Consider the following 72,089-nt stretch of genomic DNA (forward strand, 5'->3'; position numbering starts at 1 on the left):
AAGGCATAACAAAACTCCATATGAAATTTTCAATAATAGAAAGCCTTACATCAAGTTTTTCAAGCCCTTTGTTTGCAAATGTTATCTTTTGAACACTAGAGATTATTTGAACAAGTTTCAAACTAAGTCACTAGATTGTTGTTGGATATTCTACTCACTCAAAGGCATACAGAGTATATGTGAAATATCACATGAGTGTGATAGAGTCTTCTGACATCATTTTTAATGAGAATCAGTTCAACACAGTCAGTGGTGCATAATGGTTGTTTGATCATGAGAAGTTAGTAAAGTCATTCAAGATTTATTCTGAAGACTTTGATGATTCATTCTACAAGACCAGTGTACTTGAAGAGAATAAGAAGAAAGAATTGGACTTAGAAGAATTGTGGAAAAAGGTTGCTAGAAAAGAAAAGGAATACACTTTTGTGAAAAACTCCTCAAGCAAGGTCATTGAACAGGATCAGGCTGTGAACAATCAAGACAGTCCTAATGTACAGAATGATCAAGTTCAGAATGAGAGTGACACAAGAAACCAGTCAAATGAAGAAGCTGTCACCACAGAAAGATTTCAAGACTTATTTCAAAATCTGAATCTGGGAAACAATGGTGCATCTACTTCAGGACAAAACAATGAGGAAGCACCAGAGTTTCATGATGCAGAAGCTGATTTGATCATTGAAGAACCTGAACTCAATGAAACAAATCTTGACACAAATTTGTCTACAAATATGATAATACAAACTCCTACTGTTGAAAAGAATCATCCTGCTGAAAATATCATTGGTGACTTGCATGAAAGAGTTACAAGGAGTCATTCTGAGATTGCAAACATCTGTCTGTACTCTTGCTTTCTATCTCAAATAGAACCAAAGAACATTGCTTAAGCTTTAAAAGACAATAGTTGGGTAGAGGCAATGCAAGAGGAATTGGCACAGTTTAGAGATCTACATGTGTGGGATCTTGTAGACAATCCATATGACAGATATGCAATTGGAACCAAGTGGGTTTTCAGAAACAAAAGGGATGAAAGGGGTTTAGTGATTAAAAACAAAGCTAGACTTGTAGCACTGGGATGTCTTCAAGAAGAAGGGATAGACTTTGAGGAAGTGTTTGCACCAGTTGCAAGAATGGAAGCCATAAGAATTTTCCTTGCATATGCTGCCTCAAAGAACATTAGAGTATTCCAGCTTGATGTTAAATTTGCATTCCTAAATGGAAAGATTGATGAAGAGGTGTATGTAGCTCAGCCACCAGGTTTTGAGGATCCCATGTATCCTAACAGGGTGTACAAGTTAAACAAAGCCCTTTATGGACTGCATCAGGCTCCTAGAGTATGGTATGATGAGCTATCAACTCATCTACTTGAAAATGGTTTTACAAGGGGAGCCATTGACAAGACACTCTTCTACAAAAGAAAGGGGTCAGATTTGTTGCTTTTACAAGTCTATGTTGATGATATCATCTTTGGATCTACAAATGAAATTATGTGTTTGGAGTTTGAAGGGGTGATGAAATCCAAGTAAAGCATGAGTTCCATGGGTGAAATGAACTTCTTTCTGGGACTACAACTTCTACAAAAGGCTGAAGGGATCTTCATTCACCAAACTAAATATTTGCAGGACATTTTGAACAAGTTCAACTGTCATGATTACAAGACTGCTTCAACTCCAATAGACACCAAAGAAAAGATGATTGCTGATGAAAAGGGGGAGTCAGTAGATGAACATGAATACAGAGCCAAGATTGGATCTCTGATGTATCTGACTACAACAAGACAAGATATCATGTTTGCTGTGTGTGTATGTGCAAGGTTCCAGTCAAATCCAAAAGTCTCCCACATGAATGTTGTGAAAAGAATATTCAGATATTTGAAGGGAAGACTAGACTGAGGAATTTGGTATCCTAAGAATCAAGCCTTTGATCTGCTTGTTTATACAGACAGTGATTATGATGGGTGTAACATGAGCAGAAAGTCAACATCAGGGGGATGCCAGTTTTTGGGTGAAAGGCTAGTGTCATGGCAATGCAAAAAACAGACTACAGTATCAATCTCCACTGCAGAAGCTGAATATATTGCTGCATCTCCCTACTGTGCACAAGTTCTCTGGATTCAAAATCAGATGTTGGATTATGGTTTGAATTTTCTAAACACCCCAATTCTGATTGATAATATTGCTGCATATTTTACTGTTAAGAATCATGTGCAACATTCTAAGACTAAGCACATTGAAATCAGACATCACTTCATCAGAGATTGCAGTGAAAAAGGTCTGATTGAAATGCAAAGAGTTGATACAAGTGATAACTTGGCTGACCTATTCACCAAACCACTTGACAGAACCAGGTTCAACTTTCTTTTGAAAGCCATGGGGATGATCAACTCTGATGAAATCTATTAAGGATGTGTGCTTGGTTGTATACCTCTATGTGCTAACTGAAAAGTTTAGAAGAGGTCACACATGTTGAATGTTTCTGTTAAAATATGTTTTGAATATGTTTCAAATGAATGTTGATTGAATATGTTTTGAATATGCTTCAACTGAATGTTGATTGAATATGTTTCAACTGAACAATGCTTGAATATGTTTTGAATATGTTACTGTTTTGAAGTTAACTGATAGGTGCTTAAGTAAATATCTGTGCAATTTGTTTGAAATTGATGATAATTCTTGACTATCAAATTAACTGATCTGATGTTATGATAAGTAGTTTGATCTGTTTGGGTGAAATTGAATGCTTATCTGATGTCATGAGTAATCACATGTTTATGGTTACTTGAATATGTTCTTTATCTGATCTTCTGATGTTGTTAAGATAGGATAGACATTGAATGTTAGTAAAGTCTGTTTTTCTTGATGATGTTAAGAATGATTAAGATTTGATTGTGTGATGCAACTGTTTATGTCAAAATGTGTTTTACGTCAAAATTAAGTGATTCAGTGAATTTTATAATGAATTTTGCATAAATACTTTATTTTGGTCAAAACATGAGCAAGTTGATTAATGGTGTAGAGATATGATAAGATTATTCATTTCAAGCTTTTAAGAAGCTTAAAAGAAGGATTTTTTTAGAAAAGTCTCAAATAGTTGTTCTTGTTGAAAACTATGTCATTTGCCTAGTTGGAAGGACATGCACTTGTGTATGTTTGGTCCTTAAATCTCTATAGATTCAAAGGATAGCCATTGACCTGAAAACTGAATGCATTTGGGGCAATTATGACTTGTTTCTTATACCTTCATTTAAATCTATGTCAATAGCTCTGACTTTGAAAGGAAATATATTCACATGTATGTTTGGTCCTGTTGACCACTTTTGGTCAAACAGGATAGCCATTAACCTGACAATAAAGAGATATTGGGGTGATTGAATATTAAACTGTGTTTATTGGGAAATGATAGTACATTGACTACTTAGCTGATCATATGGAATTAATAGGATAAAAAGACCTTAGTATAGTACTTAACATGTATGGTTGATTTCCCATGATGATGTAAAATCTAAGGTGATATAAACATAATGAATATGCTAATCTTTATGTGGAGATGCATAGTTTTTTTGCATGTCTCAAGATAAATCTCTCCGAATGATATGGCAGAAAAGTGATTACCCAATCATACACGAGCCTGTTGCTATTTGGTCAACCAAAAATGAAACATCTTTAAATATGAAAAAGAACATGCTTTTAGAAAATTTGAGAAAATATCAAAAACAAGGGGAAGAATGAATAAACCAACCAAAAGTTGATAAGTGTTTTAAATATTTTATCAAACAAGAGGGTTACAACAAGAACTACAAAGATGTTGGAAAATTCTGTCTCATCTTGAATGAAAGGCATGTTGCTAACTGTAAGTCCAACGTTCAACCTCTATATATGTTTGAATCCAAAAATACAAAAAGTTCTGTCATACAAAAACTATTTTTGACCAAATACAGGAGGTTGGAGTCAAATTGGGGTGATCTGGGGAAAGCCAAATAAGCTTTGAGAAGAGATATGAGGCATCATAGCACAGAGATGAAATTCATTATGCAAAGAGATGAAATTCATGCTAAGTTTATACCTGCTGTTAACCTATCTATGTTGTCATAATAATGCTGAGAGTAAAGTATTGAGATAGATACTTAGTCAATATGATCCCATTCTTGAGATCTTTTCAGTAAATGGAAGAAACTGTTTTGAAGAGAATTATAACTGAAATTTGATCTCTAAATGCACCATTTGCTCTTAAACTATGATCTGAAAAGAAAAATATATTTTGACAAAGTGGTTTAAGTCAAAAAGTGTTGCATTTTGCCTAAAATAGGTTGAATATGTAAGTTCTAGTAAGGTTTGATGCATTATAACCTTTCCGGGCACAAACTGTTTGAATATGTATTTTCGGGTAAGGTTTAATGAACTACAACCTTTCCGAGTACAAAACAGTTGATTATGTGTGAATATGTTGTTTCGGGTAAGGTTTGATGCATTATAACCTTTCCGGGCACAAACTGTTTGAATATGTATTTTCGGGTAAGGTTTAATGAACTACAACCTTTCCGAGTACAAAACAGTTGATTATATGTGAATATGTTGTTTCGGGTAAGGTTTGATAATTTTCAACCTTTCCGAGTAAGCTTAGTCATTTTTGGCTTGATTATGTGTAAATATGTTGTTTCAGGTAAGGTTTGATAATTTTCAACCTTTCCGAGTAAGCTTAATCATTTTTGACTAACTTTATGATTTTCGGGCATGCTTTGAAGTGTTTACACTTTCCGGGTAGAGTACACTGTTGAACTCATTTCCCGAGCAAGCTTGAAGTCTTGAGATGATTATGTGCTGTTATAGCTAGCTTTTATCAAGTAATTCTTGTTTCGAGCAGGCTATACATGTTCTTTGCTAATTGTGATTCCAAGCAAACTTTGTGAACTTAAGTTAGTACACTGAGTAAGCTTTATAATTTGTGTGAATATGTTGTTAGGAAAGGTTTGTTAATCTTTCCGGGCACGCTTAGATGTTACTGTTTAAGTTTGTCATTTTTTGGGTATGGTTTGATATAGTGAAATCCCTCGGAAAAGGGTATACCTGATGATTGAATGTGTTTATCCTAGCAAGCATAGTGCTAACAGAGGATTTTCAAGCAAGCTCTATGAAACTATAGCACACTTAAATGTTTATGTGTTTAATTTCATTCCGAGCATGCTCTGTGATATGTATGTGTATGATTTCTTTGAAATTACAAGTGTTTTCGGGCAAACTTTGTTTTCCGAGCACACTTTATATTTCGGGTATACTTGTGTTCCTTCAATATACTTGGTAATTTCAAAAATTTAACTTTCCGAGTGCACTGTCTGCTAGAATTTCTTTCCGAGCACACTTTGTATTATATGAAAGTTATTCGGGTATACTTTGAATAAGATTGTTGTTTGGGCATACTTTATATTAAAAGGTTGCTCGGGCACATTATATTTTCAAGAATACTTGAATGAATGTGTTACTTGAATATGTTAGTTAGTATGATAAAATTGATTATGATTCTTTTTAGGGTTTATGCTAGATAACTTTTAATTTGAAATTGAGAAATTCTTGAGTAACTTTATCTTTGCATACTTTACCATTTTTGGACACACTTTTAAATAGATAAGGAAACCATTCTTGAAATAGATAAGAAAGTTATGAGATAAAAGACAAAACACTTTTAAAGATTCTCACTTTATCTGACATGCTGTAGAAAAGCAAAATATGCAGATCTTTATTAATAACTCTTTTCTGATGAAGCTACAGATATGTACCCTACATTTGTCTTAACTCTCATTAAAAGAAGACCTGCATATGCTATTCAAAATTGAAACTTCACATTTCAAGAGTAACTCACATTAGTGTTTTTGTGCAGATTTCTATATCATTCAAGACAACGGTTTGAATTGAAATATTATTTATACCTTAATATTTTTTTTTCTTTGAGATCTAATTGATAATTGTGTGTTCATTGATATAACAGAAAATCAGCAATGGATCCAACTCCAATTAATTACAATTCCTACAAACATCATCTTTCTGAAGAACTGAAGAAAGCATTGCAACGAGTTCAAACCCTAATGTCTGAGGTTGAGAAGATATCAGCTGCCCCAAAACAGGGGGAGAAATCACTGAATCATGGGGAGAATTCGCTGAAGCTTCTCTCAATTTATGGAAAGAACAGCTCAGACGATGAAGCTGACAATGTTCCAGAAGATAAAAAGAAAGATCTTGAGGAAATAAAGAAATTGAAAAGGAAATAAATTGCTCAAGAGGATGATGAAATTCAGACCTTAAACTCTCAAAAGAAGAATACAATGGACTCAGAAATTAATGTATCTGAATCAGAAGCCAAAAGAGTCAATGTGCAAAAAATGAAAGAAATTCATGACAGAGAATTTCTGAGTCAAATGATTTCTGATAAAGACTTTGAAGAACAAGAAAATTTGTTCAAAATGTTTGAAGATGAGAAAAGGATAAAAGATGAAGTGAAGAATATTAATCAGAAGGATGTGCCTCAAGAGCTGATTGAAAAATGCTTGAATGATCAAGAAATTCCAAATGGTGTGGTAGTCTCTCTGCTCAAACTAATTAAGCAAGAAGAACCAGAGAATGAGATAAAGGAGAAACTAGACACTGTCATTGACAAGATTTCAAAGGTTTTAAGTAAAGAAAAGAATACTCAAGACAATGAACTAAAAGGTTTGAAATTAAAAGATGATTTGGATCATGAAGTTGAAATTCAAAAATTCTTAAGCAAATATGGTGGTAAACCAAAATTTTTGGTTAAGAATGGAATTCCTTTTGATTATGTAAGAGTAATGACAAGAAAATAGATTTTGAGCAACTTCAAGAAAATTAAAGGACAACAGCTGAACTTGAAGAAGGGAGTTGCTCAGTCTCTAGTTGGTAAGAACAAAAGAATATCCAACAAGATGGATGATCTATCAAGGATGACAACGAAGGGAAAATTCAATGAAAAGGAATTCTGCAAACAGACAACATCCTTACTCTCAAAACAGAACAATACAAAGAAAAGGAAGATGTCTGTAACTACTCAGGAAAAACCAAAGCAGATGCACTTGAAGATGGATAAACCCTGTGTCAAGGTTGCTGTAAAAGCCAAAAACCCTTCAGTCAACCATAATATTATGCCAAGCGGAATATTTTGTGACTCCAGGACTGAACATCTGAATGTTATGATGGAAAATGGAGAGATTATGAAGATCTTCTCTAAAAATGACTTCAGAAAATTCAATCTATGGCAATTGAAGGTGATTGCAACACTGTCTCTCTCTGATTACAAAGAAAGGCAAAGGCCTACAAGTGCTAAGCAATCAGAACTGTTAAGATTCTTGGTTGAGCAAGAAAATTAAACAAGCATCTCTGGCTGAAATGAAGAATTTCAAGATTAGGCTTTGTTTTGTAATGTCTTCGACCAACTTACTGATTATGTAATTGCTTATGTCATTTGAATATGTAATTTTGAAAGTTAATTTGATGTGTATTTTTGCTGAGTGTAAGTAACTATAGAAGTGTTTTGGGTCAGCTGAGGTGTTCCAATCTAGGGGGAGATTATATGGTCAAGAGTTTGACCCAAATGAGAAGATTTGACCTAAATGAAGATTATGGAAGATTGGAATCTTCTCAACCTCCTCAGAAACTGCTAAGTATTGAATCCGAGCACACCTTGGGATCCGAGCAAGCTTTTACTTAGCCGGGTACGATATTTTGCCTATCAGGCAAGGTTTACTTCAAATAGTCTTCTTAAGTGGTTATCCGAGCAGGGTTTGCAAATTAGTGTGTTTCCGAGTAGGGTTCACTAGTTTATGTAAATCCGGGCAAGGTTCACTTTATCAAGAAAGTCTGTTCTTCAGAACCAAGTATATTACTCTTCCGAGTAAGGTTTGGTTGACCAAGTCCATGAAGCCAAGTGATTGGAAGACCGGGCAAGGTATTCTTTAATAATTATGGTCCGAGCAAGCTTGATGTATAAATGGAATATATCTCTAAGTAACATCAGGCAAGGTTCAACTCAAGCAAGGAACAGTACTCCCGAGTACACTTTGCTAATAAGTTATTTTATGACAAAGAGTTGAAATGGACCATCGAAGAACAAGGTTGCTCGTAAGAAGTTGTTGGGCAAAGTCTGGCAAAGTCAAGAAGACTGAAGTCTACTCGTTGAGTATTTTACTTAGTAAAATACTCTTTAAGTAAAGTCTACCCGGAAACTGTACCCGAGCACACTTTTATGTTACCAAGTTATGAAGGATGGCCGAGCATACTCGGAAAGATAAGATTGATGCAAAGCCTACCCGGAAGACTTGTTTTACACTTAGTTTATTTTGAATATGTAATCTGAGTATGTATAATTGTATTTGGGGGTTTCTAGAAGGAATGACAGCTATCCTAGGTTGGCAGGCCTATAAATAGAATATTTAGGGCACGCCGCCAGAGAGAGCACAATACGGATAAGACCGACACATTAATTGAGAGAATATTGTGTGACGGCTGTCCTAGGATTCCTAGAAAACCATAAATCGATTATCCTTTTGTATGATTAACATTATATAAATGAAAATCTTTTGAGTGAATCATGTGTTTGCTTTCTATCTTTGATTATTCATTGCAACTGTATGTTTGTTATTGATTTCGCCTTTAACAAACGGATATCTTTCTGAATATAGTAACCCGTCATTAACTCTCTTGTCAACACGATTAATTTGCGTGAGTTATGACATGAATGATTAAGATCAAGGTGAAATCGAAGGGACCGACATTCACTGGGTTTGTCATCATTATCACCAAATTTAAGCACCCGGAGAACCACTTCCACATCAATTGTATTAGCCGTTTGATTAATCGTGGCTCTAATATATTTTTCCGCCTCCACAACCTCAGTAGTATCCCAAAACTGTCTAATAATACTCAAAGACACTCTGGGTCGAGCAGTGATTGCATGGACTTGCTGTTGGTTCTTTGTTGACAGATTTCCCATAGGTGAAATTAGAGCATTTGCCACTTGGAAGCTTGGCTTGTCTTCCTTGATCATATGATTTTCAACCATTTCATGCTCAACAGCTTGTAAAAAGCAGATAACATCATCAATCTTGAATGTTGGGAAATTAGCCTTTTCTTTTATGAACTTGCTTGCAGTGTACCCTTCTCCAGACAAAGATGATATCATCTTCTTGTTTAAATCAAAATCTATTATTGCAAGTTTAGTGTTTCTAATTTCATTGAGAATGGCAACAAACCATTGCAAAATAGATTTCAACCTCTCTCTTTCCTCGAACTTGAATCTATCCAGCTGTTGCTTTAGTCTGTCTTTGTTGATGTTTTTTAGCTCAATATTTCCCTCAAACATCTCACTATGGCATCAAACATAGCCTTTGCAGTAGTGTGATGAGCCACACTAGTCAAAATCTCCCAAGACAGACCAAGTTTCAGCATAGACAGTGCCCTATCATCTTTCTTTCTTATCTGTCTTTCCAATGTCTGATTGTTGTTTGTGCCATCAGGAACATATGAGCCATTCTTAATTGAATTCCACATGTCAACATCGTTATAACACACAGCTGCCTCAAACAAAACCTTCCACTTAATGTAACTTTCATGTCCTAACAATCTCGGAATTTTGTTAGTTGACACTTCTTGATCATCGATTACTCCAGACATGTTTTTTGGTGTTTTAAAAAGGTTTTAGAAATGAAACATCACTTAATACTTAACAAATTTTAGAAAACAACTAGATCTGTGGACAAAATCTACAGGACCCAAAAGATCCATGTTCATGTCCTAACAACATCGTTTGCCATTGACATTTTTAACATTCACAGGACCCAAAAGATCCATGTGCAAACGCTCAAAAGGTATGTTAAAAGATTTGATAATCTTCTTCGGATGTGACTTCTTCTTTTGCTTGAATTTCTTGCAACTTATGCAAACCTAACTCAAGTGAAAACGCTTCGTATTAACCCCCATCAACCAGTTAATTATAAACAAAATAGTTCATCTTCCTCACTTGAATATGTCCCATTCGACGATGCCACAAAATAGACTCAGTTTCTGTAGCTTTTGAAATGAAACACTGAGCAATATGAGAAGGCGTGGAAACAATAACCATGTGTAACATATAGATCATTCTCTTGCGGAGCACGCATCAGTATGCATTCTTCAGGAATCTTGTATCATGCCTTTAGAATCATGCACTCTTTGTCGATGAAATGAGAAAAGAATCATTTATCACATATTTGAGAGATGCTGAGAAGATTATTCTCCAACTCTGTGATATAATTCACTAACATTATATTCAAACCGGCTATTATCAAATCAAGGATATACCATTAACAGTTAAAATAATCCAATTAAACTCTACTGCACAATCCTCATAACCTCGCGAATCAAACCCCATAACCATTTGCAATATAGAAGACTGCAAGCACCGGATTCTTTTCGCGTCCAGTCGTCGTTAGTTCCAGCAAATTAACCACCAATTACACGTCGTCTAAGGTAATAACTATATGCATCGAGTTTGTTTTTGTCCCAATAATATTAACCCTAGCATTAATTAAACTAATACTAAGCCGATTTATCAATTTAAATTTTTAGGGTTTACAATTCTTTGGGTTCTATCAGTCATTGCTTTTAAATTTTCGTTTTCAGAGATTTAAAATCTGGCACCCCATCCCAACTAGTTTTTGGGGTGTGTGTCAACTCATTGAACCGGCCAGGGGCGCGGGTTCGAGCCCTCCTAGACGCATTTTGTTATTTATTTATTTATTTTTCTAAATGATTTTAAAGTTTAAAATGATTTTATAAATTATTATAGTTAATATTTAATATAAAATACACATTATTTTATTTAAATCGACCTCATTAAGTTACGTCTTTGGTCAATATCTCGTTGAGAACTTTCGTTTATGTATAATTATATAATATATATATGCATAATATATATATATATATATATATATATATATATATTTATATATATGTGTGTGTGTGTGTGTGTGTGTGTGTGTATTATAAGCTTATATTAATAATAAACCAAAACTATTTTATTAAATCCCGGCATCATTATTGATGTTTCTCGTCGTTGAACGTTTTCATAAAATTCATATATATATGTGTGTGTATTTATATTTATTTAAAGATATATATATTACACATATTACTCTTTTTAAAAAAAAATATAATAAACTTGTTAAATGTATTATCTATGTTTATATCGTCAGATCTTTGTTGAACATTTCAATATATATATTTCAACGTTTGTATTAAATTATTTATATTTACTTATACACATTTATAATTGCATTATATTTATTTAAATATTATTTAAATAATTAAATAATATTCAAACTCATATTTATTCATTTAAACTAATAATAACGATATCGCAATAACAATAATCGTAGAGATCAATCGTTCAATCAATAATATTATAATTCCAAAACATAATTCAATTCACATCGAAGTCTTAAATCCACTATTGGTGTTATATATTTTATGTAAATCCCGAAGGGTTCAACATTCTAACATCCTCATTTGTATTTCTTTCATTTAATCAGGTGAGTAATCACTCCCCTTCTTTTACTTGTTTTCAATGTTTTGGTGACATGCGTATTACAGTACTTTCTTATTATTATCCACATTAGCAACGGTTATTCTTGTGTGTATATCAGTTTATGCCTATCTTATTATTTTCTTACATGCTTTATGTTTACCACATTCAGAGAGGTTCATCATAATAGTATGATCATACGACTGTCGTAGTGGCCGGCGTCCAATCATATGACAATGGTTTCACCAAAAACTAATTTTTTGGTAACCAATGCCATTTTGCATAGCAACGGTTTACCCTTTCTTTATTATCTTTATGAATTGTGTACATGCTATGGCTTAATTGTTATATCACGGGAACAATTTGCATTTTCTTTTATATATATTATTTTGTATCTCACTTAACTGGTGTTTTACTCACTTAACCATGTGTTTACAACAATTATTTCTATTTTATACGCATATGCAGACTATTGTTTGAATTGATTCATGATTGGTGAAGACTTAGGATTTCTTATGTTAGAAGAACACTATCAAGACAATAAATCAAGACTTGGTTAAACTTAGATTCTGAATTTTTTTTGCTATATGAATTATGTACTTTGTATTATTTGAATTTGTAGAATATTTAAAATATATAAATTAGATATTGTCACTTTACAATTACATGATAGTACCTTGTGAGGTGTGAGCAATCAGTTCGCACCCCGGCATTTCCGCCTTAGGTTGGGGTGTGACATTTTCCCTCCTTGATTACCAGCAAAACACACATACCCATATCTTATAGATTTGACATCTTCAAGCAAGTGTATGGTACCCGTCATGTTCTTTGAGGCTCCACTATCCATTATCCAACGAGAATCGTGGGATCTTGGAGGCCCTTTCACATACAGTAAAGGATTTAGTGAAACAAGGAAACTCAAGCCTTCTTCCTCTTGGGTTGTTTAATTTTATCAAAATAAAACAACTCATAACATTCATCAAAATCTAAGTCACTAGTATTTACACTAACGTTTGATACATCACTAGATTCTTTAGTAATTGACTTCTCTTTTTCAACACAAACAAATGAACTTTCTTTTAACTTAACAGTTTTAGGTTTAGCCACCCAATTTTTTCCAACTGATTGTTTCTTGTTGTAAAAGATGTTACTTTTTGATGTGGGTATAATGATGCTCTCACAAATAAGCTTTAAATTTATTAAACAAGACTCCTAAAGAAACCACACAAAACCGAAAAGTGTACCGATCACTAATAGTATAGCACTATGGAAGTCCGAGTATCAAACACAAGGACACTTGAAAACGTTAATGATACTTAACCCTAACCAAGACTCACCTAAGAATATTTCAATGATTTTTAATAATTAACTACTTAACTTAACTAAACACTTGAAACTTAGAAACTTAACTGCAATCAAAGAAAACGTCTACCTAGGTAAGAATCATATTGAAGGTATAGTAAGCTAATGGATTGAGGATTCTCACGACACCGGTTCCTAAGGATGACACAACTAAGGTTCACTCAAGAAAGCTAGATCACCTCTCAGTCTCACTAACAAACTCTAACTTACACTTAGTTGATTTTAAGAACAAACCGGGAAACGAGTTGTTAAAGTGCTCTAATGCCGACTCTCCTCTCGGACTCACCGACACACTACCCTAATGGAGACGAATACTACGCAACCAAGGATAGAGGGACAATTTAGTTTAACTTAAATTAGATCAACTAATCGCTCAAAAACCCAAACCCGACAAGAACCGAACCCGCTCTCGCGCGGTCCTAATCCAAGCAAGTAAAAGCTATGAGACGACCTTACTTCCTATCACCACTCGGTCTCTAAGAAGGTGTTCACCCGCTGAATATAATCAATTAACTTACCCACTTAAACCCTATGGTTGTACACCCGCAAACAATCTCTAAACACAAAGTAAATAGTTCAAACAAGATACAATCAATCAAACCTAAATCAATCAATCAAAGAAAGAGGTATATGATTGTAATTAACAAATTCACAACCACTAAACACAACCTAATCCATTGTTAAAACAAACTTTTCATTAACAATTCAAGTCATGATAATCAACAATCCATATTACTCATTAAAACCTAACAATAATCATCTAACCTAGGTAGAACTAACACGTTTAGCCAATCATAATCAATGAAATATAGATGAAATAGATAAAAATGATAAACATGTTCATATAAATCTGATTACAAAAGGTTTGAATGCTTAAAAACCAAAAACGAACTCACAAACGTTAAAATATTCAAAACCGACAACCGAAGGATAAAAGTGTTGAAATTACGTATGCCCGAGACACATACTTATATTAATGTGGCTAACTGTGTTTGATCCAAGTCGGGTCATACCCAATAACAAGCTAGACGACACCAAATGTATTCTTTTAATAATTTGATCATTTAAACGAATACCGAACACTACATGTATAGAAAATTGGTTTTCTAAACAAACACACATGAGGATTCAAATAAATTATTTGGATAATTTGTTTATATAAACTAATTATTTAATTGGTTAAATAATTAAATAGATGTATGTACATTTTATGAAAATGAGTTTTATAAAATGAATGGAGATGTTTTAAATGTTAAAACACAAAACAAAAAAAAAAAAAAAAAAAAGGAAAAACAAAACAAAACCGGCCACCCATGTGGGGGTGGTGGTTTTACCCAATCAAAAACAAGATGCTCTTTGTAACTTGTCTTGGGTTCCTTTTTAATCCTCCATTCCCCATACATGAAATTGGGTCTTGTTCTTTGAGATTTTTCAAGTGTATTCAAGCTTCAAAACTCTCTCTTCCTCTCTAATATACTCACGGCAGCAGCAGCAGAAAAAAGGGAGTTTTGTGAGCTAGTTCAAGTGTTCAAAAATCCTAGCAACTAGTTGGTGTTGTTGCTCAAAGCTTGGGGTATACAAAGCTTGAGGGTTTCTCTTTGCAACCTTGCCATTTGAAGACATCATCTTCTTCATCCATCTACATCTTCTTATAAGGTATAAGAAGGTACCATTTACATTTTGTAAGCATATTGTTCTTGTAATATTGATCCTTGTTCTTTGGGTTTTAGTTTTAACATAATGGTATGTTCATAACAAGTTTTAAAATCTAAGCTTCCGTTGCGTTTTCATGTTAAATATGGTTAACTTGAACTTTGATAATCTTGTACAAACCCAACAATGGCATCAAGAGCCGGTTACAAGGACTTATGCTTCTTACATGTTCATAGATTTCGGGTTTTTCATGGGTGAAAAAGGGGTCCGAAATTTTGGTGGATTTTACCCCTCATGGATTTGTAAGATCTTGACATGCATGGAAAGATCTTAGGAAACCATTATTAACATTTGGATGTTGAAAATAAATAAATAAAAAAATAATAAAAAATTTTTTGGGCCGTAGCCTCTTGGGGGGGGGGGACCGATTTTATTTGGTGATTTTGGGCATTGGTTGCTTAGGTTGCATGCTTAGAACATTTGGTATGTTTGGATGTGTCATAACCGAAACCTAGACCTTGGATGTGTTGATTGTTGTTTGTGTATGTTGATTATGTTTATTATTCAATATGGTTGTAATAATTCATAATCTTAGGCTTGTGTAATTTATTTATTCATAAGTTGGTTTGTAATAAATAGATTAGTTGCATTTTCTTTTTTTTAGAAAAATATGTATTATGATACATTTTGTAAAAATTGAAGATGCAAGAATTGGTGGATTTGGGCCTTGGACCGAAATTTTGGGCTTGTTGGGCCTCATCGGCCCATCATGGGATTCAAGCCCATTAGGCCCATAAATTTCACTCTTGGGCCCAAGAAGACTTTTGGTAGTTTGGAGCCCATTAACAAGCCCAACAAGAACACAACAACTTGGAAAGGATACTTGAAGCATTTGGATGCAAGATCAAGTGGGAGTCAACATTCCATCCTTGTGTCATGTTTTGTCCCTTAGGTGTGACTTATGACCTATACTTGTTTCGGCTAACAAGTATGGTCAAAATTAGCGGTTTTCGGTTATGACTATATTTTGCATGTGTATGCTTGGTTGTTTGTTTTACTTTATGTAATGTGTGGTTGATAGATATTAGGATATCCAAACCGTCACATAGGAACGACAACAAGCATAAAACGGGTTCTAATATATATTTGGTAATATCGCGTCAATTAGTTTAATTAAATGGGTTTATTAAAACTAAGCGATCACTCACCTATAATAAAATTGGTTTTATTATAACTAGAACCTTGAAAATTGGTTTTCAAAATCGCCATATTTCTAAATGCATGTTAGGATATGGCATAATGTTTTTCAACTAGAATATTTGAAAATTTAAAATCCCTTTTTCATAATTACCAAGGAAACAAGTCTAACACCATCCTTTTGTATGACACTTAACGTATTAGGGAACTTTAAATGGGATAAAGGTCACCTAACCATTTTGAGCAAACTAATATACTTAGGGTAATATTAACATATTTGTGGGATAAAGGTCACCTAACCACTTGTATGTTAATCTTACATGTTTATACAAGTAGGACGACTTGAATTGGAAACCATGTGATAAAGGTCACCTAAGCATAGGATCCAATGGTGTTGATGGGATAAACATGCCAACACGAAATAAGGATTTCGAATGGTCCCATACCTCTAGAAGTTGCAAAGGGTTGCAATTGTCAAGATTGACTACCTTGTTAAATCAAATAACGGGATAAAGGTCACCTAACCGAAATTTGATTTATCATTGGATTCTAGAATTTAATTATTATTTAATTATTATTTTAAAATTTGGAATAAAAGGGTATTAATAATTAAATTGTTTATAATACTAAAATAAAACTTTGTTAAATTTTGTAGATGGCCGCTAACAATGCAAACACCTCTACCCATAACACCCGTAACCTATCCTTAAGAACCATCCTTGAAAAGGATCGTCTAAACCATAATAACTTTATGGATTGGTATCGCAACTTGAGAATAGTTCTCAAACAAGAAGAGATATCATATGTCTTAGACGATCCCATTCCCGATGAGCCTAACGTGGAAGATGAGGAGGCGTATAACGATTGGGTCAAGTACACCAAAGATTCGGTGCAAGCCTCTTGCCTCATGTTAGGGACTATGATTCCCGAAATCCAAAAGGATTTCGAGCATCATGGGGCATACGACATGATAACTCAATTGAAGGAAATGTTCCTTCAACAAGCTAGAGCGGAACGTTTCGAAACGGTTCGAGCGTTTCATGCATGTCGTATGGAGGAAACCCAAAGCGTCTCATCTTATGTCCTAAAAATGAAAAGCTACATCGAAAAGCTTCGTAGGTTGAATTGTCCCGTGTCTAATGAGTTGGCTACGGATTTGATCCTCAACTCTTTGACCAAAAGGTTTGAAACCTTTGTCATGAATTATAACATGAATGGATGGGACAAAAGCATTGGTGAGCTTCACGCAATGCTAAGAACGGCCGAAGCGGGAATGGGTAAAAGGGTTTTACCCGTTCTAACAATCAATGAAGGAAAAAGGGGACATAACTCCAACCCCAAAGCAAGTGTTGCTAAGGGCAAGGGCCACGTCCAAGGAAAGGGAAAGAGGAAAGCCATCACGCCCACCAAACCGAAGGAAAAGAAGCAAAAGGTTGCGGCGCAAGATCCATGCTTTGAGTGTGGAGAGATAGGTCATTGGAAAAGGAATTGTCCGACCTATCTCAATGCGTTAAAAGATAAGAGGGATGCGGGGCATACCTCAGGTATTATCTTTACTATACATATTGAACTAAATGTTATTTCTTCAAATACATGGGTACTTGATACCGGATGTGGAACTCACATTTGCAATTTGTTGCAGGGGTTCAAAAGAAGTAAACAACTCAACAAAGGGGACATTAGTCTCTTTATGGGCAATGGAGCAAGAGTTGAAGTCCAAGCCCAAGGAGACTACTTGTTAAAGCTTCCAAGTGGTTTGGAAGTAATTTTGAAGAATGTTTTGTATGCTCCTAAGTTAAGGAGAAACATTATTTCCGTGTCTCTTTTAAAACAATGTGGCTTTGATCTTAAGTTTATTGATTTATGATATTCATGTTTTGTTGAATGGCATATTTTATTTTAAAGCTATACCATGAATGGTATATATGAAATAGATCAAAAGTGGTATGGTCACATAGTAGTTCAATGTTCAATGTCAGCACCAAGAAACTCAAGAAGGACTTGGGTGATTCCTATCTTTGGCATTGTCGCCTTGGACATATAAGCAAGAATCGCATGCAAACTCTTCGCAAGAGTGGTATTCTAGAAACAAATGAGTATGATTCATTTGATGTATGTGAATCTTGTTTACAAGGCAAAATGACAAAGCAACCCTTTAATAAAACTTTTGAAAGGTCAAAAGAATTATTGGGTATCATACATTCGGATGTATGTGGTCCTTTTAGACCAATGACTAGGAATGGTGAAAGATACTTCATTACCTTTATTGACGATTATAGTCGATATGGTTATGTGTACTTAATGAAACACAAAGATGAAGCTTTTGAAATGTTCAAAGACTTCAAAACTGAAGTAGAAAGACAACTCAAGACCACAATCAAAGTACTTCGTAGTGATAGAGGAGGTGAATACCTAAGTGGTGTTTTTCAAGATCATCTTAAGAGTTGTGGAATTATTTCACAACTTACTCCACCTGGAACACCACAACATAATGGTGTGTCTGAAAGGAGAAATCGTACCCTATTAGATATGGTTCGATCGATGATGGCTAGAAGCACTTTACCTCTATCATTTTGGGGCTATGCTTTACTTTCCGCTGTTCGCATATTGAATATGGCTCCAACCAAGAAAGTGGAGAAGACACCTTTTGAAATATGGCATGGAAAGGCTCCATCGCTATCATTCTTAAAAGTTTGGGGTTGTGAAGCTTATGTAAAGCAATACACCCCAAACAAATTAGAAGTCCGATCCACTAAATGTATCTTTATAGGTTATCCTAAAGATGATATAGGATATTACTTTTACGACCCTAGTGAGCAAAATGTTATTATTGCTCGAAAGGGTAAGTTCTTGGAAACTAAGTTCCTTGAGGAAGGAACTAATAGTAGAACAGTGAAATTTGATGAGGATCAAGAATCACAAGATGATACACAATTGGTTGATACTAGCACTCAACAAGAGGTTGTTGAAAGTGATCAAGTGGTTGATCAAAACACACAAAACGTTCGCAGATCTGGTAGAGTTAGCAATCCACCCGAAAGATATGGATTTTTTGTAGAAGGTTGCTACGTGGTAGATTCGGATGAACCAACCACATACCGTGATGCAATGTCCAAGAATGATTGTGACAAATGGCTTGAAGCCATGAACGTTGAGATGCAATCCATGTATGACAACCAAGTTTGGGAATTGGTTGAACCACCACTCAATTCCAAAGCTGTTGGAAGTAAGTGGATTTTCAAAAGAAAAACTGATATGCATGGAAACTTGGATACTTATAAAGCAAGACTTGTAGCTAAGGGTTTCACTCAAACTCAAGGGGTTGATTATGATGAAACTTTTTCGCCTGTGGCAATGCTAAAGTCTATTAGGATATTATTTGCCATAGCTGCACATTATGATTATGAAATTTGGCAAATGGATGTCAAGGCCGCTTTCCTAAATGGATATCTTGAGGAAGATGTCTATATGGTTCAGCCTGAAGGTTTTGTCGATCCAAAACATCCTAATAAAGTATGCAAGTTAAAGAAATCAATCTATGGATTGAAACAAGCATCTAGAACTTGGAATCATCGTTTTGATGAAGAAATCAAAAGTTTTGGATTCATCAAGAACGCTGATGAGGCTTGTGTGTATAAGAAAGCTAGTGGGAGTATAATTACCTTCTTAGTATTGTATGTCGATGACATTCTACTATTTGGAAATGACATTCCAACCATGGAAAGCGTTAAGGCTTGGCTTGGAAGTAGATTTTCCATCAAGGATCTTGGTGAAGCTGCCTATATTTTGGGAATAAAGATCTATAGGGATAGGTCAAGGCGCTTGATAGGTTTGAACCAAAGTACATACATTGATAAAATCTTGAAAAGGTTCAAGATGGAAAACTCCAAGAAAGGTTTTGTACCTATTCAAAGAGGGACTATATTGAGTTCAGTTCAATGTCCAAACTCAAAGGGTGAGCAAGAGATAATGAAACAAATCCCATATGCTTCTGCTATAGGATCCATCATGTATGCGATGATATGTACTAGACCGGATGTGTCATGCGCTTTGAGCATGACAAGCAGATACCAACAGAATCCAGGAAACAGTCATTGGATGGCTGTTAAGAGCATATTGAAATACCTTAGGAGAACTAAGGATATGTTTCTGATATATGGATCTGGTGAGGAGGAACTCGCTATAAAAGGTTACACGGATGCGAGCTTCCAAACTGATCGAGATGATTCTCGATCACAATCTGGGTATGTGTTCACTCTTAATGGAGGAGCTGTCTCTTGGAAGAGCTCAAAACAGGAAGTGGTAGCATTGTCCACTACAGAATCAGAATACATCGCCGCTTCATTGGCAGCTCAGGAAGCTGCATGGTTGAAGAAATTCATTACTGATCTAGGGGTGGTCTCTTCCATTCAAGACCCCCTAGAAATCTTTTGTGACAACGAGGGTGCGATTGCACAAATCAAGGAACCTCGTTCGCACCAAAAGACAAGGCACATAGAGCGGAGATTCAACTACATAAGGGATGAAGTTGAAAAAGGAAAGATATGTATTCGCAAAGTTGGAACTGATCAAAATCTTGCGGATCCATTCACGAAGCTCCTAGAAAGACCGAAACATGAGCGTCATGCGAGTGGCTTAGGACTTCGATATTCTAGTAATTGGATTTGATCTATTTTGTATTAAAGTTTAAAAGACTTTTGTAATTTAACTCTTTTATATGATTATGGAATCTTGAGTTAAATTCTAATTTTGCATGTTTAAATCCATGAATAAGTTATCTTATTCTAAAAGTCCGTAGTCGATCACATTTGTGGGAACAAATATGAAGCAAGACTATTATGAACTAGGATTGGTGGATATTCATAAGGAATGAATATGGAGCATAGGTTTGCTGCCAAGGTTCATAGATATTTGTGGGATACGAATATTGGACTGACCCGCTCTCAATATTACTACATGGAGTCAATGGACCTGATCATTAGTAATTTTGAGTAAAGGAGAATTTCATATTATCCTTAGACCTGAGATGTATACTGGGTCTTGATTTTCACCAAGTATTACACTTTGACTCTCCCCTTCGCTATTCGTAAAAGATGGTACATAAGGATGAGCTCAGGTGGAGTATAAAGTGATAGTGAGAGGCGTATACAGTCAAGATGGAATTTGTTCCTCTTATGTGTTGAGAGTTTAGATGTCTAAGGCCTGATAAAGTTGAATTGTAAAGAGAATGATCGCCTATGTCTCTTAGATCCAACATGACATCTAGTAACAAAGGGATATAATGATAGATTCACCTAAATCATATCAAGTAAGGGACTTGAAGGGATGATGTTATTGAATGGCACTTCGTCAAACACATTAGGGGTGGTGAACTGTTGTTAGGCAGTATTCACCACTTGCATTAATTTTCTATGTATCTCGTGCAAGTGGGAGATTGTTGAAATTACGTATGCCCGAGACACATACTTATATTAATGTGGCTAACTGTGTTTGATCCAAGTCGGGTCATACCCAATAACAAGCTAGACGACACCAAATGTATTCTTTTAATAATTTGATCATTTAAACGAATACCGAACACTACATGTATAGAAAATTGGTTTTCTAAACAAACACACTTGAGGATTCAAATAAATTATTTGGATAATTTGTTTATATAAACTAATTATTTAATTGGTTAAATAATTAAATAGATGTATGTACATTTTATGAAAATGAGTTTTATAAAATGAATGGAGATGTTTTAAATGTTAAAACACAAAACAAAAAAAAAAAAAAAAAAAAAGGAAAAACAAAACAAAACCGGCCACCCATGTGGGGGTGGTGGTTTTACCCAATCAAAAACAAGATGCTCTTTGTAACTTGTCTTGGGTTCCTTTTTAATCCTCCATTCCCCATACATGCAATTGGGTCTTGTTCTTTGAGATTTTTCAAGTGTATTCAAGCTTCAAAACTCTCTCTTCCTCTCTAATATACTCACGGCAGCAGCAGCAGAAAAAAAGGGAGTTTTGTGAGCTAGTTCAAGTGTTCAAAAATCCTAGCAACTAGTTGGTGTTGTTGCTCAAAGCTTGGGGTATACAAAGCTTGAGGGTTTCTCTTTGCAACCTTGCCATTTGAAGACATCATCTTCTTCATCCATCTACATCTTCTTATAAGGTATAAGAAGGTACCATTTACATTTTGTAAGCATATTGTTCTTGTAATATTGATCCTTGTTCTTTGGGTTTTAGTTTTAACATAATGGTATGTTCATAACAAGTTTTAAAATCTAAGCTTCCGTTGCGTTTTCATGTTAAATATGGTTAACTTGAACTTTGATAATCTTGTACAAACCCAACAAAAAGATAGAACCGTAAGCTTGTCCTCCTTGGTTTCTCCTCACGAGCATGTATGGTGGGTGGAAAATATGTTCTAAAATCGTTCGTAGGGTATAAACCCTTTATATATGTGTTTAAACACCTCTTTTCTAATATAAATAGGTTAAAACAAGCCGACTAGGCCCACTAGAAGACAAAATAGACGTGGTAGCTGATTCTTGAACATTCTTGGTAGCCTTGGGACATGTTGGAATCTACCACATGCTTCTTGAATGGTATGACCTGGTCGCGTAGCTCGAACATGACATTTTCTGACGTTTTTCGACTTTCAGCTCGTTTATCTTCGTTTTTGCGTACCGGCTTCATCCGAGCTCCGTTTAAACTGATTCTTTTTTCATTTGACTCATTTTCTCGCTTTCTTCAACATGGGACCTATCACATATACAAACATGTAATTAATGCAAGAATAACAAAATAATCGTTAACGTTTAAGCACAAAATAACATAAAAACTATTAGGAAAACATGTGTGTTTTACACCACATCACTTTTACTTTTTAACTCACACCTTTTTCAAAAGAATTTTTTGGTTATTCAATATTTTTAACTAAGTCAATCCAACATTTCTCATCAATATTCTTGTGGGAACAAATCTTGGTGAAACATTTTTCTCAACATGAACTGGTTTCACAAACTGTTTCAGGGAGCATGTTTTTTACCATGAACATGATCATGCTTAAAACTTTTAGGACATGCATAAAACACATGCCCCACTTCACTACAATTGAAGCATCTTCTTCGGTCTACAAACTTTTCAACCAGAGAAGTTGAATTTTGAGCATGTTCACGCTCAGCCTTTTCTTTGAAAAATCTTGATTAGATTGCTTTCTAAAGATGGCTTCCTTTTCAGCTTCAGAAGTCACTCTTTTAACAAACACAATCTTTATAAATGATTCTTTGTTTTAACCCCCATTTAGTTTTTTAAACACACGAATTTATTTCTTATGATAGAAACTGGTTCTAGCAAACCGTTTTGGCTCATTGTTATCAACTTATCAACTTCATTGTTACTAGTTTTTAATAGATTTTTCAGAACTTGAATCACACAAAACTTTCTCAGCAACTTTAACATAAACTTCACTTTCACACTCAGAACTATTCTCATTTTTAGCATAATTAGTATCAACATATTCAAGTAAACATTGTTTGGGGTCATTGAGTGAATTAGTATGTTCCACATTCAACGCCTTTTCAAAACCCTCGGGTTTCTTTGGAACATAAGAATTCCAAATTGGAGGTGGAACAACATGATACTCCAGTCCTTGCTTACTTTGACTAATTACATTTTCCCTATTTGTTTTTAAAAAATTTTCTTTAAGAAGAATATATAATCAAACACATATGATGAAGCCTTGTAACTCTTGAGTTTCAAGTCAACTCTTTCTATTTCAATCTTAATTGATTGTAACTCTTTTTTTAGTGAGGCATTTTCATCAATGTGTTTGTTGATAGAATTTTGCTTATCTCAACAGTGTGTTTAAGCTTTAAAAATTGTTTTGTCATCTTGTAAAATTTTATTCCACAAATTCTTTTAACATTTTTGAAGTCTCATAAGCTTCCTTAAACTTGTTGAAATCTTTGTAAAGTTTATCAAAACTGGTTTTGAAAAGTTTTAATTTAAACTTCTCTAATTTCACACTCTTACACGGCAATTCACATTTTTCACATACAAACACATTAGAATGAGAACTTACATGGTTCTCCATAAATTCTTGTTGAACTGGCTCACTCATTCCAACTTATTTTCCGTGTTCTTTATTCATCTCAACTTCTGTTGAAGAATCCTTAGCCACAATATCTTCATCATCCTTTCCAAAATCTATCTTCCCATGAGGCAACTCCTCACCATTAAACCATCCAGCAAAATTTTTCAGAATATTAGGAGGAAAGATAGTTTGGAAAAAAATTAGAAGGAATAGGATGAATCTTGTCATAAGTATGTGACACAAACTCCTCTTCAGCATCAATGGACTTATGTTAATCAACTATCTTTTTACCAGCATCAATTACTATACCCACAATAACACTTTCCTCATCATTTCCTCAAAACTTATGATCCACAACCATTTCAGATTCCACAATCTCAGCTTTCATGTCATCTTTTAACCACAGTCTCAACAGTCTCAGCAAAATTTTCTAGAAAGTATTTGTTTCATTTGAAACCTTCATCCACGTGTGCGGCGTGGCATGTCTTGGTTGGATAAGTAAATGCTTAATTTTGTTTTTTGGGGTCAATGGATCAGCTTGAGTTGATGCATTCCCGTGGTAAATGGTCTGTTTGTTGTAATCCCTTCCAAATGGATTTGCACCAGATTCAGCAACTTCTTTGTTAGTGCATTCTCTTTTGAAATTCCCTTTTTTCTTGCATCTAAAGCTTCTCACCTTTAACTAATCAAACCCAAGATTGGATGTATTGCCATCAAGGCAATTTTTTCTAGAAATCTCCTTAAACCTCTGAGCCCATCTAACAACACTAGCCATGCACCATCTAATCTCTAACATCTCTATTTCCTCGGGATGAATTTGGTCATAATCTTCTTTGTCATATTGAAGTTGCCTATTCTTCCAGCAATTAGGCATTCATAAGATTCCAACACGGATCCCAAGAATACCATGTGTTCTTTGACATTGTCAGGAGTAAGACCATCAAAGCCTTTAAGGTTCATAACAATTTGTAGCGGAGTACATCAGGGTTTTATGTTGTGGAGTTAGAAGTATGAGATTGTTGCTCAGATGTCATGGTACTTGAGTAACTGCTAAAAAATTGCGGACTTTGAGAATAAATTTGTTGATTCCCTATCAATGCAGCTCCCATGTTCTCAGTACAGTAAGTTGTTTGGATTTTAGGGTTTTGTGGCACAACAGATTGAGAGCTTTTGAAATAAAGCTCAATGTCTTGTGAAGCGGTTGAATTCTTCTCTTACTGTTTCTTCCTCAATTCCAACTCTTGAGCTTTTGGAATTGTGTTTGTGTGATATAATTTAATAATAATAATAATAATAATAATAATAATAATAGTTTCTAGTATGCAAAATGCCTCCAAAATAAAAATTGAGAAAAGGGAATGTGATTACTCACCTTAAAGATAAGGTAGGCGGTGACGGAAATGCGGTTAAAGCGAACACGTAAGTTAGTTAGTTACACAAGAAGCTTCGATGATAAGTCTTAATTTTAAAGGCATAACTTACAATAAATAATCTAATGATATAAATGAACATGACAAGATTGGTTTATAACGGATTTGGGATGAATAAGACGTTAATTATACGTTACCTATATTTTACTTTACTTTTATAAAAACAATTTGGATAAAATTGTGATCAATTAATATTTTTACAAGTTACATATCAATTTATAGACAATAAAATGCTAATTTTAATATCCCATATATTTTTGTAAATTGAAAATAAACTTGTTTTGAAGGCTTAATAGTGATCGGTTTGTATAGATGAGTAAAACTACTTTTAGTTGAATTACATTAAATATTAACTTTTTTAAAACATTGAATTATGAATATATGATAATTACAAATGTATGTATGTATGTATGTATGTATGTATGTATGTATGTATGCATGTATACATGTATGTATGTATGTATGTCTGTGTGTATATATACCAAAAACATTTAACAAAAAAAATAACTTTTGAGAGTTAAAGAGGTTCGGTCTGCTTAATGGTTAAAAACAATATCATTTATATATAATAGTAATAATAATAATAAATAAATAAAAAGGTAAATAAAGAAATAAAAATAAATAAAACAAAAAGGGCCCGGGGGATTCGAACTTGCGCCCCAGGCCGGTTCAGGGAATAACAATGGTGGTTGGTGACTAACTTGTTTAACAATTGATAACAAATAAGTATAAACAAAAAGCCATATTATGTAACATCCTCAATATTCTAATAATAAATAGAGAATGTTGCGTTAAATTGTCGTGCGTTTAATATTACTAATTAACGTCTAATGAGGAAAAGATCATGGACTTGGACTAATTAAGATGGAATAAAGGAAATGGGCCTTAGGTCCATGGGTTTTAAGGGATATAAATATCCCCTTAAACCATCCTAAAACCCTAACTATCATTTCCATCTTTCATAAATCTCTACACACTCAAAACACACACATCCTACACCACCTCCTATACGGACGAGAGTGAGAGAGACCTCCGAGACAAAAATCAAGCCAACCATTATTAGATCTTCGATATAAGAGCTAGATACGAGATAACCACGCAAACCGAACAAATAAAGGTAAGATTTCGATCTTAAAGTTCATGTTTTTATAGACGGTTTGCCATGAAACTTGAAACGATAATTGATCGGATCTAAACGAAGCGTAAAGTAGCGAACTTGATGCTAGGACGAACCTAATAAACCCATAAACATGTACGGTTCGTTTAAGATAAACCATAGATCTTGTATTGAACGTTTTTGAAATTAAAGGTCCAAACTTTACGTGTTTTCGGGTCAAATCTTAACCAAAAACGACTAAAGGAATAGTCGCGGGTTAGTTAAATACCATATTCCTAGATTTCGTGTTAAACGATTATGATTAAGGGGTTTTACAGCGAACAGTAACCACTGCTGAACAACTTCTCCTGCAAGCTTAACCTCGCCTGCAAGCTAAGTTCACCATTGTATGAACTTCACCGAGTATATAAGTTCGTTGAGTAAGTTCGCCAAGCCATAACTTCGCCTGGTGATAAGTTCGCCCATGATAACTTCGCCTATGCTTAAGTTCGCTAATGCTCAACTTCGCCTGGCATATGTTCGCCTAGGGTTAACTTCGCCGAACACTAACTTCGCCTATGCTTAAGTTTGCTAACGATAAGTTCGCTTAATGTTAAGTTCGCTTATTGTTAAGTTCGCTTAATGATAAGTTTGCTGGAGTTAGCAAATAAGAAAATAAATTAAAAACCTAATGAAAAATGTGTTAAGGCAGTTAATGTAATTCAAAACCTAATGAAAAATGTGTTAAGCCAGGGGCTCTGCCCCTTGGACCCTGCTAGGGGCTGCTGCCCCTAGACCCCGCTGCCAGGGGCGCTGCCCCCGGACCCCCGTTCGTTGTGGGTTATATAAAGATAAAAATACAACATGAGTAGTAGTAGTTAATTTATACATGTAAATATTATACAGTTAGCCGTGCACAGCTCAAGAAGGGAATAATGATTAACGGAGAGCGTAACAGGATTCAGGTGAGTTTCTAGCCCCATTTATGTGTTATGTTTTCGGGGCTGTGTGCATACTCAATATGTTTGTTAATACGCTTATCCTAAGAGATAAGTGTATGCCTTATGTGAATAATGTGAAATGTAAGAATGATTGCTTGATGGTACGTGAACGATCTCCGGATATTGCACGTACTGTCAGGTTGGAACGCTATGTATAAGGTAAGTATGATATGTATGCTTATGTGTATGAACGTGATAAAGTTAATAAAAGAAGGAAATGATGGTTGTATGGTTACGAAAAGTGTACCGAGCCCTAATAATACTCGATGTATGATGTATGGTTGTATGGTAACGAAGAGGGAATCGAACCCTACTAATATTCGAGAACTAGGGAACCGAACCCTACTAATACTCGAGGAAGGAGGGTACCGAGCCCTAATAATACTCGAGGAAGGAGGGTACCGAGCCCTAATAATACTCGAGGAATGTAGGGCGTAATGCTCTTTATAACGTAAGATATGAAAGCAAGTTAGTACAAAAGAAAGTATAAAAGTATGAAAGTATGAATGAAAGAATATAAGTTTGTGTGTATTATATAATGTATGATTAACTAGAACTCACTCAGCGTAGCTGACTTTTAGTATGCACGCAGGTGAGTAGGATGAGGCAGCTCGCTTGAGGAGACACGTGGCGTAGAATAAGAGACTGGCATCAGAAGGCTCAGGGCGTATTATGTTTTAATTACTTAGTTTTCGAAAGACAAGTTGGTTGTTTAAGACAAGTTTTGAATTGTTATGAAATGTTTTATTAAATTTTTATATTCCACGAATGTTTTTAATTAACTCTGATATTTTGAACTGCGTTTATGAGTAAATCCAACACGAAAGTAGGGCTACCGGTAACGGGGCCTTACAAGTTGGTATCAGAGCAAAGTTCGAGAGATTTAAGCATCCTACATGCTTAGACTCGAACAGAGAATGGGATTTAAGTAAGAAAAGAAAGAAGATGTCAGTTCAAGGATGCCATTTGTCTCTCAAGCAAGCTCAGTAAAGGTAAGATGTACGATTAATGATGTATGTTAAATGATAAAGAAAGAAAATGTGAATGATAGGGACATGATTACTTAATCATTTTGATTGACTATCTGTTTAAGTAGAACCAGCACAAATAGACTCATAAAGGGAAGTGTATAGGACACGGAAAGTAACGTGATCAGCTAATCACAGCTGGCCACTGTTATTACCTGTTAGCCTTACTATCCTTGTACTAAATAGTTCTTTGAGTGATGATGTTTGTGTTTTCCCTTTTTTTACAATACGATGGCTGGAACGGGAGGCGATGCAGGAGCTGGAGTAATTGCGAGAACGGAGGGCCCCGCTAGACGTCGTGGCAGGCCTCGTCGTGCCCAACAACCTTCGGTTTAGACCACTTCCAACACCGGAGATGAAGGAAGCGCAGCTAGAAGAGACCCGAACAACAACGAAGGGTTTCAACTGGATCCTACAATTCAGGCAGCTATTGTCCAAGCTGTAGCCATTGCTGTGAAGAATATTACCCCTGAAGGGTCTGCTGGAAGCCGTGAAAGAACTGCTGGAGGGGCAGGAGGTGAGGGTAGGAAAGATGATGAAGAAGAGAGGGAGGCCTCGAGTGTGGTTAAGTCTGGGAAAGCTGGTGACAGGAAGGGAGGCCGAGGTGGGTGCAACTATAAGTCCTTCATGGGATGCAACCCACCGAAGCTGACGGGTCTGGGAGACGCAATCGCTACTCTTCAGTGGATAACCGCCATGGATAAAATTATCCGCATTAGCGAGTGCCGTCCCGATCAAGCTGTTGGTTATGCCACCCAATCGTTTAAAGATGAGGCAATGTATTGGTGGGAATCGATTGAGCAAAGAAGGAGTCGAGAGGAAATCAAGGCCATGAAGTGGGAGGATCTGAAGGAGTTAGTGATGAAGAGGTTCTGTGCTGATGCAGAAGTTGAAAGGGCGGAGATGAAGTTCCTGAACTTGAAAGCTGGGACGATGACATATCGTGAGTACATCACTGAGTTCAACCGAATGCTAGGTTGGTGCCCGATATAGTCAACACTGAGGCTAAGAGAATCAAGTGTTATGTGAGGGGATTACCACAGAGAGTCCGCATGTTAGTCAGGACAAGTAAACCTGCTACTTTCGATTCTGCTGTCGAACTTGCATAGATGGTCTATGCAGACCTGGCTGCGGATGATGTGGTGGTAGGAGACGAGAAGAAAGAGAAGAAATGGGTCGCTCCTGCTAAACGACCCGGTACCAAGATGTGGAACCCTAAGGACAAGCAGCCGAGAGTTTCGGAGAACAGGCCGTGCAAGACTTGTGGTAAGGCACACAGTGGTGAGTGTTGGTGGGGAAAGAGTTCGGATATATGTCATAAGTGTGGAAAGATGAATGCTGGAGAGTGTAGAGATGGGTCGAATGTTTGCTACAAGTGTGGGAAGGCATGTCATTATGCTCATGAGTGCAGTTCTAAGCCTGCATGCTACAAGTGTGGTAAGACAGGTCACTTTGTTAGGGAGTGTACCGAGGGTGAAGCTGGAGGGAGTGGGAAGAAGGATACTGAGCAAGCTAGGCCAAGAACCAAGGCCTACATGCTGACCCAGGAGCAAGCTAAGCAGATTCCAAATGTCGTCACAGGTACGTTTCTAGTAAACGGTATTTCCGCTTCAGTATTGTTTGATTCGGGCGCAAACAAAAGTTTCGTAGCCACACCATTTAGTAAACTAGCTAAAATGAAATGTTGCCGAGTGTCTGAAACTCTTATAGTAGAAACCGCTAGTGACACTTCGGTTAAAATAATGAAAATGGTTAAGGACTGCATGATAGAATTGGAGGGACATGAGTTCCCTGTTACCTTGTATGTTATGACCTTAGGAGGGTTCGATGTGGTTTTGGGTATGGATTGGTTGTCTGAGTTTGAAGCTCAGATATTGTGTAAGAGTAGGATAATAAGGTTAAATTCCTTGGATGGTAGTGCGGTGACGGTTTATGGTGATAAGGAAAGTTATGGGCTTAATGTCATTTCGATGATAAAAGCCGAGGGTTTGTTAAGGCGAGGGTGTGGTGCCTACCTGGCGTATGTTGTCAATGCTACGGCCGATACGAAAGAAATGAAAGATGTTCCTATTGTGTGCGACTACCCAGAAGTATTCCCTGAGGATCTTCCGGGGTTGCCACCAGAGCGAGAGATAGAATTTCATATAGATTTAGTACCAGGAGCCCAACCTGTCGCGAAAGCGCCGTACCGTCTAGCAGCGTCCGAGATGAAAGAATTGATGTCCCAACTGCAAGAACTCCTCAACAAGGATTTTATCAGACCGAGTGTTTCTCCGTGGGGCGCACCGGTTTTGTTTGTGAAGAAAAAGGATGGGAGTATGAGAATGTGCATAGACTATCGCGAGTTGAATAAGCTTACGGTAAAGAATAGATATCCTTTGCCAAGGATTGATGATCTGTTTGACCAACTGCAAGGTTCAAGTTGGTTCTCACGAATAGATCTCAGATCAGGCTATCACCAGCTAAAGGTGAAAGAGGCAGACATCCCTAAGACAGCGTTCCGAATGCGGTATGGACACTACGAGTTCCTCGTAATGTCATTCGGTCTAACAAATGCTCCTGCAACATTTATGGACATGATGAATAGGGTGTGTCGACCGATGTTGGATAAGTCGGTTATCGTCTTCATTGATGATATATTGATTTATTCAAAGAGCGAGTCTGACCATGCTGAGCATCTGAGATAGGTATTGGAGACTCTGAAGAAAGAGAAGTTGTATGCTAAGTTTTCGAAGTGCGCATTCTGGTTAAGAGAAGTGCAATTTTTAGGTCACGTGATTAATCCGGAACGGATTACCGTGGACCCAGCTAAGATTGAAGCGATAACAAATTGGAAGACTCCGCAGAATTCGACTGATATACGAAGCTTCCTAGGGTTAGCTGGCTACTATAGGAGATTCATCGAAGGTTTCTCCAAGATAGCCGCACCGCTGACCGGTATGACCCGAAAGTCGATAGTATTCAGTTGGGGAAAGTTTCAAGAAGAAGCCTTTGAGGAATTAAAGAAGAGACTCACGCAAGCTCCAATCCTTGCTCTACCCGATGGTGATGAGGATTTAGTTGTTTGTGCTGATGCCTCGCATAAAGGGCTAGGTTGCGTGTTGATGCAACGAGGGAAGGTGATAGCTTACGCGTCTAGACAGTTGAAAGTCCATGAGAGTACTTATCCGACACATGATTTAGAGTTAGCAGCTGTAGTGCATGCTCTTAAGATATGGAGGCATTATCTGTTTAAAGTACTATCTATACAGATCATAAGAGTTTAAAGTACTTCTTCAAGCAGAAAGAATTGAACATGAGGCAGAGAAGATGGTTGGAGTTGATTAAGGATTATGACTGCGACATTAAGTACTATCCCGGTAAAGAAAATGTGGTCGCTGACGCGTTAAGTCGTAAGAATGAGGAAGTCCTTGCAACAGTAAAGTTATACAAGTTGATCATGAACCCAAGTCTTTTTGAAGAAATCATCAAGGTGCAGTCAAAGGTGCTAGTAGATGAAGTTTTAGTAAAGAAAGAAAGGATTTATGGCCAGCAAGATGAGTTGATGGAAAACACTCATGGAGTTAAGACTAGGTTCGACCGTATGTGGATCCCACGCCATGGTGATCTTAGAAGTCGAATCTTAGATGAAGCTCATAAGTCAAGGTACTCAATCCATCCTGGAGCTAAAAAGATGTACCAAGACTTGAAAAGAGATTACTGGTGGCCTGGAATGAAGAATGATGTAGTAGATTATGTCAGTAAGTGCTTAACTTGCTTACAAGTCAAAGTCGAACATCAAAACCCTTATGGGAAGATGCAACCGCTAGAGATACCTGAGTGGAAATGGGAACACATCACCATGGATTTCATAACTAAGCTACCTCGTACAGCTAAGCATCATGATATTATCTGTGTGATTGTGGGCCGTTTGACCAAGAGTGCTCACTTTTTGCCCAATGAGAGGCCATCTCGTCAGAAACGTTAGCAAGCTTGTTCATTAAAGAAGTTGTAACCAAGCATGGAGTACCGTTATCGATCGTGTCTGATAGAGATACACGGTTTACTTCGAGGTTCTGGAAGAAATTCCATGAAGCTATGGGGACGAGGTTGAACATCAGTACGGCATATCATCCTTAAACCGATGGACAGTCTGAAAGGACGATCCAAACCCTTGAGGATATGCTGCATGCTTGTGTTTTAGATTTTGGTGGAAGTTGGGATTATCATCTGCACCTAGCAGAGTTCTCCTATAACAACAGCTACCATTCAAGTATTGGTATGCCACCGTTTGAGATGCTTTACGGTAGACAATGTAGAACCCCAATATGTTGGGGAGAGATTGGTCAGAAAGAAATGGGAAGCCTAGAAGTGGTTCAAGAAACATCTTCAAAGTTCGGTCAGATCAAAGCAAGAATGAAAGCCGCTCAAGACAGACAAAAGTCTTATGCATATAAGCGGCGACGACCAATTGAGTTTAACGTTGGCGACAATGTGATGCTTAAGGTCTCGCCTTGGAAAGGAATTATCCGCTTTAGAAAGATGGGGAAGTTGAGTCCGAGGTACATTGGACCGTTTAAAATCTTAGATCGTGTGGGTGAAGTAGCTTATAAGCTGGATTTACCTGATGAGTTAGAGGGAATTCATTCAACCTTCCATGTTTCTCATCTGAGGAATGTCTAGCTGATGACACGTCTCACGTGCCATTAATGGACATCGAAGTTGATGAACAAGTGAACTACATCTAGCAACCGATAGAGATTGTTGATCGCAAGGAGAAACAGCTTCGTCACAAGGTTATACCTTTGGTGAAAGTGATATGGAAGCACCGCAAAGGATCGGACGCCACTTGGGAAGCTGAGGATGAGATAAGCAAGTTTTACCCCAATCTGTTTATGTAATAGTTAGGTTTCGGGGACGAAACCTCTTTAAGGAGGGAAGACTTGTAACATCCTAAATATTCTAATAATAAATGAGAATGTTACGTTAAATTGTCGTGCGTTTAATATTACTAATTAACGTCTAACGAGGAAAAGATCAAGGACTTGGACTAATTAAGATGGATTAAAGGAAATGGGCCTTAGGTCCATGGGTTTTAAGGGATATAAATATCCCCTTAAACCATCCTAAAACCCTAACTATCATTTCCATCTTTCATAAATCTCTATACACTCAAAACACACACATCCTACACCACCTCCTATACGGACGAGAGAGAGAGAGACCTCCGAGACCAAAATCAAGCCAACCATTATTAGATCTTCGATATACGAGCTAGATACGAGATAACCACGCAAACCGAACACATAAAGGTAAGATTTCGATCTTAAAGTTAAAGTTTTAATAGACGGTTTGCCATGAAACTTGAAGCGATAACAGATCGGATCTAAACAAAGCGTAAAGTAGCGAACTTGATGCTAGGACGAACCTAATAAACCCATAAACATGTACGGTTTGTTTAAGATAAACCATAGATCTTGTATTGAACGTTTCTGAAATTAAAGGTCCAAACTTTACGTGTTTTCGTGTCAAATCTTAACCAAAAACGACTATAGGAATAGTCGCGGGTTAGTTAAATACCATATTCCTAGATTTCGTGTTAAACGATTATGATTAAGGGGTTTTAGAGCGAACAGTAACCACTGCTGAACAACTTCGCCAGCAAGCTTAACCTCGCCTGCACGCTAAGTTCGCCATTGTAAGAACTTCGCCGAGTACATAAGTTCGCTGAGTAAGTTCGCCAAGCCATAACTTCGCCTGGTGATAAGTTCGCCCATGATAACTTCGCCTATGCTTAAGTTCGCTAATGCTCAACTTCGCCTAGCATATGTTCGCCTAGGATTAACTTCGCCGAACACTAACTTCGCCTATGCTTAAGTTTGCTAACGATAAGTTCGCTTAATGTTAAGTTCGCTTATTCTTAAGTTCGCTTAATGATAAGTTCGCTGGAGTTAGCAAATAAGAAAATAAATTAAAAACCTAATGAAAATTGTGTTAAGGCAGTTAATGTAAATAAAATTTTTCCAAGCTGACCTGGCAGCTCGACCCCAGCCAAGGGCTCTGCCACTTGGACCCTGCTAGGGGCTGCCGCCCCTAGACCCCGCTGCCAGGGGCACTGCCCCCGGACCCCCGTTCGTTGTGGGTTATATAAAGATAGAAATACAACATGAGTAGTATTAGTTAATTGATACATGTAAATATTATACAGTTAGCCGTGCACAGCTCAAGAAGGGAATAACGATTAACGGAGAGCGTAACAGGATTCAGGTGAGTTTCTAGCCCCATTTATGTGTTATGTTTTTGGGGATGTGTGCATACTCAATATGTTTGTTAATACGCTTATCCTAAGAGATAAGTGTATGCCTTATGTGAATAATGTGAAATGTATGAATGATTGGTTGATGGTACGTGAACGATCTTCGGATATTGCACGTACTGTCAGGTTGGAACGCTATGTATAAGGTAAGTATGATATGTATGCTTATGTGTATGAACGTGATAAAGTTAATAAAAGAAGGAATGATGGTTGTATGGTTATATGGTTACGAAAAGGGTATCGAGCCCTAATAATACTCGATGTATGATGTATGGTTGTATGGTAACGAAGAGGGAATCGAACCCTACTAATATTCGAGAACTAGGGAACCGAACCCTACTAATATTCGAGGAAAGAGGGTATCGAGCCCTAATAATACTCGAGGAAGGAGGGTACCGAGCCCTAATAATACTCGAGAAAGGATGGTACCGAGCCCTAATAACACTCGAGGAAGGAGGGTACCAAGCCCTAATAATACTCGAGGAATGTAGGGCGTAATGCTCTTTATAACGTAAGATATGAAAGCAAGTTAGTACAAAAGAAAGTATGAAAGTATGAAAGTATGAATGAAAGAATATAAGTTTGTGTGTATTGTATAATGTATGATTAACTAGAACTCACTCAGCGTAGCTGACTTTTAGTATGCACGCAGGTGAGTAGGATGAGGCAGCTCGCTTGAGGAGACACGTGGCGTAGAATAAGAGACTGGCATCGGAAGGCTCAGGGCGTATTATGTTTTAATTACTTAGTTTTCGAAAGACAAGTTGGTTGTTTAAGACAAGTTTTGAATTGTTATGAAATGTTTTATTAAAGTTTTTATATTCCGTGAATGTTTTTAATTAACTCTGATATTTAGAACTACGTTTATGAGTAAATCCAACACGAAAGTAGGGCTACCGGTAACGGGGCCTTACATATTACCGCCAATTTCTTATAAACCCTAGATTACGCAAAACCCGAAATCGATCATTGAAATCCCTCTGTCAGTCAAAATTGGCAGAGGGCTTTTGATAAAGGCATGAAAAAGAACAAGATTCATATAAAAATTACCTAGATTGAGTTTGGAATGAATGAGAATGGCCATTTAGGGTTCCGGCTATGAACTCAATCCAAAACTTGATTTAAATAGACTTCTGGCTTAAAATTGATAAAGGGTTTACTTTCGCGATGCTATGAGGACTGTGTGGGTCCATTTAGGTGTAATATGGAAGAGTATTTATAGTGTTTCAAGGTCAATTTAGCCGGGATTCGTGTTAATGTCAAATTGGTGTTAATTGGTTGTCAATGAACATAATTAGGCCATGATTGAATGCGCAAATGATCAATTAACAAATAGATACGATTGAATCCGTGATTTTCGGCTTGTTTGTTGAACTAGAATTAAGAATATAAAAATAATAAATAAAAAGATAAAAAAAGTAAAAAATAAAAATCCCTACGAGGAAGGAATAACAAGGAAACATTTTTTCTTTTTATTAATAGCAAATAGGTCCCTAAGGTTTGTGTTAGGTTCAAATGGAGCAAAAACTATAGTTTAGGGTTGAAATTGCATATAATAATGCTTTTAACAATTCGTGTACGAATAATATAATTCCGAGCAAGATAATAATGACAAATCCAAATAATAATTCATCGTTCTAATAAATACGAGAATCCAAAAAAATAATAATAAAATAAATAAAAATTAACCAGGCCGAGTTTAGGGTCCGAAAACTGATTAATGTTACACAAGCAAGCTTGATTGAGTCAGAACTTTGTAGGATTCATGAATTCTAACAACAGGTGATCTTGAGAAGATTTATGAAAAATGTGATGGTGAAATATTCAAGTTTTCATAGAAACAAGATGAAAAGAAATGAATCTTTTGAATCTCTAAGTAGATAACGAGCCTAAGCTCCGATAACACTTGAAAGAACTTGTCATGCCAGTGACGTAGGATCGATGTGACAGTTTATACTACATACTCTTTAACACTATGAGTGGAAATCATAATGAGATGAGATAAACCCAAGATATCTTTTTAATCTTTTTCTTTATATTAATCCAAATGGTTTAGATACATAGATGATATTACAATATCACATATCAAGTACTCTAGAATGAACAACTACAAACAGAAATGCATAAGTCGAGTATTATAGACTTTCACAACATATATACGGTGTATATGTAATATACTAAGTATATGTTATGTGACATATAAGCACATATGCGCTGCATATGGACTTATGCGCATTAACATGGCAAAATAGATTCCAACTATTTAGAATACATACAAGACTCTAGCATTATACATTATGCATTAACAGTTCGTTATCGATATTTAGTGTTCTTATCTAAACCAATTTTAGTGTAAATGGTTATGATTTGGATGATTTTCAGATTTCAAATGCATGTTTGACTTCTAGGATTCATACAAATTTTGACTTTGACTTGTCCAATCAACAACTCTGATTAGTTTGGTTTCATTTGTTACCATAGTAACGAATGAGATCCTATTCGTCGACTTAATGAATGAGACCTTATTCGTTTACTATTGTTTACGTATGACCACATTCATCTAAAGATTTCACGAATGACCTCGTTTGTTGTTTATCATAACGAATGTAGGTTTATGACAGGGAACGAATGTGGCTTTCAACTTAACAAATGTAACTATTCGTTTAAAGTATTAACGAATGTATATATTCGTTAATAATCATTAACGAATGTGATATGTTTCATTTGTTATTCTTTAGTGTATAACGAATGAGGATAAAATCATAAACGGTGATCCAGTTAACCATTTTCTAAAAACCAAATTTCATGGTTCAGTTTCGTGTATGATTTGTGTCGTAAACGAAAACCAAGCCACTATACTATCTTGTTGTTTAAATGTTTGACTTTGATGTTATTGTTTATGTTATAAACTATTTAAATGATTACAATATCCAAAAACTAAATATTAAATATATATTAATTTTTTTGAAATCCTTTATTTTTGTTAAAACTCAAATCTTAAATTACATCTCATCCAAATAAACCAAGCCCAAAAATGAAGTCTAGTCGTAGATCAATTAACTGAACTATGCTCTACGACTTTCACCTTTCCAAAAGAACCAATACCAAGTCTTTTCTCAAACTGATGGAGTAAGTAACTAAGCAGTTGTGACATGCTACAAAAGTTGTTTCTATAGCTCAGATACCTCTAACTCTTCAAGTTCAACCTCCAACTCATCCTTCATTATTGAAATTTCACCATTAATAGGTTAAACATTTAAACAAACAGCTGGTAGAAAAGGTTTAACGAAGGGATGTGCCGAATGAACATAAACTGACTTTCACCGATGTGATGAGCACAAACCATGAGTTCATGTTTCATTTAATTAAACAAAAAAATGTTCATGTACAAACACTTAGTTAATAAACAAATAACATATGTGAAATCAAAAAAATACCTTGGCTTTCGATTTGATTTTGGCAGCAAGGATCCTCGAGTTCCCCCTTTTTGCCTCTGTGGTCACACATATAACCCAAATATACTCGCCTAACCTCCTACCATAGTTCATGCATTGCACCAACATTCCTGTTGTAACCAAAATTCTTAACCAATGATTACAACTCGATTTTTATTGTCACCCCATCCTTCGGGGTTGGCCTGCCCATTACTACTTTTCCTGCCGGAACCATCAGAACAGAACACTAATTGGTAGCTTCATTGTGTCGGCAGCTTAATCATAGCATGCGAAGGGTGTCTTACAGAACCTAGGGCCATCGAAAACGCTTGAAAACAAATGGTTCCCATTTTTGAGCTTTAGGGAAAAGAAAAGTAACGATCAAATAATTGGAAAATTTGGATTGTCCAATAAGAGACAAAAAAAATTATTTAACTGCATATTTAAGCTGTTAAATGTCATTTTTATATAATATAAATATAGTGAGACTCGATTTGAAGATTTAGTGAACCGATTTGGGGGAAAATGCATGAATCACCTAATTGGAACACTTTTGAAAATTGGTTACTATTCTATTACGTTTTCCCTATATTTAATAAATGAGTACATCTTGATCAGAGTAATATCTTACTATCTGAGGTAAATTTGGAACAACCAAACCACCGGCTATTCGGCTCCAAGTCCACCAAACATATTCATCCAGAAGTCAAGCTCCATACTTGTAACATCCTACTTTTAATAATAATACATTAAATAATGTTTTTTACTTAATGGTGTGTTATTATTTAGTTAACTTAAATAATAATAATAATAATAACAATAATAATTTTAATAATAATAATAATAATAATAATAATAATAATATAGTGTTGGTTTGGACAATAAAATATGGAATAAGGGATGGTAATGGGTCTTAGGTCCTTGGGCTTGGGGATATTTATACACCCTTAAACCTCCCTAAAACCCTCATTTCCTTCATCATTGCCTCCCAACACACTCAAAAAAGCACACAAGCACACTCCTTCATGTTAGGACCGATCGGGAGACGGTTTCCCAACGATTCTCGGGGGCAACGTGTTAGAGTGCGGAATCCTACTAACACGGCGACTCGGTGGTAATCAACGACACAAACGGTAGCAATTCCTAGGATGATATGACGACCAGGTGCGGAGGAAAGGACCGAAGGGGTTGACGGGCAGAGAGGATTTCCGGGGAACAGGTCGGCTGTGTATGTGTGTTATGTGTGCTCTAAGTTAGGCCTTCGACGTTGAAGAAAAATTTCCTAAGTTTCGTTTATATATCGAAAACTGGTTCGATCGAATGAGTCTCTCATTCGATCGAACGAGACCTGGTTCGATCGAATCAGTCACTGATTCGATCGAATCAGTTTCTTTTGACATTTTCAGTCCGTTAACTTAGTTTCACGATCGTTATCTTCATATCGAACCATCCTGATAGAACTGGGGACATACACATGACATTTCATGTCCTAACACTTCATCCAAGATTCAGATCGGAGCTGAACAAGGATAAATTTCATGTCTGCATATCATCAACAGGAAGGAATCTAACACAATTCATGCATTGAATCAGATCTGAACCAAACCGGATCCAAGAAAGGTACGTTTTCAGTTAAAAGCTTAAGTAGTTGAAGTCGAATCCCTATGAAACTTGATAGGATAATGAATTGGACCTTAGGGAGTAGGAAAAAAATAAACTTGATTTTAAACAACTTGATTTGGAAATGATTAGGGACGAATAAGTGAATTTTGGACCGTGTTAAAGAAAGAAAATGAAGTTGTTATGGTTTAGAACTCGTTTTATCAGTAGAACGGGCATATGGGGATGTAAGAAAATGATTAAAAAGGAAACTAATGGAAAACCAGTTTTGAATCAAGTTCTTGAAAAAACTCGATTCGATTGGATAAAGCTCGATTCGATTCACTTGGAAGAAAATTCGATTTGATTCATTTGCCCCAAGTTCAATTCGATTCGTTTGAAAAATCGACTCGATTCATTTGAAAATTTGATTCGATTTATTTGAAAACTCGACTCATTTCGTTTGAAAATTTCACTTGATTCGTTTGCTACAAATGTGGGAAGGCTCATGGTGGGGAGTGCAGGCTTGGGTCTAATGTGTGTTATAAGTGTGGAAAGACAGGGCAATATGTTAATGAGTGTAGTGCCAACACCGCGTGTTAAAAATATGGTAAGAGGGGTCATATGGCAAGGGAGTGCATTGATGGTGAAGCCGAAGGAAGTGGGAAAAGTATGCTTACCAACCCAGGTCAGGGGTCAAAGCCTACATGCTAACCTAGGAACAAGCCTAGAAGATCCCCGATGTTATGACAGATACGTTTCTATTAAACGGTATTTCTGTTTTCGTATTGTTTGATTCAGGTGCGAATAGAATTTTTGTAGCTATGACATTTAGTAAGTTATCAAAAATGAAATGTATGTGCTTGAAACCTTTACGATAGAAACAGCTAATGAAACTTCTGTTAGAATAATGAGAATGGTTAAGGATGGTAAGAGAGGGTTAGAGGGACGTGACCTTAGGAGGATTCGATGTGCTTTTGCAGATGGATTCGCTATCTGAGTTTGAGCCTCAGATAGTGTGTAAGAGTAGGTTGATAAGGTTGAAATATGCGAATGGGGTACAATAATGGTTTATGGTGCTAAGGAAAGTTCAGGGCTTAATGTTATTTCGATGATAAAACCTGAGGTTTTGATGTGGCAATGATGCAGTGCTAACTTGGCGTATGTTGTCAAAGCTACAACGGAGACTAAAGAAGTGAAAGATTTCATGTTGTGTGTGACTATCCAGAAGTGTTCCCTGAGGAACTTCCTGGGTTGCCACTAGATCAAGAGGTAGAATTCCAGATATGGTGAGTAGCAGGAACACAGCCCACCGCGAAAGCACCTTACCACCTAACGCCGTCTGAGATGAAAGATTTGTGTCCCAACTACAAGAATTGGAATACTCTACAAAATCCAACTGAGATACGCAGTTTCATAAGGTTGGTTGGCTATTATAGTATATTCATTCAAGGCTTCACCAAAGTAGCCAACGTTGACCGGTATGGCCCGAAAGGCTGCAGTATTCAATTGAGGCAAGTATCGGGAAGAAGCTTTTGAAGAGTTGAAGAAAAGACTCACACAAGCTCCATTCCTTGTCCTACCCGATGGTGATGAGGATTTGGTGGTTTGTACTGATATTTCGCATCGTGGGTTACTTTGCGTGAAATGCAATGAAGAAAGGTGATAGATTATGTGTCCAGAAAATTGAAAGTTCATGAAAGTACCTACCCGCCGCATGATTTAGAATTAGAAGTAGTAGTGCATGCTCTCAAGAAATGGAGACATTATCCGTATGGTACTAGGTATACTATTTATACAAATCATAAGAGTTTAAAGTACTTCTTCGAGCATAAAGAGTTGAACATGAGACAGAGGAGATGATTAGAGTTGATAAAGGACTATGACTGTGGCATCAAATACTATCCCGGTAAGCCGAAAGAATGAATAAGTCATTGCAACAGTGAAGTCTTAAAAGTTAATCATTAACTCAGATCTCTCCATAATGATTATCTGGGTACAGTCAGAGGTACTTATAGATTAACGACTAATGAAGAAGGGAAGAATTTCCTGACAGCAAAACAAGTTAATGGATAATACTCATGGTGCAAATACTAGATTTGACCGTTTGTGGATTCCAAACCATGGAGATCTTAGAGGTAGAATCCTAGATGAAGCTCATAAATCAAGATACTCGATTCATCTGGGATCTACTAAGATGTATCAAGACCTAAAGAGAGACTACTGGTGGTTGGGTACGAAGAATGAGGTAGTAGATTATGTTAGTAAGTGCTTAACTTTGTTGCAAGTCAAAGTGGAACATCAGAAACAGTAATACCCGTAAATTTAAGTTTTTCAAAATATGATATATTAATGTTTATATAATAATAATAATAATAATAATAATGGAACAAACTTATAAAAGATAAGGCAGGAGGTTTAAAATCAATTTAATATATTATCTCATATGTTCATTTGAATTTCCGAAAGCTCAGCTCGTCATCTACGCAATTCAACTTTTCCAATTATTTGGAAAAAATCCGAAGCCTCCAGCCCACTTGTTATAAAATCCCTTGAACCCTAAGCGAACTCCTCGCAACCATATTATCTGCTCACTCTCCTCGCCTATATCTCCGTGTGATCCGGCACTGCTACTGCTACAAGTGGCCGCCGGCGACTCCATTGCCGACGAACCGTTACGAACCGACAACTTAGCAATCTAGTTTCTTCCTGTTCACGACACTAGGTAAAAAAACAAACCATATTCTAAGTCAATTGGTTCATACATCTTAGTTTTAATGTAAATTCTTGCTATACTCAATTTCAAACTCGGACGACGTACGCCACCACCGCCGCGCATAGTTACTGTTATCGCATCTCAACCTCCGGTTTCTTTCCTATTCAAATCCGTGTGAACCCCCACTGTTTGAGTTTCCGAGCATCGCAACTTTGTAAAGTTTAAAGAACCTCCTCGTTTCCGAGCATCGCAACTTTGTTCTACCAGAGAGGTAAACTTCGACTCCCTCTCTTTTAGTTCGTATGCCCAATTAAGTTGTTCAAATACGGCGTCTATGATTGTTGATTTGTTCCAGTGATGGATTACGTTCTAATATAAACTATATTTGAAATTCTATCTCATGCATGCATGCTATAAGAGAAAAGGAAATCAAGAGCCTTATGTTAACTGTTTTATTCCGTTGACCGTTAAAAGACAAGTTATATATACTTGACTGTAGTATGCATGTTGTGTTCATACTTATGATTGACAAGATTTACTAAGACTGCTACCACCACCATGTATAATTGATATTTTAATAAACGGATTTAAAAATAAAAGTTTTGATAAATAAATGAACAATTCAAGTTCATATTAGTTTATTTCACATTATTCTTTCATAACAAAATAGAGAGAGATTTTTAATTTATAAATTTTATAACTAGCTATATTTTGAACGCGTAAAGATGTTGAAGTAATTACTAAAAACAACATATCACAATACGTTATTTCAATATGAATCATGAATTTTAAAGGTGTTCGTCTCGGGAAAGATCAACGAATCATGCGTCGTAATTTATGTTCGTATAGCTAACTTAAAATGTAAATAAACCATAGGTCCTCGTAATTTTTGGAGTCGAGCCAATTTGTTTACTTTTACTTAACAACTAAGGTACGGTTTCTAGTTTTCTGTCACTCATAGTATAAATTCTATTCGGTTACTTCGTTACGGTTTCTGTTTTCGGTTACTTATAGTATTGACTCTATTCCTTTACTTTGTAGTACGGATTTTTCGTTACGCGTCAGTTATATTTTGAGTTCAGTTGTTTTATATAATATATAACATGAATAGATTACTTATTTGTACTCTTTATTGCATGTTCCGCTTTTAAATATATTTAGTTATATGCTTTTAGCTTTTGTACTCTGTCACCCGAGTATGTCTGAAATGCCGTATGGGCGTCAACGGCTTGCACTTATCGTGACAGTGTGTAATAAAAGTTCACGGCGTCTCTAGCTAGTGCTTACGTAGCACTTTGGCCCCTAGAGGCGTATAGATCGATCTTAGCTCTGAGTTTGTGTTTGTTGTGTGGAGATGGAATAATGGGTGTATGCCACACTCACCGTCTCATAGGTGCATGGACTAGCTAGCTGTGTACCAGTCTGTTCTGTTTTGGCTCGTGGGTGCTTCCGTTTCACATGACTTTGAGTTTTTGATATGTGTAGTCACATGGTTTGATGTGTGTATATGTTATGATATGTTTTTGATATGCTTCCGTATGCGTTTGATTATGTTCTGGCCAAGTGTCGGATCATACCTTCGAATTTTATTAAGTATATGTTTCGGTAAAAAGGTTGTTTTCGAGTTTGAATTGAAGTCTATATATTTATTTTCTTACGTCTGTCCTAGCCTATACTATTGTTCTTTCCATTACTGGACAATTTTTGGCTCAGCCGTATTTTCTTATTTTGTTTTCAGGTAATCCGGGACCCGGGAAATTAGTGATGAGAGAGAATAATGAAGTTCAAGCTTTATAAAATATAATTCTTTCTGGTTTAATAATATGGCATAGGTTGCATTGATTTTTTTTGTATTTTGGATTGTGGCATTGAATTGATATCTGTAATAGTGACACGTCAGCCTGTTCCGGGTTGGGGTGTAACAGAAACCATATGGGAAGATGCATCCATTAGAGATATCGGAATGGAAATGGGAACACATGACCACAAATTTCATAACTAAGCTACCACGTACGGCTAGAAATTATGATACCATATGGGTGGTTGTGGGCCGTTTAACGAAAAGTGCCCACTTTTTGCCAATACGAGAGGTTGTCTTGTAATAAATGTTAGCAAACGTGTTCATAAGAGAGCTTGTGGCTAAAAACTGAGTGTCGTTATCGATCGTGTCTAATAGAGATACTCGCTTTACTTCTAGATTCTTGAAGAAGTTCCATGAATCAATGGGAACGAGTCTGAACATCAGTACAACGTATCATCCTCGAACACATGGGCAGTCTGAAAAAACTATTCGAACCCTTGAGGATATGCTACGTGCATTTATGTGTGACTTTAGGGGAAGTTGGGATGATCATTTACACTTGGCATAATTCTCTTATAACAATAGCTACCATTCAAGTATTGGTATGTCGTCGTTCAAAATGTTATATGTTAGACGTCGTAGAAGTCCTGTATGTTGGGGAGACATTAGTCGGAAAGAAATTGGAAGTTTAGAAGTTCTGAAAGAAACCTCTTCAATGAATCAATCATTTTCTCCATCTTACATTTTTTCTTATGCACCTGTAAATTCACAATTATGTTATAGAACCATAATTGTCATATTTACCTTACAAGATTACTCTAGCATTCATTCTGTCAGGAATCAATCAATTTCTCCATCTTACCTTTTTCCTAGTGGGTAGAGAATGAGCTAATCGATTTACTATTACCTAGAGAGTGTCGTGCTTATTTAGATGTTTGTGGGGATTCGTTTATCAAATCTATGATGAATTGAGCATTTAGACTTATGCGTTCGTTTAATACTAATTCACATAAATCTTCATATCAAGGCATCTAAACTTTATTCAATCAGCTTAGATTTCTCTTTCGTCAATGCCTTGAACATTTTCTACTCTAAGTTGTAATGCATGTTTGTACCGTTAATCCCAACGTACATATATGTGAAGGCTTTTCTTTTCTACTCAATCATCAGCTACACTATTCATTTTGCCAACCTGGTAACAAATATCGCAACTGTAATCATTGAGTAGTTCTACTTCAATGGGCTGCCCCATTTTGAGTTCCAATTGATCTACAACACAAAGACAACCCTTATGGTTGGTGTATAGTTTGTTCTATAGAGAAGTTTCTTCAAAAAAACGTCAACTCCTAGCTCAAAAATGTGAGTTGTATAATGCTTCTTATGCACGTTGAGTTGTATGTATGTATGTATGCATGTATGTATGTATACCAAAATCCATCACACTAACACCACCCCCACTAAATTCCATCACTAGTGATGGAATGTGGTAGGGTGAGGTGTCACCATACCATTGGGTGTGGTGGATGATGGATTTGGATCCACCCCCTCCCCCTTTAGTTAAGATAACTGTCTAAGTTACCAACACTCTCTCACATGGACTTAGCCAATACAAATGGTGGAATTAACTATGGATAGAAGTTTAGTAAAACTTGGTTATGCATGTATAGGTAAATGGTAGAGGTTTGTGAACCCCTTCTACATGGTAGAGATTTGTGAACACCAGACATATAGGAAGGTCAAATAAAAAGAGAAAGAAAGCAGCTGATGAAATGAAATGAACACCAGACATATTAATCGTTTTGCTATTTTATGATGATTTTATTTTATTTTTTAACGTAGTTTAGTTTTAATTTAATACATATATATTAGTTTGTTATTATATTTTTTAGCGTTTGAGTTTTTTCAATTGAGATGTGTAGGTTTTTTAGATTTTTAACGAACAACATAAACGGACACGAGCATGTTAATTTTTTAAATAAACAAAATGAACACAAATATTTGTCCAATGAAAAAAGGGATGTTAATGTAGTTTACAATGGTGGGTAGTTGTGACATTGGTGACAAAACGAGATATATTTTATTCACTACGTAGCGAGTAAACGATAAATCGGTTAATTCGTAGTGCATAAACGAGTAACCGACCGATACCGATTATGGCCCGTATATATACTGAGGGGTCATATACGAGTTATATATATATTATAGAGGCTAACATATGGATATTTAGGCCCCGGTACGTTTAAAACTCTTTAAACGAAAAATGTTTCGTTTATCGACACGCTATAAGTTTAAACGCAATCATTAACATCAAAGCGAGCATTGTAGCATCCGTTAAGCCGAAAAAGATTTATAAAACACTTATACGACATGTTCTAAGAAATTCGTGAAAATATTTTGGGTTTTTACAACCATTTAATATGTTTTTAAACCATCGAAAACCTACCAAAAACCGACAAGGTATTACCGGTTAACTCGTTTAGTGGCTGTTTGTGCTTCGATTGTGACGTACTTGTTATTAGGTTATGAAACTTTTCAGTGTCATTAGGGATAACATAAGTGAGTCCCTGTTCAACTTTTTGAAATTTTTCGATAAACGGCGAATATTTGGCGAATTTATTACCGTTTATTGGCATTTATTCGGGAAAAATAGGTAAACTTCATGAAAAATTATGAAATTTGATTTGGAACCCAGAAGCGTTATTTTAAGATCACTGGAAAAGTTTGAGAACATTAGTAGATGTCTAAGTATTATTTTTGTTCAATTGGGTTATAACCGAGTTTTAATAGCCGAAAAACGCACAAAAAGGCATTTTGGTCAAAGAATTAGATTCTGGAGATTTTTCAGGGGCTATTTTATGATATTTATACCACTTGGAAAAATTATCGGATTTTTTGGATGTCATTTGGTATAAACGGACTATTTATTACTTAATTATAACACATTAAATGAATTTTTATAAATAGATAATTAATCATAAAACTTCTAAAAGTATTTTTATTAAATTCTAAATATTTTAGTTTATTTTTACAAAAATTTCCATAATTTATATACAAGTACTTAACTAGTTATGATTAATCAAATATTTAAACCGTAACTGTTTTAACGAAACCGGCAGTTTTGTGTTTAACGGACTGATTGGTATGTCAAAATATCAAAAGTGGTCAAATATCGTGTTTTTGGATGAATTTGATAAAAACAAACTTTCTACGAGAATTCCGGACAATTCGGGTGCATTGTACGCGTTTTGTATAACCAAACTCGTATAAAACCGGAAAGAACCCTGCGATCAATCCAGATACCGAAACTTCAAAATTCTTTCATAAATCAAATCATTTATTCAATCAATATGTTTACTTAAGTTTGTGTGATCTTACCTGATCCCGAAACGCATAAACGATCAACTTGGCTAGGCTCGGAAAACAGTGAAACTGAGCCAAGGCTGATTTTGAACATTTCAAAGTATACAACGTCACAATCTAAGACTATGGTCATGTTCTGGGCCTAACAGCTATACTCAGACTAGTTATGCAGCCCGATTTAGCTTAAACACTCTACTTGTATAAACAGTACGATACAGGTTATAGGAGTCAAGCTATAATCGAGGAACATTACTTACTGATACATATTACCAGCTTGAACTATGATAAGGTGAGTTTCACGACCCCACTGTCTTAACTGTTTTACGAACTTTTAGGGTGGAAAGCATGGTCTTATATACTTGAAAACTTGTGATAATGTGAATTATCTAAGTACTAACAATTGAAAGTTCCCACAAACACAAGTGATTAACTTCGTGCCAGTGACGTGTTGATAGTACAATCGGTTTGACAAACCCAACTGAAGACGCGGGAGGGGCATGCCGGATATACTTGTTAACACAGTTGCACATTGTCATATAAATTTATTACATTCTGCTATGTGGTGTTAGACATAGTACATACTTGGGGCAAAGTGGCTATTAAATGCCAACGGGAGTAAATGGGCAAGGGTGGCCATACGTGCGAGTTATGTTGGTTTCACTTGTGGCTTAGTATAAAAACATCATACACATACATATATACATACATACTGTGAACTTTACGAACTCGTATACTGACTTTGTTCGTACCCGTGAAACTTGAAACTCACTAACTAGACATGGTTGACCCGTTTTAAAATGCTTTTCAGGTGAGCCCAAGTTGGAATAATTTGCTTATGTGCTCGGTGCTAGAATGGAAGTGAATCGCTGTACATAGACGCTAGCATATATATTAAAGAATAAGCAATCACGTGAACTGGTTATGTGATTTTCATCTAGTTTGTAAACTTAGTACCAAACCATGTAATATGATGTAAATTACTTTGTTGAATTTCTTTATAAACAATGTGGTTGATACCAGTGTTATCTGTTACATTCCCGTATTACGCTTCCGCAACTACCTAGTTGGGGTGTGACAGAAGTTGGTATCAAAGCCATTGGTTATAAAGAATTAGGATGTCCCTTAGGATACCCTAATATAACCTAAGGCTCGATTAGCTCTGGGAATAAAATAATATTTAATAATATATACTGACGATTCTCATGATGAACGCGAATGGATAAGTGGGTTATTATGGTCCGGAACGTAACAACGAACTTGTTCGTACGAGGGAATTCAAGAAGGAGTCGATAAAAATTCCAATAGGTAAAAACAGCAACATATGTGTGTAAAATACATTATTAAGTATATGTAAATAAACAATTATCTGTGCTATTGTTTATGAATATCTGTATATATTTATTATGATTAATATGATTTAAAATATTATTCTTATAACTATCCTTGTGGAGAGACATGTTGAGAGCTACAGATCGCCTACTAACGAAGTACCAATACTGTATGAAGATGAAGAGGATTCAAAAGAGGAACCCGAAGAGGAATCAGAGGAGGAAGAAATAGGTGAGAGTTTGGGGGACGCTGTAGTGCCACACGAGGTGCCGATTGACCAGCCTGACTTATAGGGCTACCGATGCGATAGTTACCCTCCTAGAAAATCACCTAGACTAGAGACTGGAGCTACTAGTGCTTGTCATTCACCGATTAGAGCACCCAGATCCTCTACTACACATGTGCAGCATACACCAGTACCCCCACCTACTATTAGGAACCGTCAGACTGCCCGCATGAGCGTGCGCCCACCTGAGCACACCTCTCCCCCACCGCGGTCTACATGCCATAGGAGGAGAAACATCACGTGTCCACGTCACGAAGTTACCTGTTCCCACATGGGGTCTACCCACACCGAACCGGAGCCACCTCTTCTATCTGATTCAGCGTGGTTGGGTTTCGTGACTGACCAGATATTAGGACAATCACACTCGATAAACAACCTTAACCAGCATAGACACGACATGCAAGATCACATGCGGTACATGCAACGAGAGGTGAGGGACGTACAAAGTTCAAATGCTCACAACCATTGGTGTCATGATCGAGCGATGGCACTGTTGGGAGTTTGTCTGGCGGTTATTACAGCCCTAATGGCTGTTGTTGTGTGATTGTTGTACCATGTACTTATGAATTGGTAGAACACTAGTAGTATAGTTTGGTTGTGTATAGTCTTTTGACATTCCATGCAGCAATTTGTAGCAGCATGTTGGGCTGACTTGGTAATTGTTTATGGTTTAGCACTATTACAAGCACTAACCTTTATCGGGTTAAGTCTATTGTTAGTGAAAAATTTTGATACGCATATACAAGCACTGGCCTATACCAGGTTAAGCCTATGCGCTAAATTTTGGGATGCATATGTACAGTAATGATTATGAGTAATACAAATGTGTTCTTTGGCATAGTTGTGTGTTTATGATTATTGTTGTAGAATGGCTCCGGAGAAAACTAATACTATATCTGAGGCGGAGGTGGGCGAAATGATTGCTCGACAACTACAAGCAGTGATACCGACTATTGTAGCGCAAGTCAATGCTGGCATACGTGCAAATACAACAGTTAATCAACCGTCGAGCACAGATACAATCGCTAATACTATACCTCCGCCGAATACTAATACAGCTACGAATTCTACTCCCCCGTTGAATACTAATAATATCACGAATATAACTCCCTCACTGTATACTAATATTTCTGGTAACACGAATCCCCGCGTCGAGAATGTTCGTATGAAAAGTTTATGTCGTGTAGACCTATAAATTTCAGTGGTACTGAGGACCTAGAGGATTGGTGAAATGGATTGAAAAGACCGAGTCCATAATTAACATTATTGAATGTTCACCAGACCATATAGTCAAATTCGCTACCAGTATGTTTCTGGATCATGCTTTGATGTGGTAGAATATGATTGTGCAAACTTAGGGAATAGAAACGATTAACAGTATAACATGGCCTGAATTTAAAACCCTCGTATTAGAACATTTTTTCCCAAGAAATGAGATCCAGAAATTAGAACACGAACTTTGGAATTTGGAAATGAGAGGGGCTGATCATTTAAGTTACACAAATCGTTTCAATGAATTGACTCGTTTAGCACCATGGTCAATTATTCCGGAATCCAAGCGCATTGAGCGCTATATTTAGGGACTGGCCCTAGCCGTGAGAAGTATAGTCAATTCCACAGCCCACCCAACTTTAGAAAGTGTCGTGTCACTAACCAGTGTCGCTACTTTTGACCTTACAAGAAACGGTTTATTAAGGGTACCAGGAGAATCGTCCGGTTTGAAACGAACTAGTTATACCTCTAGAACAAAAGTTAAATCTCAGAATAAACGAATCTGCCCTACAACTCAAAACTATGATATGACCAGTTCCGACATGAAACAAGATACATACAAAGGGTCATTTCCAAAGGGTGGAAAGTGTAATTTGCATCATACTGGTGAATGTCGAACGACCATATGTCAAAGATGTGGAAAGATCGGGCATTATGCCCCAAGTTATAGAACTATAATGAATGCTTCAAACCGACAATCTCAAACAACCCAACCTCATTGTCCACAAACACCTAGTCCCCAACCAATTCGACAACAATCTAATCAACAAACCTCATCTTCAATGAACCTCCAGACATGTTATAAGTGCGGTAGTACAAAACACTTTAGGAGACACTGTCCCAAATTGAATCCCGATGCAGTAAAACGAAAAAAATCAAGGGCAAACATCAACTTCCTATCCAGCTAGGGGATACACTTCCATAAACAGATCAGGCGAAGCGCGACAAGAACCACATGTAGTAACAGGTACATTCTTAGTTTCTGGTCAGTATGCTTCAGTTTTGTTTGATACGGGCGCCGATAGAAGTTTCGTATCTGTTAACTTTTTACCTTTAGAAAATATGCCGGTTAGTGAGCTAACAAAACCATACTCTATAGAACTCGCTAACAGTAAGTCTATACGGGTTAACCGAATAGCCCAAAACTGTTCCCATATCCTAAATGACCACCCGTTTCTTATTGATTTACTCCCAGTGGAATTAGGAAGTTTCGATGTTATAGACGGTATAGACTGGTTGTCTGAGTATAAAGCTGAAATCGTTTGTAAGGATAAGACAGTTAGAATTCCCCTTTCGAATGATGAAGCAATGATTGTTCTAGGTTAGAAATCTGGTACCGTATTACCTCTCGTATCCTAACTTAAGGCATTAAAGTATTTGCGCCAAGGTTGTACATTATACTTGGCAAGCGATATAGTTAAGGACCCCGATGAAAAGCGTATAGAAGACATCCTAGTGGTACACGAGTATTCAGATGTATTTCCTGATGAGTTGCCTGGTTTACCACCGACCCGATAGGTTGAATTCCGTATTGACCTGATACCGGGAGAAGCCTCATTGCTAATGCACCTTACTAACTTGCACCTTCTGAAATGCAAGAACTGTCCAATCAATTACAAGAGTTACTGGACAGGGGTATTATCCGACCTAGTTACTCACCATGGGGAGCACCGGTGTTATTTGTGAAAAAAAAGACGGAAGTTTTCGAATGTGTATTGACTACCGGGAATTGAATAAAGTGACTAAAAAAAATAGATACCCCTTACCTTAAATTGATGACTTGTTTGATCAGCTCTAGGGTGCGAAGTATTTTTCAAAAATTGATCTCAGATATGGGTATCATCAAGTAAGAATTCAGGAAGAAGATATCCCAAAAACAGCCTTTCGACTCGGTATGGTCACTATGAATTTTTGGTTATGCCGTTTGGATTGACCAATGCGCCAGCAGTGTTTACGGACCTCATGAACCGAGTTTGCAAACCTTACCTTGACAAATTCGTGATAGTGTTTATTGACGATATTTTGATATATTCGAAAAGTAAGGAAGTACACGAACAACATCTGCGGGTAATCTTGGAATTATTGAGGCAAGTTGTCCAAATGTGAATTCTAGTTACAAGAAGTACAATTTTTAGGACACATTGTGAATCAACAAGGAATCCAAGTAGACCCCGGTAAAATTGAGGCCATTAAGAATTGCAAGTACCTAAATCACCAAAGGATATTCGTCAATTTTTGGGATTAGCCAGGTATTACCGAAGATTTATTGAAAACTTTTCAAGTATTGCCCAACCTTTAACCCTCCTAACCCAAAAAGATCGAGCGTATGATTGGGGAGAAGAACAAGAAATGGCCTTCCAAACGTTAAAACAAAAGTTATGTGAAGCTCCAATATTAAGTCTTCCAGATGGAACTGACGAATTGGCGGTCTATTATGACACATCTCGTAAAGGTTAGGATGCGTACTGATACAAAGAAAGAAAGTAATAGCATATGCTTCCCGACAATTAAAAGTACATGAGAAGAATTATACGACCCACGGCTTGGAATTGATAGCAGTTATCGTTGCATTGAAAATCTGGAGACACTACTTGTAAGGCCCCAAATGTACCATCTATACTGACCACAAAAGCTTACAACACATATTTGATCAGAAGGAACTGAACATGAGACAAAGAAGATGGGTAGAATTGTTAAACGATTATGATTGTGAAATTAAATACCATCCGGGTAAGGCCAATATAGTAGTTGATGCTTTAAGCCGAAAGGACAGAGTTAAATCGATAAGGGTACGGGCACTCTGAATGATTGTCCAAAGTAGCCTAACCGAACAAGTTCGTGTTGCACAAGACGAAGCCTTAAAAGCGGATCAATTAGAAAAGGAAGAACTACACGGGAATGAAAAGAATTTTGAGAAGAAAATTGATGAAATGTTCTATTATAAAAACCGGGTCTGGATTCCAACACTTCATAAACTTCGCAAATTGATTCTTGATGAAGCACACAAATCCAAATATTCTATTCATCCAGGTACTGATAAGATGTATAAAGATGTTAAGGAATTTTACTGGTAGCCTGGCATGAAAAAGGATATAGCCTTGTATGTAAGTAAGTGTGCAAAATGTGCAAGGGTTAAGGCGGAATACCAAAAACCTTCGGTTTTGTTGCAACAACCCGAAATACCTCAATGGAAATGGGAACAAATCACCATGGACTTTGTAACGCACCTTCCCAAAACCTCCCGAGGACACAATGCAATTTGGGTAATAGTAGACCGATTAACCAAATCCGCAAACTTCATTCCGATCCGTAACAACTACACTACCGAGAAACTCGCCCAAATTTACATTGATGAAATTGTATCTCGACATGGAGTACCACTTTCAATTATCTCAGATCGAGACAGTCACTTTACTTCACATTTCTGTCAAGCAGTTCAAGAAGCTCTGGGAACCCGAATAGACCTGAGTACCGCTTACCATCCCCAAACAGATGGTCAATCCGAATGAACTATCCAATCCTTTGAAGATTTACTTCGTGCTTGTGTACCGGACTTCAAAGGGAATTGGGATCAACACCTCCTGCTCATTGAATTCTCTTGCAATAACAGTTACCACAGTAATATACAAGCAGCACCTTATGAAGCATTATACGGGCGAAAATGTAGATCGCCCCTTTGTTGGACAGAAGTGGGTGATACTCAAATTTCAAGATCCGATTTAATTCAAGAAACAACCGATAAGATTCATAAGATTAAACGAAAGTTGAAATCCGCCCGTGACCGACAGAAAAGCTATGCCAATGTTCGTAGAAAACCATTATCTTTTGATATAGGCGACAAGGTGGTTTTGAAAGTATCTCCATGGAAAGTTATTACTCCCTCCGTCTCAATATAAGTGTCCTAAGTTTGATTTTTCAAGTCTTTTTTGTTTAACTTTGACCGGCAATATTTTTTTTGTGTTATATAATACTTGATGTAAAATATATGAATGGATTGGGTTTTAAATGTATTTTACATTGATATAATTTTCATCAAGTACTATTTGACACTAACAAAAATATTTACGGTCAAAGTTGTAAAAGAAAGACTTGAAAAGTCAAAATAGGACACTTATAATGGGACGGGGGGAGTATAAGGTTTGGAAAGACCGGTAAGTTAGCCCCGAGATACATTGGACCTTTTGAGATTATTACAAAAATTGGTCTTGTAGCTTACCGGTTAAAACTACCCTTAGAATTGAGCACTATTCACGATGTGCTTCATGTATCGAATCTGAAAAAGTGTTTGACTAATAAAACGGCAATAGTACCACTGGAAGATGTTCAGATTAATGAAAAGCACAACTTCGTAGAGGAACCGGTAGAAATTGTGGACGAGAAAACAAAACAGTTACGACACAACAAAATCTCATTGGTAAAAGTTCAGGGAATTCAAACAAGGCCCGAATATACTTGGGAACGAAAGGACGAATTCCGAAAGAAATACCCACACCTGTTCCCTAAAGAAAACCGATGACACATCAAATTTCGGGGACAAAATTTCTTAACGGGGGGAGAATGCGGCATTCGTGACAAAACGAGGTATACTTTATTCACTATGTAGCGAGTAAACGATAAATCGGTTAATTCGTAGTGCTTAAACGAGTAACCAACCGATACCGATTATGGCCCGTATATATACTGAGGGGTCATATACGAGTTATATATATATATTATAGAGGCTAACATAAGGATATTTAGGCCCCGGTACTTTTAAAACTCATTAAACGAAAAAGGTTTCGTTTATCGATACACTATAAGTTTAAACCAATCATTAACATCAAAACGAGCATTGTAGCATCCGTTAGGCCGAAAAAGATTTATAAAACACTTATATGACATGTTCTAAGAAATCTGTGAAAATATTTTGGGTTTTGACAACCATTTAATATGTTTTTATTATTTTGCAAAATTAAACCGAAAAACGTTCGTTTTCATGCTATTTATTTAACCCGAACTATTTTTCTCGCGAAAAACCGAACCCGAACCTGAACTAAACTTGGAACCGATATTTGACTTTTGGCACGCAAAACAAGACACATGGGCCAAAAGAGAGGCCTAATGGGCCCCTCCATATATGACGGCCTCCAAAATGGGGACACCGCCCTTTGATATTTTTGATTGATATATATCACTTTTCTTTTAATGTGCAAAAGTTTTTAACCACAAAACTAAAGCAAGCAGCTGAGTTCATCAATTCCAGCAGAAAAACTATTAAGGTATGATCCAAATCAAGAGTTTTAATCTTGTTTATAGCTAGTTTTAATCATAAAAACATGTCTTGATTAGTTTTAAACATGTTTAACCATCTAAAAACCCTAAAAATCAAATAAAATCATGTTTTGATGTTAAACATGTTTACAAAGCAGAATTATATAGATTTTTGACCAAAAACACGGATTAGAACATGGATACGACGTTTTTACGGTTCGAAAGTTCGGTTTGAAACCAAAACCGAAAAACCTAATTAACAAGGCCTTTATATGGATGATTTATGCTTGTTTTGATGTTATATAATATGTAGATACAATTACTTTGCGACCCAATACCCGGAGAGCTGTTTAAACCATCGAAAATCTACCGAAAACCGACAAGGTATTACCGTTAACTCGTTTAGGGGCTGTTTGTGCTTCGATTGTGACGTACTTGTTATTAGGTTATTAAACTTTTTAGGGTCATTAGGGATCACATAAGTGAGTCCCTGTTCAAATTTGGTAATTTTTCGATAAACGGAGAATATTTGGCGAATTTATTACCGTTTATTGGCGTTTATTCGGGAAAAATAGGTAAACTTCATGAAAAATTATGAAATTTGGTTTGGAACCCCGATATTTTATGTTAACATCACTGGAAATGTTTGAGAACATTTGTAGATGTCTAAATATTTTTTGTGCAATTGTGTTATAACCGAGTTTTAATAGCCGAAAAACGCGCAAAAAGGCATTTTGGCCAAAGAATTAGATTATGGAGATTTTTCAAGGGCTATTTGATGATATTTAGACCACTTGGAAAAATTATTGGAATTTTCGGATGTCATTTGGTATAAACGGACTATTTATTACTTAATTATAACACATTAAATGAATTTTTATAAATAGATAATTAATCATAAAAATTCTTAAAATATTTTTTATAAAATTCTCCATGTTTAAATTTATTTTTAAAAAAATTTCCATAATTTATATATAAGTAAATAACTAGTTATGATTAATCAAAGATTTAAACTATAATTGTTTTAAAGAAACCGGCAGTTTTGTGTTTAACGGACTGACTGGTATGTCAAAATATCAAAAGTGGTTAATATCGTGTTTTTGGATGAATTTTATAAAAACAAACTTTCTACGAGAATTCCGGACAATTCGGGTGGATTGTACGCGTTTTGTATACTCAAACTCGTGTAAAAACGAAAACGAACCCTGCGATCAATCAAGATACCGAAACTTCAAAATTCTTTCATAACTCAAATCATTTATTCAATAAATATGTTTACTTAAGTTTGTGTGATCTTACCTGATCCCGAAACGCATAAACGATCAACTTGGCTAGGTTCGGAAAACGGTGAAATTGAGCCAAGTCTGATTTTGAACATTTCATAGTATACAACGTCACAATCTAAGACTATGGTCATGTTCTGGGCATAACAGCTATACCCATACTAGTTATACAACCCGATTTAGCTTAAACACTGTACTAGTATTACAGTACGATACCGGTTATATGAGTCAAGCTATAATCAAGGAACATTACTTACTGATACATATTACCAGCTTGAACTACGATAAGGTGAGTTTCACGACCCCACTGTCTTAACTGTTTTACGAACTTTTAGGGTGGAAAGCATGGTCTTATATACTTGAAAACTTGTGATGATGTGAATTATCTAAGTACTAACAATTGAAAGTCCCCACAAACACAAGTGATTAACTTCGTGCCAGTGACGTGTGGATAGTACTATCGATTTCACAAACCCAACTGAAGACGCCGGAGGGGTATGCCGGATATACTTGTTAACACAGTGGCACATTGTCATGTAAATTTATTACATTCTGCTATGTGGTGTTAGACATGTTGGAATTTCATATGCCCGAGACACATATTTATATTAATGTGGCTAACTGTGTTTGATCCAAGTCGGGTCATACCCAATAACAAGCTAGACAACACCAAATGTATTCTTTTAGTGATTTGATCACTTAGACGAATACCGAACACTGCGCAATTAGAAAATTGGTTTTCTAAATAATTACACTTGATGATTTAAATAAATTATCTGGATAATTTATTTATATAAATTAATTATTTAAATTGGTTGAATAATTAAGATAGCATGTATGTTTTATAAAATTAGTTTTATAAAGTATGAGATGGAGATGTTTTAATTGTTAAAACAAAACAAAAAAAAAAAAAAAAAAAAAAAAAAAAAGGGAAACAAACAAAAACCGGCCACCCATGTGGGGGTGGTGGTTTTACCCAATCAAAGACCAAGATGCTCTTTGGTTCTCCTTTTATGTTCCTCCATTCAACACACATGCGATTTTGGTCTTGTTTTTCTTTTGAAATTTCAAGTGTAACTCTCTCTCTTTTCTCTCTCAATATCCACGGCCACTTTGGCCAAAGAAAGAGGGAGTTTTGTGAGCTAGTTCAAGTGTTCAAAAATCCTAGCAACTAGTTGGTGTTGTTGCTCAAAGCTTGGGGTATACAAAGCTTGAGGGTTTCTCTTTGCAACCTTGCCATTTGAAGACATCATCTTCTTCATCCATCTACATCTTCTTATAAGGTATAAGAAGGTACCATTTACATTTTGTAAGCATATTGTTCTTGTAATATTGATCCTTGTTCTTTGGGTTTTAGTTTTAACATAATGGTATGTTCATAACAAGTTTTAAAATCTAAGCTTCCGTTGCGTTTTCATGTTAAATATGGTTAACTTGAACTTTGATAATCTTGTATAAAACCCAACAATGGCATCAAGAGCCGGTTACAAGGACTTATGCTTCTTACATGTTCATAGATTTCGGGTTTTTCATGGGTGAAAAAGGGGTCCGAAATTTTGGTGGATTTTACCCCTCATGGATTTGTAAGATCTTGACATGCATGGAAAGATCTTAGGAAACCATTATTAACATTTGGATGTTGAAAATAAAAAAAAAATAATAAAAAAAATTTGGGCCGTAGCCTCTTGGGGGGGGGGGGGCGATTTTATTTGGTGATTTTGGGCATTGGTTGCTTAGGTTGCATGCTTAGAACATTTGGTATGTTTGGATGTGTCATAACCGAAACCTAGACCTTGGATGTGTTGATTGTTGTTTGTGTATGTTGATTATGTTTATTATTCAATATGGTTGTAATAATTCATAATCTTAGGCTTGTGTAATTTATTTATTCATAAGTTGGTTTGTAATAAATAGATTAGTTGCATTTTCTTTTTTTAGAAAAATATGTATTAGGATACATTTTGTAAAAATTGAAGATGCAAGAATTGGTGGATTTGGGCCTTGGACCGAAATTTTGGGCTTGTTGGGCCTCACCGGCCCATCATGGGATTCAAGCCCATTAGGCCCATAAATTTCACTCTTGGGCCCAAGAAGACTTTTGGAAGTTTGGAGCCCATTAACAAGCCCAACAAGAACACAACAACTTGGAAAGGATACTTGAAGCATTTGGATGCAAGGTCAAGTGGGAGTCAACATTCCATCCTTGTGTCATGTTTTGTCCCTTAGGTGTGACTTATGACCTATACTTGTTTCGGCTAACAAGTATGATCAAACTTAGCGGTTCTCGGTTATGACTATATTTTGCATATGTATGCTTGGTTGTTTGTTTTACTTTATGTAATGTGTGGTTGATAGATATTAGGATATCCAAACCGTCACATAGGAACGACAACAAGCATGAAACGGGTTCTAATATATATTTGGTAATATCGCGTCAATTAGTTTAATTAAATGGGTTTATTAAAACTAAGCGATTACTCACATATAATAAAATTGGTTTTATTATAACTTGAACCTTGAAAATTGGTTTTCAAAATCGCCATATTACTAAATGCATGTTAGGATATGGCATAATGTTTTTCAAACTAGAATATTGGAAAACTTAAAAATCCCTTTTTCATAATTACCAAGGAAACAAGTCTAACACCATCCTTTTGTATGACACTTAACGTATTAGGGAACTTTAAATGGGATAAAGGTCACCTAACCATTTTGAGCAAACTAATATACTTAGGGTAATATTAACATATTTGTGGGATAAAGGTCACCTAACCACTTGTATGTTAATCTTACATGTTTATACAAGTAGGACGACTTGAATTGGAAACCATGTGATAAAGGTCACCTAAGCATGGGATCTAATGGTGTTGATGGGATAAACATGCCAACACGAAATAAGGATTTCGAATGGTCCCATACCTCTAGAAGTTGCAAAGGGTTGCAATTGTCAAGATTGACTACCTTGTTAAATCAAATAACGGGATAAAGGTCACCTAACCGAAATTTGATTTATCGTTGGATTCTAGAATTTAATTATTATTTTAAAATTTGGAATAAAAGGGTATTAATAATTAAATTGTTTATAATACTAAAATAAAACTTTGTTAAATTTTGTAGATGGCCGCTAACAATGCAAACACCTCTACCCATAACACCCGTAACCTATCCTTAAGAACCATCCTTGAAAAGGATCGTCTAAACCATAATAACTTTATGGATTGGTATCGCAACTTGAGAATAGTTCTCAAACAAGAAGAGATATCATATGTCTTAGACGATCCCATTCCCGATGAGCCTAACGTGGAAGATGAGGAGGCGTATAACGATTGGGTCAAGTACACCAAAGATTCGGTGCAAGCCTCTTGCCTCATGTTAGGGACTATGATTCCCGAAATCCAAAAGGATTTCGAGCATCATGGGGCATACGACATGATAACTCAATTGAAGGAAATGTTCCTTCAACAAGCTAGAGCGGAACGTTTCGAAACGGTTCGAGCGTTTCATGCATGTCGTATGGAGGAAACCCAAAGCGTCTCATCTTATGTCCTAAAGATGAAAAGCTACATCGAAAAGCTTCGTAGGTTGAATTGTCCCGTATCTAATGAGTTGGCTACGGATTTGATCCTCAACTCTTTGACCAAAAGGTTTGAAACTTTTGTCATGAACTATAACATGAATGGGTGGGACAAAAGCATTGGTGAGCTTCACGCAATGCTAAGAACGGCCGAAGCGGGAATGGGTAAAAAGGTTTTACCCGTTCTAACAATCAATGAAGGAAAAAGGGGACATAACTCCAACCCCAAAGCAAGTGTTGCTAAGGGCAAGGGCCACGTCCAAGGAAAGGGAAAGAGGAAAGCCATCACGCCCACCAAACCGAAGGAAAAGAAGCAAAAGGTTGCGGCGCAAGATCCATGCTTTGAGTGTGGAGAGATAGGTCATTGGAAAAGGAATTGTCCGACCTATCTCAATGCGTTAAAAGATAAGAGGGATGCGGGGCATACCTCAGGTATTATCTTTACTATACATATTGAACTAAATGTTATTTCTTCAAATACATGGATACTTGATACCGGATGTGGAACTCACATTTGCAATTTGTTGCAGGGGTTCAAAAGAAGTAAACAACTCAACAAAGGGGACATTAGTCTCTTTATGGGCAATGGAGCAAGAGTTGAAGTCCAAGCCCAAGGAGACTACTTGTTAAAGCTTCCAAGTGGTTTGGAAGTAATTTTGAAGAATGTTTTGTATGCTCCTAAGTTAAGGAGAAACATTATTTCCGTGTCCCTTTTAAAACAATGTGGCTTTGATCTTAAATTTATGAATTGTGATATTCATGTTTTGATGAATGTCATGTTTTATTTTAAAGCTATACCCATGAATGGTATATATGAAATAGATCAAAGTGGTATGTCACATAGTAGTTCAATGTACAATGTCAACACCAAGAAACTCAAGAAGGACTTGGGTGATTCCTATCTTTGGCATTGTCGCCTTGGACATATAAGCAAGAATCGCATGCAAACTCTTCGCAAGAGTGGTATTCTAGAAACAAATGAGTATGATTCATTTGATGTATGTGAATCTTGTTTACAAGGCAAAATGACAAAGCAACCCTTTAATAAAACTTTTGAAAGGTCAAAAGAATTATTGGGTATCATACATTCGGATGTATGTGGTCCTTTTAGACCAATAACTAGGAATGGTGAAAGATACTTCATTACCTTTATTGACGATTATAGTCGATATGGTCATGTGTACTTAATGAAACACAAAGATGAAGCTTTTGAAATGTTCAAAGACTTCAAAACTGAAGTAGAAAGACAACTCAAGACCACAATCAAAGTACTTCGTAGTGATAGAGGAGGTGAATACCTAAGTGGTGTTTTTCAAGATCATCTTAAGAGTTGTGGAATTATTTCACAACTTACTCCACCTGGAACACCACAACATAATGGTGTGTCTGAAAGGAGAAATCGTACCCTATTAGATATGGTTCGATCGATGATGGCTAGAAGCACTTTACCTCTATCATTTTGGGGCTATGCTTTACTTTCCGCTGTTCGCATATTGAATATGGCTCCAACCAAGAAAGTGGAGAAGACACCTTTTGAAGTATGGCATGGAAAGGCTCCATCGCTATCATTCTTAAGAGTTTGGGGTTGTGAAGCTTATGTAAAGCAATACACCCCAAACAAATTAGAAGTCCGATCCACTAAGTGTATCTTTATAGGTTATCCTAAAGATGATTTAGGATATTACTTTTACGATCCTAGTGAGCAAAATGTTATTATTGCTCGAAAGGGTAAGTTCTTGGAAACTAAGTTCCTTGAGGAAGGAACTAATAGTAGAACAGTGAAATTTGATGAGGATCAAGAATCACAAGATGATACACAATTGGTTGATACTAGCACTCAACAAGAGTTTGTTGAAAGTGATCAAGTGGTTGATCAAAACACACAAAACGTTCGCAGATCTGGTAGAGTTAGCAATCCACCTGAAAGATATGGATTTTTTGTAGAAGGTTGCTACGTGGTAGATTCGGATGAACCAACCACATACCGTGATGCAATGTCCAAGAATGATTGTGACAAATGGCTTGAAGCCATGAACGTTGAGATGCAATCCATGTATGACAACCAAGTTTGGGAATTGGTTGAACTACCACTCAACTCCAAAGCTGTTGGAAGTAAGTGGGTTTTCAAAAGGAAAACTGATATGCATGGAAACTTGGATACTTATAAAGCAAGACTTGTAGCTAAAGGTTTCACTCAAACTCAAGGGGTTGATTATGATGAAACTTTTTCGCCTGTGGCAATGCTAAAGTCAATTAGGATATTATTTGCCATAGCTGCACATTATGATTATGAAATTTGGCAAATGGATGTCAAGACCGCTTTCCTAAATGGATATCTTGAGGAAGATGTCTATATGGTTCAGCCTGAAGGTTTTGTCGATCCGAAACATCCTAATAAAGTATGCAAGTTAAAGAAATCAATCTATGGATTGAAACAAGCATCTAGAACTTGGAATCATCGTTTTGATGAAGAAATCAAAAATTTTGGATTCATCAAGAATGCTGATGAGGCTTGTGTGTATAAGAAAGCTAGTGGGAGTATAATTACCTTCTTAGTATTGTATGTCGATGACATTCTACTATTTGGAAATGACATTCCAACCATGGAAAGCGTTAAGGCTTGGCTTGGAAGTAGATTTTCCATCAAGGATCTTGGTGAAGCTGCCTATATTTTGGGAATAAAGATCTATAGGGATAGGTCAAGGCGCTTGATAGGTTTGAACCAAAGTACATACATTGATAAGATCTTGAAAAGGTTCAAGATGGAAAACTCCAAGAAAGGTTTTGTACCTATTCAAAGAGGGACCATATTGAGTTTAGCTCAATGTCCAAGCTCAAAGGATGAGCAAGAGATGATGAAACAAATCCCATATGCTTCTGCTATAGGATCCATTATGTATGCGATGATATGTACTAGACCGGATGTGTCATGCGCTTTGAGCATGACAAGCAGATACCAACAGAATCCAGGAAACAGTCATTGGATGGCTGTTAAGAACATATTGAAATACCTTAGGAGAACTAAGGATATGTTTCTGATATATGGATCTGGTGAGGAGGAACTCGCTATAAAAGGTTACACGGATGCGAGCTTCCAAACTGATCGAGATGATTCTCGATCACAGTCTGGGTATGTGTTCACTCTTAATGGAGGAGCTGTCTCTTGGAAGAGCTCAAAACAGGAAGTGGTAGCATTGTCCACTACAGAATCAGAATACATCGCCGCTTCATTGGCAGCTCAGGAAGCTGCATGGTTGAAGAAATTCATTACTGATCTAGGGGTGGTCTCTTCCATTCAAGACCCCCTAGAAATCTTTTGTGACAACGAGGGTGCGATTGCACAAATCAAGGAACCTCGTTCGCACCAAAAGACAAGGCACATAGAGCGGAGATTCAACTACATAAGGGATGAAGTTGAAAAAGGAAAGATATGTATTCGCAAAGTTGGAACTGATCAAAATCTTGCGGATCCATTCACGAAGCTCCTAGAAAGACCGAAACATGAGCGTCATGCGAGTGGCTTAGGACTTCGATATTCTAGTAATTGGATTTGATCTATTTTGTATTAAAGTTTAAAAGACTTTTGTAATTTAACTCTTTTATATGATTATGGAATCTTGAGTTAAATTCTAATTTTGCATGTTTAATCCATGAATAAGTTATCTTATTCTAAAAGTCCGTAGTCAATCACATTTGTGGGAACAAATGTGAAGCAAGACTATTATGAACTAGGATTGGTGGATATTCATAAGGAATGAATATGGAGCATAGGTTTGCTGCCAAAGTTCATAGATATTTGTGGGATACAAATATTGGACTGACCCGCTCTCAATATTACTACATGGAGTCGATTGACTTGATCATTAGTAATTTTGAGTAAAGGAGAATTTCATATTATCCTTAGACCTGAGATGTATACTGGGTCTTGATTTTCACCAAGTATTACACTTTGACTCTGCCCTTCGCTATTCGTAAAAGATGGTACATAAGGATGAGCTCAGGTGGAGTATAAAGTGATAGTGAGAGGCGTATACAGTCAAGATGGAATTTGTTCCTCTTATGTGTTGAGAGTTTAGATGTCTAAGGCCTGATAAAGTTGAATTGTAAAGAGAATGATCGCCTATGTCTCTTAGATCCAACATGACATCTAGTAACAAAGGGATATAATGATAGATTCACCTAAATCATATCAAGTAAGGGACTTGAAGGGATGATGTTATTGAATGGCACTTCGTCAAACACATTAGGGGTGGTGAACTGTTGTTAGGCGGTATTCACCACTTGCATTAATTTTCTATGTATCTCGTGCAAGTGGGAGATTGTTGGAATTTCATATGCCCGAGACACATATTTATATTAATGTGGCTAACTGTGTTTGATCCAAGTCGGGTCATACCCAATAACAAGCTAGACAACACCAAATGTATTCTTTTAGTGATTTGATCACTTAGACGAATACCGAACACTGCGCAATTAGAAAATTGGTTTTCTAAATAATTACACTTGATGATTTAAATAAATTATCTGGATAATTTATTTATATAAATTAATTATTTAAATTGGTTGAATAATTAAGATAGCATGTATGTTTTATAAAATTAGTTTTATAAAGTATGAGATGGAGATGTTTTAATTGTTAAAACAAAACAAAACAAAAAAAAAAAAAAAAAAAAAAAAGGAAAACAAACAAAAACCGGCCACCCATGTGGGGGTGGTGGTTTTACCCAATCAAAGACCAAGATGCTCTTTGGTTCTCCTTTTATGTTCCTCCATTCAACACACATGCGATTTTGGTCTTGTTTTTCTTTTGAAATTTCAAGTGTAACTCTCTCTCTTTTCTCTCTCAATATCCACGGCCACTTTGGCCAAAGAAAGAGGGAGTTTTGTGAGCTAGTTCAAGTGTTCAAAAATCCTAGCAACTAGTTGGTGTTGTTGCTCAAAGCTTGGGGTATACAAAGCTTGAGGGTTTCTCTTTGCAACCTTGCCATTTGAAGACATCATCTTCTTCATCCATCTACATCTTCTTATAAGGTATAAGAAGGTACCATTTACATTTTGTAAGCATATTGTTCTTGTAATATTGATCCTTGTTCTTTGGGTTTTAGTTTTAACATAATGGTATGTTCATAACAAGTTTTAAAATCTAAGCTTCCGTTGCGTTTTCATGTTAAATATGGTTAACTTGAACTTTGATAATCTTGTATAAAACCCAACAAGACATAATACATACTTGGGCAACATGGCTATTAAATGCCAACGGGAGTACATGGGCAAGGGTGGCCATGTGCGCGACCTGTCTTGGTTTCGCTTGTGGCTTAGTATAAAAAGATCATACACATACATATATACATACATACTGTGAACTTTACGAACTCGTATACTGATTTTGTTCGTACCCGTGAAACTTGAAACTCACCAACTAGACGTAATTGACCCGTTTTAACATGCTTTTCAGGTGAGCCCAAGTTGGAATAATTTGCTTATGTGTTCGGTGCTAGAACGGAAGTGAATCGCTGTACATAGACGCTAGCATATATATTAAAGAATAAGCAATCACGTGAAATGGTTATGTGATTTTAATCTAGTTTGTAAACTTAGTACCAAACCATGTAATATGATGTAAATTAGTTTGTTGAATTTCTTTATAAACATTGTGGTTGATACCAGTGTTATCTGTTACATTCCCGTATTACGCTTTCGCAACTACCTAGTCGAGGTGTGACAGTAGTATCGGAAATTAACCGGCGATGAAGATGATAGACCAGCAACAGAGAACATGTAAATCAGATAAATTAAATTAGGGTTTAATGATAGTGTTTACCAATAAATGAGATCTTATAACCCATTTGAGGGCTATTAAGGTTTGGTAACACTCATAACCCGCGTAAATTATTCTTTGATGATTAAGAGGTTATTTCGTAAATAAATGAGATGTTATAACCCGTTTAGGACTTATCTGGGTTTGGTGAGACCCATTACCCGCAAAAATTATTGTTTGATTATGAAAGAGTTTCATAAATATACGACATGTTATAACTCATTTAATGACTATCCGGGTTTGATAAGACCCATACCCGTGAATTCGGGTCAAATGCATGAGAAGTCTCCATTTAAAAATCAAGCAATCTGGTGGCTCTAGAGAATGGAGGAACAACGTGAGAGCGACACATAGGATTTCTTGGTAGGGAATTATATAGATAGTTAGATAAATATTTTGGGACTTGTTTTCCGAATATAAAATATAGTATCAAAACATTTTGTTTTTTAAATCTAGGGTGTTACACGGTTGAATAAAAATAACATAACATATTAGAACAAAAATAATCAACAATCACACACAGTAAAATCCTGTAAATAGCAAAGTTATATGCAATGTCTGGGATCAATGGCGGATACAGAGATTTTTTGTACGCGAGGCACGATTCAGGTTTGCTAAAAGTGGGTTAGGCTTATCCAAATCGTGACCGAATTAATGAATTAACCGAACGTTTAACCGACGGTTTGGTTAAACCGTATCCGTTTAACCGAAAGTTTTGGCTTGGTTACGGTTATGGCATGTGGCATAACCGAATTAACCGAACCGAATGTCATAAACTTAAAAGTAATTTTATGTATCATCCCTACTTCTATATGCGAAATTAAGCTCTAAAACCAGATTTTGAACATATATATCTACTGGTCTGTCATATTCCAACAAAGGAGTTATATATCAAATCCCAAATTAGATTTAAGTATGTGTTGGTGTTGCATTAATGTTATAAGTCATTATGTTGGGTTAAAAAAATGAGTTTACTCCACCTGTTTAACAATGCTAAAGTTGTTGCATCGATGTTTTTCAAGTATGTTGGCAGATCAATAATACGAATAGAGTCTAGTGTGAATGGCATTCTTCATTTGCAAGTAGAACCATTAATAAGTTGAAGTACGATCCCCTCCTTATTATACAACATTGAATTGGATTAAAATGTTCAAAAATGAATGGTTAATGAGACAATAGTGTCCCATACAACAATAGTTTTCAGAAAGTTGCTTCTATAAGAGAACTAGAACTCCTAGTGTACCACATCGCTGCTACAGAAAAATCTTGACAACTCTTAGCCTTATAAATTAAAAGGCGCTAGGCTTTAGACAAACGTGGCCAATCTCATTAATCTAGTTTAAGCCCAGGAGCTGAAAGTTGCAGACGGTGGGCCTATTTGTTATTTGGACGGTGGGCTTGTTCATTAAATATAAGTAATAGCTGCAAGATTATAAGGGATTATAGGCTAAGGGGGGAATGGGCAGTGGGCCTGAGCCCACCCTACTTATAAATTTACAAACGCATCCTTTGACTAATAATAATGATACGGAACAGCAACAAATCATGTAGTAGTTAAGATGTCATTACAATGAGCTAAATAAGAGATATTACAATTGATTAAAACTACTTTATTAAGAAAAGGCAAAGTTTAATTATAAATTTATAATTCTATTATTATGATGATGTTAATGTTATTATAATTGTCCTCAGCGTGGTTTCATTATTTTTATACGACTAAATAAACTAATAAAAATTTAGAAACTAATTAGTATGACATAAATAATTAATTAATTAATTAGTAATCACATTAATAATTAATCCTAGAATGGATATTTGGATTAACGTTCTATGTTAAGTTCATACACTAATGTATGCAACCAAATCAAAGTAGGAGGAAAAAGATTGTTAAATCCGTAATTGTTTATTTCAATACTGTAACAAAAAGAATAAAATAAAATAAATCGGGTGATATAGTAACTTTTTATTCTTATTATAATAGTCTTCTTGAATGTACATAGAACACACTTTCTTCTTTCCAACATATTATTCTTACGACATCCACGCCAAAGACAAAATGTTATAGCATAAATAGGATAACTCAATTCAAAGACTAATTTGATCAGTGAAAAAGCTCATTTGATATGTAAACATCACATTTGATGTCTACATAACCGATATAAAACAAAGTCTCACATCTTATAATGGTTTTAATTTATAAGAATCGACACTCTTTAAGGACCAAAGTCCTCGCTTGTCACGGGTCAGCTCCATTCAGGCCACCACTTCGTGGGCCTCTATTGTGAGTTTGACTCTGAAACCAAGGTTACAGCCCAATCAAAGAAACTTAACCCAAAAGACTATCTAGTTGGGGTTTTACCAACGCTCGAATTTAACCGACCGGAAACCCCATTAGGGCACCTCAAATTTTATATATATTTTTTTAGTTTCAATACATAACGCACGTAACCAAAATCGATCAATTTGCATTGACCTACCGCATCAACACCTATGACTGACAACACTTGGGTTTTACCTGCCTGCCCTGGCGCAACGCGCTGAGTGAACTACTAGTTATATATATTAAATGGCAGATTTACTTTGTGAGGAGAATTCAATATTCATCTTTGTTGGGTACTTTGATGCACACGGTATAACACCTTATTGCATAAAATATCTTCTATGCTACGTGCCCTGAGCTTTCCATCTAAACGACAAGACAAAACGATAATCATAACCAGAAGAAAAACAAGACTGCGGGAGGATAAGAAGCAACCATCACTTTGTCTTTGCTGACGAAAACGATACTGTTACGGTTGATTTATTTAATCCGATCCTTAGAAGGTATTGTCGATGCTTGCATCTTTCCGATGTCTCACACAATCATTGGTACCGATGGCGTCTGAATTAAGGTTTTCCGTCTTCTCCTTCTTCCTCCACCGGTGAACTGTTATCGACTGTCTTCGCCTTCTTCCTCCACAGGTGAGGATTTCTTGCTCAATTCCAACAGGTAATCAATCATCAAATACTAGCTAATTCGTTTCTTATTTTTAGGGTGTTTTTTTCCTTCTTAATTTGCCTTATGTTTAGAAGTGCTTTATCTCTGCATAGCTTTTTATGTTTTTTTTTATTATTTTAGGCTGTTTTATGTGCTACACTTGAATCACTATGGCGACTGTTGTGACATTTGTCATTTTAGGCTCAACTTGTATTTGTTATTATTATGAAAACCGATCCGTTTTGTATCCCGAACCTTTAAATATTATAAAATGATTAATTTTATGTTACATATTTGTTTTATGGTTGTCGGATCTCAAAAACATCTTTTACAATCCTTAAAATGCCCCTAAAACGCTCAAAACGAACTTCAAGGACTAAAACAACGTTTTTTTGTTGTTTTGTGCATTGTTTGACTATTTTAAACATGTTTGACCATTTTAAACATACACATTTGCATGCAAACCTTAAAAGAAAACTTATGACTAACCCTTCACTTTTTCCCTATATAAACAAGGCCAAAGAATCCCATTTGGGTTTGCTCTTTCTCCTCAAACTCTCCCTAATCTAGATCTAAGTATTTTTTTTCTTCAAGTTCTTGATAATTTGACTTCTCAAGGTCAAGCTAATACTAATCTTTGTTTCTAACTAATTCTTGGTAATTAAAGGTTGATGTTGCAACATATATATAATATACACCCATTTTTCCTTCGGCTTTCAGTTCTCCGGTCACGGTCGGTTGAAGTATCGTGCTACAAGGCAAGGCTTCATGGATGACTATTATAGTCATTGATAAATACGTTAATTTATGCTTTAATTTTGTTTATGCTTATTAATATTGTTTAGTCCTTACTTTTAGTTTTCAAATCATTTTTAATAGTTCAATGGTATTGAGTATGTGGCCACCATTCTCGGTTTCATCCCGAGTCAAGAGCTGAACCAAAACCGAACTTTTGTTTTAATATTTTGTTATTAACATATTGTATGTAAGACTTGAGTATCATTATTTTTAAGTTTATTTTAATGAGTTATATGATATTGTGTATGTGGCAACCATCCTCGGTTTTAATTACGAGTCAAGGACCAAACCGAAACCGAACTCTTGTTCAAACACTTTATTTTAACATGTTGTATGTAAACTTGAGTATTATCATTTCTAAGATATTTTAATAAAGTTCTATGGCATTGGGTATGTGGCAACCAGCCTCGGTCTTATTTCGAGTAAAGGACCTAACCAAGACCGGACTAAACCGAGTTCACTCGATTAAGACACATTAGTGTGTTTGGGCCACCGAATCTCATATTTTCTCTAAAACTATATTATAAACTAATTTTAATTATTTTCTTAAAACACTTGGTATGTTGGATCCAACTTGATCTTATAACAAGTTTGGACCAACAAAACCAAACACTCGCTTCGGACGTCGAGGTTCTTCTTAATAGAACTACACTTGGTTAAGCTTCTTTTGATTTCATTGAGTTATCTCATAACATTTTGGAATCTCGGCTTCGAGCTTGATCAATTATCAAGAGTCGAACCGATAAATCCGAACACTCGTAAAATCTCGTTTTGGTATCTATTTAATTTTGCAATATTGCAATTGTACCCAAATATTTACTTAACAAACGTTAAGTAAAAACTAATGAATGGAATACCGAGACCCGACTTCGAGTAAACTTACTTTTCTAAAACCATTACTTTAATACCTTATGTATTTACATTTTAGCCTTCCAACTTTAATTATTTATGTTACTTGTCAAGTTATTTTAGTTTAAAGCTTTCAAAACCATCTACTAACTCAAGACCTTTTTAATCTAGATCTTGCCCGTTGAACTTACCCTTCCCCCGTTTTATCACAAACTATCCTTCAAATTACTTATTTCATGTGAGTACATTTCATTCCCCGTTTTCACTTTTATACTTTAGGGGTAACATGCATACTTATTCAAAACAAGAATAATTTATAACACTCTATCCTCAAACCACAAACTCTAGGGTATATGATACTTAGAATACTTGCTCTATTGTGTGTTATATGTTTCATATGCTTTTCGTGCACGAGTGTTTATTTTTATGTTGTTGTGGAGCCTCAATAAGTATGATCATACGCACCCCTAACTACTTTAGCCTTGTGCTAGTAGAATAGGGCCTCATTATCCGAGTATGTCGGCTGTTACCGATTAGAAAGGATCCTCATTTACTTATGATTTATATACCCCAATTGTTGCTTTTATTTATAGTCTCATATACGTTTGTGGAATTCGCCTAATATTATACATACTCAAAAACTATGAAATTGCTCACCCACATGCGTGTTGACAAATATTATTTTATGCATTGTTACAGGTTTGATTATTGGTTGATTGGAGTTCGAAGATGCTATTTTAATTTAAGACCGTTTAAGTTATTAGATGAATGAACAATTAAATTCTTATATTTGGTGTTGTTATGTATGAACAAGATGTGTTAGTTTTATGATTGAATGAAATTAATGTTGTTTTAATATTGTAGTTTTAATAGTGTCTTGTGTTCATGGGCAATCCGTTGCACCCTGACATGTTCCGCCTCCTTTGGTCGGGGTGTGACAACTGTAGAATATAATGGGTTAAAATCATCCCAATATCATCCAATTCTATTTGGATAAGTTACTATAAATGGGCGTTTTTGATGTTTTGAATCCAAACTTA

The sequence above is a fragment of the Bidens hawaiensis genome, unplaced genomic scaffold, assembly GCF_021521415.1.
Source record: "Bidens hawaiensis isolate Kalapana, Puna unplaced genomic scaffold, B.hawaiensis_p1.1 tig00008898_1, whole genome shotgun sequence".
Lineage (NCBI taxonomy): Eukaryota > Viridiplantae > Streptophyta > Magnoliopsida > Asterales > Asteraceae > Bidens > Bidens hawaiensis.